Consider the following 58,587-nt stretch of genomic DNA (forward strand, 5'->3'; position numbering starts at 1 on the left):
TTGTCTCCAGTTTAGTTCGAAAATCTCAATTTAGTCCCTCGTTAGAAAAGTAATTGTAATGTATCCTTACTTGTAGATTTGTGAGTCAAGTTAGTCCATTCCGTTAAATATAAGCAAACGGAGTTAATGGGATGATGATGTGGCAGTAGTTAGTGGTTAGGTGTCAAAACGCAATTGTGTGCGTGCTTACATGGTGTTAGGGCAGCTGTTACAGAAATTGGGTTTTGGTTTCTGCGAAAGAAGACAGAGGCAGTGATCGCGAGAACCATTAACGTGAAGACAAATGAATGCACCAATTAAAAAAATAAATAAATAGTTAAAACACATAAAAAGAAAGCCAAATGATTGGATTACAACCTACAACCTCGAGTACAAGTGTCACCGAGAATCATGATGGTCGCGGTAGCAGTGCCTGTCTCGCCGCCGGACCAGCACTCGCCCAAATTAGGGCAGCGAGCCTCCTCGCGAACAATGTGAAGCTTCAATTCATGGAGCTTCTTCTTAATCTGCACGTACTTCTCGCCGTCAGGAACAACCTCCTTCATCCACTTCGGCTTCGGAAGCGGCTTCTTCTTCGTCCCAACCTCTACCGAGTACGCGCTCTCCGATTTCAGCGCAATGAAGTCCGAGAGAGACGGCGACTCCTCCGCCAGCCGATCCCGGAGCCCTGCCAGAGTATTCGAGAATTGCGACGGCGCCGCCGGAGAGGTTGCAGACGATGAACTAAAGAGTCTCGCGGCACATTTGATGTTTCCGGCAACATGTTTTCACGTTAATGGTTCTCGTGATCAATCACTGCCTCTGTCTTCTTTCGCAGAAACCAAAATGCCCTAATTTGCCACAAATCACCCCTAAATCAGTTTATCCCCAATTTCTAATAAAACCCAATTTCTGTAACAGCTGCCCTAACACCATGTAAGCACGCACACAATTGCGTTTTGACACCTAACCACTAATTACTACCACATCATCATCCCATTAACTCCGTTTGCTTATATTTAACGGAAGGGACTAACTTGACTCACAAATCTACAAGTAAGGATCCATTACAATTACTTTTCTAACGAGGGACTAAATTGAGATTTTTCGAATCAAACTGGGGACAAAATTGGGTATTAAACCATAATGTTAAACCCTAATGCTGTGTTCGTTTGAAAGGAAATCACTGTTTACGGAGATTGGCGAGGATGGATTTGGAAAAGTAGCTTTGTTCTCTTGCCATGATTTGCGACGATGGAAGAGCAACGATTTGCAAAATAACACCGTTGAATTGATCTCGCCAAAACTGCGAGGATTTGTGCTGATTTAGGTGACAAAGACTTATATGCGCTGTACGAATACATAATATACCAACACTGTGCTTCTATACATGTTTCGAAATAGGAAAACGTTTCTTCAACAACAGATTTTTGACAACAATTTGACAACAACACGTGTCTCACTGTCATTGGTTGTTTTTATTAAATTTTGTTTAAAGATTCATTTTGTTTTGGAGGGCATTTTTGGAATAATTTTCAGAAACTTTTTGGCGCTTTTCAGAAACCCTGCAAAAGTCTCTTTCCTCTTTTTCGAAACTCTCTTTCCCCCTTTGAAACTCTCTCTCCCCCTTTTCGAAACTTTCTCTCCCCCTTCACCGAAATATCCTTCAAAACTCTATCTCCGTCATTGAAGTTCCTTCCTTTGAAACTCTCTCTGTCATTGAAGTGGTGTCTCTGTCCACCGTTGTTCTTCCGTCGCTTGGGTCCACCAGTGTCTTTGGAGGAAGTCGTCTCTCTCTACGCCATTGAAGTGCTTTCTGTGCGCCATTTCTCCAAAGCTCTCGTTTTTCCGCTGGCACCGTTGTTCCTTCGTCGCTTAGGTGCATTGTTCCTTCCTCTTTGGTTAGCGAGTGGTTTTGTCACAAGCTCAGTACACCTATTTCCTTTAGCGATTCTGCAGTAAAACAACAGGGAATTCTCGTTCCCGAACCATAAAACCTCTCTCCCCTTATCATACCTCTCCAAACCAGATTAACCTAGGTTTCCTGTTACCAAATCTGCACTAAGTCAGCCACCGCTCACCCACTCTGACTCGGAAAGAATCAAATAACACCAAGTTACTGTAACCTCCCAATTAATCAGGGGATCCTAATATATTATGCTAGCTGCAAAGTTGCTTACCGGAGGGGTGATAAGGAACCCAAATTACGTTCAGCAAAAGTGGGTAGCAGCAGTTGGTGGTGGGTCTCTCCACCTGGAAGTGCTCCAGCCACCACCAGGAAACCTCCATCATCATCTCCTTAAGTGGGCTTGGCACTGAGAAATGGAAGGGGATGAAAATGGGGTTTCTGGTTTCTGGAAAAATCTGATGCGATTCTGTAGAATTCTGCAGAACGCGCGTACGTTCAATTTTGGTTAGTCAAAATTGGACGTTCGTCCAATTTGCTCGACCAATTAGTGGTCGGCCAAAATAGCATGAGCGTTCGGTTTTGTGTTCTAAGGTAACGAGCGTTCGCGTTCGTCCTTAGGTAAAGTTAGTAATATATTAGACATTCGTCCAAACAGTATCCAGTGAATTAGTGATTTTAGGCATTCGTCCTTAATTTAGTATTCTCATGAAGCAATCCTGAGCGTTCGGTCTTCACGTGGTATTCTTAGGTTGCAATCATGAGCGTTCGGTATTAATTTGATATTCACGTTCGGTTTTGATGTATTAGTGTGCGTTCGGTCTTAAATTGATATTCGTAAATTTAGATCTTGAACGTTCGGTTATAAATTGATATTCTTAAGGTTGGATCATGAACGTTCGGTTTTAGTGTATTAGAAATTTTAGCGCTCGGATAAAATTAGTACTCTCAGGATTTGATTCAGTACCGAACGGTCAGAATGGATTTAGTACCGTTCGGTCAAATTTTGATTTAATACTGTTTGGTTAAGTCGAGATCATTCGGCCAAGGTTCTAGACGTTCGGTCTGTACTCTATGTGTTCGGTTGAGTGATCTAGGTATTCGACGCAGACTATAAACGTTCGTCCTAATAGTTTCCGTCATAGGCAGCGTTGGGTCTCGAGGAGGCTTTATCTTTGAGCGTTCGTCCAAACAGTTTCTAGTTAATAGTATTCGGTTTAATAATGTTTGGTGTTTTAGTGTCGAGCCTAAAGAGATTGACTGAGTTTAATGGTCATGAGTTGTTTAGTGCAGCAATGTATGATGAACTGTTATGTACGTTTTCTAATACTGTTGTGTACTTTTTAATTTCAAAACTTATGGTTTGTTGAACTGTTGTTACGTTTTCCTATTAATCTATGTGGTTGTTAATATTGTTATAATTTTTCATTACTCAATACCCTTTATTTTTCCTTTTTTATTTGTTTAATATTGAAGTATTCCAACTTGAAGTATTCTAATAATGATCCATCCAAAAAACCTTCAAAACACAGTCAAAAGGACTCCAAAATAACCCTGGGGAGTGCTTAAGTCAGGCCTGGGTAGTTCTTCTCAACTTTCAGCACAAAAGGGGAGTTTTTTCCTGGTAAGCGATTACACGGTCCCAATAATCGATTACAAGTGCATCTGTCCTGTGTCAATGGTGCAGGACCTCACTTGTAAACCTATAAACAACCTGTAAACTCCTCCTTCACTTCACATTCAAAGTTATTGTAAAAATCATGTTGGTTACAGTGTAACCACCTTCATCTTTATTCTTCTCTTCAAGCAGATAACTCTTCTTCAAATTCTTCAATTACAGCATCTTGTTCCTCTAAAGCATCATTAATAACTTTTATGTGTTTTCTATTGATTGTTGATTTTTCTTGTTTCTTCAAATCATCTAAATTGACAACCAACAAACAATCCATGTAACAAATTTACCTGCAACACATATACACAAACAACTGCAAAAAACAATTGTTTTTTGATACAAATAACCAACGTAAGTCACAACCCAAAAGTAAAAAACATCAAAAAAATGACGAACAGATGCAAGACCAAAAACCCAACCCCAAAATACGAATACGGAAACATGAAAAAGTTCATACCTTGTTCGAAGAACCATTGTCACCGGACGAACCCATTGCACAAAAAAGGTAACAACTTCGATAAAATCGACACCGAACGAGACAAGCGTAATCTCCAACTCAAACAAAGAAGACGAGTTCACAGAGACACCGAAGGAGACAACGGTGATCTACAACTCAAACAAACAAACCCAATGTCCACAGAGATTCAAACCAAAGAAATGGTCACAGGGAAGCAGGACAGAGAGATCTTCAAAACAAACGAAACCCTTACAATGGAGGACGAACAACAGTTATGAAGAGAGAAGTTCAAATGAATTTCAAATCCCTAAAATGGAGAGAGAATAGGTTGATAACGACAGAAGTTACAGTTCGAAAATGAAGAGGGCACTTTCGGAATCCTAACTTTTGCCCCTCCAAATCAGATTTTTAATTACAAATAACATTCAAATTACGTCCACTTAAAAGTTGACACGTGGCGTTGTCAAATTTTTGTCAAATTTGCGTTGTTGGAATATCGCTACCCTTCGAAATATATTAACGGGTTGATTTTGACGTGGTTGTTGCAGGTAGAAGCTCTGTCATTTAGTTGAAGAGGAAGACAGTTGGAGGAGCAAGAACGTTGTTGTTGATGATGAGCAAGCGGATGAAAATGACCAAATGTGGAAGGAGCAGTGGTTGAAGAAATGATGGAAGAAGCCAGGTATTCGGTTCGAAGAAGAGGGTATCCGATTACAGTTTTTGAGTCGCACATAATCGGTTACAACGTTGGCGTATCCGGTTACACATTCTCCAACAGGGAGGCGTATTCGGTTACACATTCCAGCTTCAATGTTGAGTTCCAATGAAGGCGTATTCGGTTACACAGTGTGGTATCCGGTTTCAGCTTCTCCAACATCATCTCCGGTCTCCGATTTCCGGTTCTGGTTGGTGAGGATGTGGTGTGTGTATTAATTGGACTTCCATAGCTCCAGCGTTGAAAAGCTCCAGCGACTGAACCTTCCTGCATGACAGCGATGATGGCTTTGGGGTTCACGAGAACGACGAAGATCATGGAGGTAGGCTCGGAGCACTACCAATGGAGGCAGACAGAGACGTAGCCAAGAAGGGGAGGAGGGAGAGGAGGGAGATGTCTGCCATGGACAACAAGATGAAGGTTTCTTTGGTGGAGGAGAGGTTTATGGGATGGAGAGGGAGAGGAGGTGGACGACGGTGCAGTGGAGGTTTGACGACAAAGGTTATATGTAGTAGCAACGAAGGGTCCGTGGAAAAGGAGGTTGCAAAACCGTCGCATAACAATAGAGTGGCTAAGCACAACATTTCCGACCACCTGTTGCGCCATTTGCCACTCGACACCGGAACTCCCTGAATCTGTTACTGGTTACAGATAATTCACACCCTTTGCATTGGTTGCATTAAAGGATTTTATATAAATTAAAATATTAAAAATATATTTTTCAGCCCTTTATTTTGGTTTTTAATTAAATCTTATTCATTATATTTTAAAAAATTAATTTAGCTTTTTCTTTAAATGGGTTTATACAATAAAGCAGCGAACTTTCTAATTTTGTACCCTTCTTTTGTGTGATCATACTCTTGATATTCATGCCACAACAACTGCTATAATTCAATTAATTAAGTTTAGTAAAAAAAACTCATTATGTTAAAATTCTGTTAATCAAATTAGGATTTTGGATTGGATTGTGTGCATAGAGGTTTATACTTATAAAATATACCAGAATCTCTTAGCTGCTTATGCTTATAATTGAATAGCTTTTATATCAATAACTGCTTTCATGTGATACCATATTTTAGAATTTATACTTCAGGAACTTTCCTTGAAAGAAAATAAACTTAAAATAAGCTTAGACAACTTCTTCCAAATTTCACATCCTACAAACTATTATTATAATATTCTAAAACAAATTAGTTAACAAAACAAAGGTAGTCTTATTTTAAATATTGTATAATTGGTAGAAGAGAGAGAAGAAGAATAGTAGAAGAGAGAACTACAAAAACAAATTAATTGTCAAGAAGACTACAAATTAGATAGACTTTCAAATCATTGATGAACTACAAAAACAAATTAATCAATCAAGAAGACTATGTCTTGTTCTTTAACGACGTACACAAACCATGGAGCGTCCAATATCGCTGGTAAATGCTAGGATTCAATCATCTAATCCAACTACATAAGTAATTGAAAACTTATTACGGACTATGAACATTGAAGATCATAATTTATTTAGACAGTGCTTCGACTTTTTATAATTTTTAAATATTAATTTTAAAAATTATTTATAATTTTTTTCTCTTTATAAACATTTTTACAATTAAATATAACATTAATAAATAACATTTTATATTACTTTTATAACTAGGGACATTTTGGTAATCTTTAATTTCTACCAATTAAACTAATTTTTTAAATCTATCAGATCAATCAAATCCTACATTAATTCTCACAAACTTTACTTCAAAATCCCCTCTCAATTACCCACAAATCCACTCAAAAAAACAACTAAAAAATTACCTTCAAATCCACTCAAATTCCCCCAAATCATCTCCCCCAAATACACCCAAAAGAACAAAGCCTAAATCATTAAAATCTCCTCTTAAAAAATAAATCATATTTCGATATTATTAAGAGAAAATAATAGTATAATTGTTCATATTAAAATAACTTATTTATAGGAATAATCTTGCATTATTATAGAAAGAGATTAGCATAATTATAGAAATAAAATAACATGATTATAGATACTCTCTCTTGTATATATTTTTTATATTTTCATTCAAAATACACAAGACATAATTCCTTTTATTTGTCCTTTTTTTACTTTATCCGAGTAGGAAGGATCTATGCTCAATCATTCATTTTATTTGTCACCATTTAGGAATACATTTTTAACGTCCATTTGATATAATCTAATTTTGTTGAACATTGTGAATGATAGAAGAATGCGAATGACTTTTAACCTTGCTACTAGAACATAGGTTTTTGTGTAGTCAATTTCTTCCTGCTGAGAATAGCCTTTCGCAACAATTCTTGCTTTGTTCTTGATGACTTTTCCATTTTCATCGAGTTTGTTGTGATATACCCATTTAGCTTTGACCATATACTTTCCTTGGGGTAACTCTACGAGTTCCCATACCTCATTCTTCTTCAATTGATCCAGCTCTTCTTTTATGGCTTTAAAACAAGAGTTATATTCCAGAGCCTGATTAACGTTCAGTGACACTATTTGAGAGATGAGAGTTGTGGTAGGATGCTTATGATATACTCTTGTTCTCACACGCTCATCTAGACTTCCTGTGATCTTTTTTGAAGGGTGATCCTTGGTGATTAGACTATATAGGCTGTTTGGTTCCCTTCTTTCTTCAGAAGTATCGTTGGGTGGCTCTTCCTATACTCTCTTCTTTATCTTTATGTGCGTCTGATGTACTTGCCTCCTTCGATAAATTATCGTCTATCTATAATTTGGAGAAAGAGTCGTCTAGCTTTAACTTGTTTAGGTCAGGCTCATGATTAAATTTTACATAAATGACTTCCTCAACTTTCAATGTTCTAAAGTTGTAAGCCCTAAACGCTCTTAACGTTTTTGAGTAACCAAGCATGATTCCTTCATCGCTTCTAGAGTCAAACTTTCATATATTATCTTTAGTATTGAAAACCAAAATGGTGAAAATATGAGATATTAGGCCTTTTGTCCTTCCATAATTCATAAGGTGTTTTTTGAACAATGTTTGTATATTTTAGCACGTTTACCAAAAACATCATTTTATATATCATGGTGAGAGCTCGTCTAGTTTTGTTCAGCAAAGTATTGGATGAGTTTGTTTAACAAGACTCTCATGTTGGTAGAATTAATCAACGTACATCAAAGCGTACGATGTTCCAACTAGGGAACCTCTACCAATCGGGTTACACCTTTCAACATGTGAGCATTGGGAACTAAACGACCATATCCAAACCCCTTCGCAAATTATTTAATGCTCGGGCTTGGGGGGTCTGTGTACCGTATGCCCGCACAATTGAGCTTCAACATGAGTTCCTCCATATTGAGTTGTACTGTATGATCATATAGCCAAGCTTGTTAGGGCGAGTTCCTTTGGGCAAAGCTCCCCTAGGTCGGTTCGAAGACTGATCACTCTTGTGAAGAGCTCATTTGGTTGCCCACTTTGGACTGACCGACATGGCCGAGCGGCTACAACATGACCAACTGGTCACAACATGATTATATTAATAATGGTAATGACAAATTAATCTCTTGATACAAATTAATGTATGATTGAGTTGTGATTAGGTCAACAAAAAGGTAAAAACCCATCACAATTACTATATATAAATGTTTCAGGTATGACTTTAAGATAACATGCACATAACATGCATTGATTACTAACTGAATGATCACATAGTGATTTTAGCATCAGAGAACCTTTTATAGGTACTATTCGTGCGAACTTTGGACGATGCCGGAAACTAAACTGCTGACAACCTAGAACCTGTCCAATCTATAACACAACTCGTCCAATCTACTATAACTACAAGCCCAACCAAGGATCCGAAACACTTATTATAAACCTTTATTATTTATTATTTTAATTATTATTCTAAATAAATGTCACATAACTTTTATTAATTTTTATATGTAATAAAATATATTCTTATAAATATTCAATAATATTTTAAAAAAATATATATGTACGTTGTATGAGTGAAAATACAAATTATATATGTTTTGAAAAATATCTTCTTGAAATTTTATTTTAAAAAATTATTTATAGAATATATTTGATGTGGAGTGTTCTGGATAACTTTGTTTTGTAAAATATTATATGTATTTCAGAATCCTATTTTAAAAATGGTTTAATAGGTTCGGAAGTCCCTATATTTGCGGGTTAGTTTCAATTGGGTCCTCCAATTTTGGAAGTGACTGTTTTGATAAAATTGAATCAATAATGTCCTTGCCGTTAATCTTAGTAAACGGCGTTAATTTTTTAGCGAGGTGGCATGCTGAGGTGGCTTTTAATTATCACGTGGCACGATGTGTGAACCCCCGGAACTCTCACTCTCTTGGGAGGCATTGATGACTCATAAGAAGACAAAACTTTGGAAAACCTCGCATCAATGACATCTCCATGGTCAGCAAATCGACCCAGTTTCAAATCAATGAAGGAATTTGAGTTTGAAAGCTTGGAATTTGAGTCCCCTCTTTGAGAAAAGCCACTTGGGGCATCCACAACAAATAGGTGAATATGGTGAAGACAGAGAGGGTGTGAGGTTGCTGAAGCAGAGTCGAAGGAGGGAAAAATAGAGAATCGGGAAAAGTATACTGAAAGAGAAAGAGGGAGCGAGAAAAGGAAAGGCAGTGTTTGAGAGAGAGTTTGCAAAGAGTGGAAGATGGAAGTGAAGTGAAGGGGAAAGATGATTTACTCAACTGGAATAGAAAATTCAAGAGATTGGAATTCTGAGTTGCCTATTTTGGGTCAGGTAGCTCGTGTTTGCAAAATTGGTAAAATCTGCAAAATTGGGGAAATTAGAGAAATTAGAGTTCGTCCTTGTATTTGAAGGTCAAGGCCCAAGCCATGTCCATGCATGTCCACGTTTGCAATTAGGGTTCGTCCTAACCCGTAACCACCTCTCTTCAGAAATCCTCCCCTAAATGAGGCACACTTGTCACGCTACAAGACACTCTGCAGGGGACATAACAAAAAGGATCCTCCATCAGGCACAGGCACGATCCCACGGCTCACTCAACATAATCATCCCCTCTGAAATCAATTCTTGGCTTGGGCACATAAAAAAGATCCATCATTCGCTTAAAGAAGAAAAGATTATATTCTTCCATTCTCTCAATAGGTTCAACTCCTGAGAGACTCTCTCCTTTATCTTCAAAAATTAAACGCAAACAGGGGTGGCCTCCCTCTCGTACATGCTATAACAGATCAACACACAGAAATCCATCTTCGAACCCCAACCTTCACCGCCCATTCTTACCATTTTCCAATCACCAAACCAGATTGAACCTCCAGAATCATTGTCCATTCAAATTTGTCTGCATCAACATTCAAATTTTATCCATCTTTTTTCTTTGAAAACCATTACACAGAACCCCACATCTTCACCCTTTTCTTTTTAATTTTCAGCTCAACGCCGCAGCATAGGCTCGGACTACCTTCTTCACCCAATCAGAAAACCAAGATTGAAAGAGTAAACTGAAAGAATAATCTCAACAGTTTGGTCATGGATTTATAAAAATATTTAAAAAACATAGGGATTTGACCTTCAAATACAAGGACGAACACAGAACACAGGGATTTGACCTTCAAACAGTGCCACCTGGATGCCTTAACTGCATTTAACGGAAAGGTTATTATTGAATCAAATTGACCAAATTAGGGATCCAATTGATCACTTCCAAGATTGAAGGACCTAATTGAAACGAACCCGCAAATATAGGGACCTCCGAAGCTATTAAACCTTTAAAAATCTTATCTTAAGATGCATTTTATAGGTTTTGAAAATTTTGTTTTAAAAAATTTTGGTATTTTGGATGGTATTTAATATCTATTTTAGTCTTTATTTTTATTGATTTTATTGATTCTTGACTTTTTTTTATTGTTCAAAATTATTCTAATTTTTGTTTAATTTAATTATTTTTTATAACAACATTTAAATCGTCAAGTGTTCACGTAACTGATTATCTTGAAAAATAACTGACAAAAAAAGTACAAGAAAAAGTCTTGCCTTCGTTTTACTCACAGGTTAAGTGGTAGAATAAAACACAACAGAATCACCAAGCGTGCTTCGCAGCTAGTGACCTCACTGGCTCCATTTTTCGTTCAATTTTCTCACACTCTCCATCCAGAGTCTGCATATAAACTAATTTCTTTATTTATACATTGCAAACCTTCTTTCATCTCCTTTAGTCATAACAGGGCTATGGCTTGCACGTCCACTCTCTCCCTTTACTCTCAGTCGCAGGTAACCATTTCCCTCACGCACGGCTAACTATAACAGCTCTTTTTGTTTTCCTTCGTAGTTGAAACCCTAACGTTTTTGCAGGTTCGCCTCCGCAACCAGCGCCTGCAATCGCTAGCCTTAACCTCCGCCGGCTTCGCTCAATTTATGTCATTTCCCACTCTAAACTGCCGCAGAACGCATTCTCCTAGAGTGCGATTCGGAAGCGTGGTTATGGAAAGAACTCACCCGCGCGCCACCGGTTCTCGCAGAGTCTATAGGCAGTCTCAGGCCAGTGCGCCGCTGTCCAGTGCTCCGTTGAAACAGATTACCAACGTTGTTGGCCCCTTCGCCGTGTTGGTCGCTGTCACTTTTGGTATCAGTGTTTAATTTTCCTTGTTTTTTTTGCTATTTTATTGTGTACTCTTTAGTTGTTCACATAGTTGCCTGCATTCTAATCTATGATGCTGCGTGTCAATATCGATTTCGAGTAGGCGTATTCCGATTAACTTGCACTATGTTGCTAGACCAACACGTGGTACACTCTCTTTTAACGGGCTACACTATGTTTCTTCTTTCATTAGTACTTGTGAAAAAATTATAAAAACAGGATCAGTACTCTTTGGAACTTTGATATTTGAAGTTCAAAACCAACTGTTGATGCCACTAATCATAATTAAGAGAAAGGATTATCTTTCAAGAACTCATTCAACATTAGAATGCATCAAATGAACACATATTCATCTGTTAAGCTAAGTAATTTTATTTTTTAAACTTAGAGGCAAGGGTAGCATAATTTAGACATTTTTTCTAGGTAAGGAAATTTATTTTCATATTAGATATAAGTATAGTTATCACAGTGGATATTGTCGAAGTTTGTGAAGCCTGTGAATATTTGTAAGCGTTTTCTTAATAAGAATATTAAAAAAACATAATCATAGTATCTAAACAAAATATTATCCCATCAAATATTAAATATCCAACATTCCTATGCCATAATGGTCAATTATCACAATTCACAAGTGATATTCAGATGAAAAATAACGGATGGGAATGTAATCATGTTCTCCTAGGGGGCTGTTTGAGGAGAGACTACATTTGTTCTCTCATTGCGGTTTCTGATTCAGACATTACAAGCAGCTACAGCCTTGCATGTTCTGTTGCATCCTGGCTTGGTGCTTGTATCTCAGGTCATGAGGGGCTTGTTGTAAAAGATGCACATGACATACGTGTGATGAAGCTGATTGGGAAAGCTCAGAAGGGAAGAAATAAAATAACCAAGGAACCCGAAAAAGACAGCACTATTTTGGGGATTTTGAGTTGGGAAGTCCCATATTGTCTGTCCCAATTCTTCTAGTGTTCTTATATAATATATATTGTTGCACGACTTTGCATAATGCCAATTAATTTTAAGATGAAAGTTGACATTTTGGGGGCCCATATCTCTTCCCATCGCCTTGGATTTGCTAACATGACAGCAGATTCATGATTTTGACTGAAGCATAGCTGACTTTAATCCAGTCTGAGATTGCAAGCTATTTGACTCATTCTTCTCCATGCAGTCATTGAATTTGTTTGTGTCAACTCATGGGCTAAACTGGAATTATAGAAGACTCAAGTTCTAATAATATATTTTATTCACTTGTATTGGAAAGTCCTTTGCAAAGTTGTATAGTGAGCATTGGTGTTTGAGAAGCCCTATCAATATTTCATACACTATAGTTTTATTTATTACTTTTCATGTAACCCATTTCCCCTTCCCCTGAATCAAGTAAAAAAAAAATTCATGTGTACCTCTCCTACCGAGCATCTAATTCAATTAAATATCTGCCTGTAGACGGATATACATTTTGAAATTTTTGAAATATCCTTGCTTCTCAATTAATCAGTGTTTTTGTGCTATTAGTATTGTTCTGTTCTTTTTCTTTGTTATTGTTGCTCTTATGTTAGTTGTTAGATTTCATAATAGTGGTTGTACTAATTTGTTTTCAGCTTACAGTTATATGGAAATTAGTGGAGAAGCTTCTTGTTCCAGCTCCGAAACAATTGAAATCTCGGACTGTGGAAACACAAGGACTGAAATGGTCTTTTGCTGCGGGGACAAATTTGTTATCCCAGCTTGGGGCAAAGATCGAGAGACAATCTAAACAGAAGCTCAATGAGTTTGCTCGAGAACTGAGGTCATTTCCTAGTATTGATATGTCAGGTATGCTGGTTGGATTGAAAATTTTATAAATGAGAAAGATATTTATGGTTATCTGGAACACTTTTGATTCAATAATGAAGATTCTTGATAGTTTTTCAAAATAACTTCATTATTTGGTCATTTGTAGACTGGATCTGATTCATTTGTTTTCATGAATACCAAAGTTTTTATTGGCTAATCTAATTGATATTGGACTTTCCTCGCCCTATAAGACTGTCACATCTTCCAATTGAAGGTTTGTGCCTCCTTGTTTTTGTTTTTTTTTTCTTTTCAACTTAATTTTTAGGAATTAATTTGTAAAATAATTATTTTTGGTCATTCAGGAAATACAAAATGATTTAATTTTCAATCCTTTTGATTTGTAACAATCTGGAAATATACTCATTTTGGGACTGGATTTATTTCATTTTAGTTTAAATTGTTTTATTGACAATTTTGCTGATTTTAGTTTGCCCACTTTACCACAATCTTTATATTACTTATCCTGTTCTGTATTACCTTGTTAACAAGTAAATTACTAAACTTTTTCTGGGTAACCTGTTATAAATTAAATTACCTAACTAAATTAATTTCTTTTATTGCTAATGTGTTTTTTGTAAAAAGATTTAAACCATAATTTAATATTAGGATAAATAAATATATGATTTGATTTCTAAGTCCAATTATTTCATTTCAAAACTTAGCAAATCAATATTTTAGTCACTCCTAACACACTAGATATTTCTTGCTTCATTGCAGTTGACTCGATTGATTGACTATTTTAAAATGTGGGTACCATAGAAATGAATGGATAAATGTAAGCAAAAGGAATTGATTTATGTACTTAAAATTTTGCAGGGCGCAACTTTGGTGATGAAGGATTATTCTTCCTTGCTGAGAGCTTGGCATTTAACCAGGTAACAACTATCCTTCATTTATCATTGCTTTCTTATTTTCTTCTATATTTATTGCTTATAGATAAGCTGCCTGTTTTGATACTGTTATTAGAAGATTTAGTGTGATGTTTCCGACTGTTAAGTCATATTGCAGAATTATTTGAGTATTCATTGCTTCATTTACGTAAATAAAGAAATCCATTGAACAGCTTAATCAATTTTAACGTCTTTGAAACCCAAACATAAGTGTCAATATAACTATCATATGTCACATGTAATGCCTTGCTTCAAAAAGGCACATTTATGTAATGGCATGAAGGAAAACCCCATAATTCATTTTATTGTGATCCTTTTAACACATTGAATTATTAAGTATATTTCTCCCCAAGTATATGGCTTAAGTCAAAATGTCATCATGGCTTAGTCAATGTAATTAAGGTTGGAATATTTCAAATTAGCTGTGTGGAACTTGGGTTTTGGTTCATAATCTCAATCTGTGATCTTCCAGCCAAATCCTGTTTGTAGTTCATAAAAAAAGTAGTGTAATGAAAGATGCTCTGTGGTGCTCTCTCTTTGAGCACATGCTAAATATATTTTGTTATGAAGACTGCAGAGGAAGTGAGTTTTGCTGCAAATGGAATAACTGCAGCTGGGTTGAGGGCTTTTGATGGCGTTCTTCAATCAAACATCACATTGAAGACTCTTGATCTTTCAGGAAACCTAGTTGGAGATGAAGGTGCCAAGGTCAGTCCCAAGTGTTTCTCTGAATTCAGGATTTGGGTTCATTACTGTTACGGTTCTTTTATTTTATATAATTATTTGAAAGGTCTTTTATAAAAGTTGTGTGCGTTCATATACTTATGTCAGTAACACAATTTTAAATTGTTAGATGAAATGTTGTGAATGTTTTTGTTTCTAAAATTTCCTCAGACAATAGCCATTTGGGCTTTTAAATGTGACTGCAATAGACAACACGCCTTATGTTGAAGTTCAATGTTTATTTAGAAATTTGGGTGACATGTATTGACCACTTGGTCACTGAGGCTTGATACCATGGTCATGATAGATTATAATAATTTAGATAAAGACTCGTGTATTTATTTTTATCCGGGGCCTTTTTTTTTCCTTTAATTCATAATCTTCATATTGTTATTGTTAATGTTTTTTTTCTTATTAATAATAAAAAATTCTCAAACTCTCGCTACATCTTACATGCTTATGTAAGATTGAGAAATTATGAAAATCTTGCTCTTTGTTTTGATCAAGTGTGGTCTTATTTCTAATGAAAAATTTGTAATAAATTATTCAATTTACAGTCTTATTTCTATGTTCAAATAATTTGAAAGGAGGCAGCCATGTAGGGGTGTTAGGCGATTTCGGCAAGCGTACCGAATCGTTCAAGTAATAAACCGTGGTAAGACCAGGTATCGTTTTCCCAAGAGACTCGTAATACTAGAAAATTGTGCGATTAACAACTCATCTAGACTCAAGAACAACTCAACATTTAAGAATATGTGCAAAAAGATAAATTGACAAGTAATTACAAGGTTGGACTTTGGTATTGAAGGCACTTGGAAATGGAAAAGACTAGAAATGGTATGAAATGACATTGTCAAGGTTAGTTTTCACCAATGCACTCTTGTGTATAACCAAGAGTGCATTGGTAATACTAGAAAATTGTGCGATTAACAACTCATCTAGACTCAAGAACAACTCAACATTTAAGAATATGTGCAAAAAGATAAATTGACAAGTAATTACAAGGTTGGACTTTGGTATTGAAGGCACTTGGAAATGGAAAAGACTAGAAATGGTATGAAATGACATTGTCAAGGTTAGTTTTCACCAATGCACTCTTGTGTATAACCAATTTCATCTCCTCTCTACCAATTTACTAAAGTCAATCCACTAAAACACTCTAGCCCTAATCCCTTAGGTGAAAAAGCCTAGGTTTTCCTTATTAAACTCCAATCCCTTGGACAATCTAACAAGCAAACCCGCATTAAGAACTAGGATCTAAGACAACATGTGAATCATCTTCCATCCCTAGAATCAATGACCACAAGGACTCTTGTTTCAGTTCAAGATTTCATCTTACGTCCCCATAATCCATGAAACCCCAAAATCAAGTCATGAACGTCCCAATTACATGCAAGCTTTAAGATCGGAAGCAAGAATACTAGCAATTGATAGAAAAGGCATATATATAATCAAATCATTCAACAAATACACAAGAATTCAAAGGCTACATCTATCCCCAACAAGATGGGTTTGGCTCTCCATTTCCATGGAGAGCCTTTAAGCTTACAAAATGGCCATGGAAGAAGATGAAGAACCCAAGAGGAAGAAGGGAGTGTTCCCACGAGCCCTAGCAGCCCTCCAAGCTCTCCTCTGAGTGAGATGCACCTCCAAAGAACCAAAGACCCCAAATGCTTCGAGACAACTTGAATAAATAGGCATTTTGACACATCAGCAGCGTCACCGCTCAGCTGCACCCCAGCTGCACCCCAGCGGAAGCATTCCAGAGAGCTGGCGCTCAGCTGCACGCCAGCGACAGCATTCCAGAGAGCTGGCGCCAGCTGCACGCCAGCGACAGCATTCCAGAGAGCTGGCGCTCAGCTGCACAAAACCTGTACCGCTCAGCGGCAGCAAGTCGGATCAGGTGGCGCTCAGCTGCACGCCAGCTGCACCCCAGCGGCAGCATTCCAGAGAGGTGGCGCTCAGCTGCACAGAAACTGTGCCGCTCAGCTATAGCAAGTCGGATCAAGTGGCGCTCAGCTGCACGCCAGCTGCACCGCAGCCACAACATTCCAAAATTCTCTTTTTTACTTGCTTTTGTGACTGGTTAAGCTCTATACATTGGTGGAGGTTCTTCTAAGCTTAATATTAGCTACAAAATAAGGGATTAGTGATGATAATACATCAATGTAGCCTAACACACATTTATTTAGAAAACAAGACAAAAGAAGAGGATTAAACAAGTTACAAGTAAGAAAGGAGTTGATTTTGCTACTAAAATGATGCTTAGATAATGATAAGAATTAGCATTATCAAGGGGTAGCAGGCTAACTGCTAGACGATGCCTTTTGCTTATACGATTCTAGACTACTTTTTCTTTATACAAGTCATTAAAATTGTTGGCATGATTTCATGAAGGCTTTTGTTATTGACTGGTCAATGGTTGTTTATATTACATGTTCTTCTTGATTATTCTTGTTATTGCCTCCAATCATTTCGTAATCATCACTGTTGCACAATAAATTGAGTTTGATGCGTATAAATAGCATCTTTGTATTTTCTATTTTTCTTGTATTGATGAGGCTGTTTTCAATCAATTATAATATTGAATATTATACGAAAAAGAACAAGTCAAATGTTTTATTGGAGCTTGGTTCACTGGTTTAGGCTACTATATAGCTCCTTTGGAATAAATTGAATCTGTTGAGTGTCGTTCTTGTGGCTAGTGACATATCCATTCAAGTGCAGATGAGGATTACAATGGATTATTATAAAATTGACATACATACATAGCCGTATTTGTTCACTAAATTGCTATGGCACAAAGATCCTCTCTGATACTGTATTTACTGGAATATATTCATTTCTCTTTTGCCATAAAGAACCAGGGATAAGAAGCTTATGGCTTAGCTAACCATGATGGTTATTAGAACTGTTTTTGAGATATGTTTATAGCCCATCTCTATCCTCTCTCAAACAGATAAAAGATTATAACTTTTTTGACAGTTAGTGCTGATCATTGACTCATTGTCATACATTTATGTATAATTATTGTATTTAACTATTGATTGCCAATATCCTTGTTCAATCTTCACAGTGCTTATGTGACATACTGGTGAATAACTCTAGCATTGAGAAGCTCCAGCTAAACAGTGCTGACTTGGGTGATGAGGTTAGCTTGGTGATTCGTTTGTCAGAGAATGGCTACCAAATGAAACTAAGAAATGCTAACTTTGTTATGCAGGGTGCAAAAGCTATTGCTGAAATGTTGAAGAAAAATTCAAGTTTGCGGGTTCTTGAACTGAACAATAACATGATTGAATATTCTGTATGGAATTTACCCAAGCTTATTCTAAGAGCGTAGATGTGAATGTCCAAATATTATATTTTAATATGTTTCTCGGAAATGGAGGCAGGGATTTTCAAGTCTGGCTGGAGCACTTCTTGAGAATAACAGTATACGAAATATACATCTCAAGTGAGTAAGATTGTCACATCAAGTATTCTCCCCAAAATTTTGAGGAAGTAGCAGTTTAATTTATTATCTTCATGCTTTTTGATTGCTTTGACTAAATCTTTAAGCTCATTACTTTATTCTTTTCCTCTTTTGTGAATCCTTCCAACATTATCACTATTCAAGTGGCAATTATGGTGGTGCTTTGGGGGCTAATGCATTGGCTAAAGCACTTGAGAGCAACAAGTCATTAAGGGTACTATTCTTGTTTTCTTTAGTTAGTCTGTTATTATTCTTTATTTTATATTTGAGGTTTAGCTCATATTTTTCTATTATATATAGAGTACTGTATCTCTATGTGTATATTCAATACAAGGAAGATTAATCTCATACATAGTTTTTCACTGCTGTGTCAATTACAATATCATGTTTATTTGGGCTTAGTCCATATTTTCCATAATGATTTCGCATTATAAATGCATTATCGCATGTGTATTTTCTGCACAAGGGGAATTAGTCCTATACCTAGTTTTTTACTATTTTCACACAATGAAATGCCCAACATTACATTCACTCCTTTATGTTCCTGGCATAGCTTTCAGAATTCCCACTTTGGCCTCTAGATCTTGTTATCTTATTCAGTACCAAAACATGTGCTGTATAGAAAACAATGTTTTCATGAATTTCCATACAGAACAGCTGAAATTCGAAAATGTATCTTAGAAAAATTGAGAGCTAATCCTTCAACATGTATGATCTTGTCACAATTACAAAATGTTGCTGCATCCACTAGAAAAATATTTGGCTGCAGCATTAAACAAGAACAATTTACCCTCAAACTTTAATATATGGACAGGAACTTCATTTGCATGGAAATTCTATTGGAGATGAAGGAATCCGTTCTTTGATGTCGGGATTATCTTCACATAAAGGTTAACTTGTACTAATTTCTGATATTGACTGTTATTTATGCTTCCACAGTTCCACTTCAGTATTAAACAATTAACTGACAAGCAGTATTTATTCTGAAGGGAAACTTACACTTCTAGACATTGGCAATAACTCGTTAACAGCTAAAGGTGCATTCCATATGGCTGAGTATGTTAAGAAGAGCAGAAGCCTGTTATGGTTGAACCTTTACATGAATGACATTGGTGATGAGGTATTCTGTCCCCTATTTCACATTATAAATCTTGTTGATATTGTGTCAGTGTGAGGTCATATGATAATTGCGATTCTTAAGATGTTTAAGGATTATTTTTCCCCGTAACTTATCAGTAGAAATTGCATTCTATTCTGTCAAAATATCACGAATATGATGCATAAACTATCAAGTATACATAATATGAATAGTAAATTGATGTGTATTACTCAGAAATAACCATTCGTCAACCTGGATGTCCAAATTGCCATACCTGAGAAAACTTATGTTTAGGTTTTCCCTTATTATTATTCAGTAACAACTACTACAACAAAATAAATAGTCCTGCAAAGACAGATTTTTAAGAGGACAAGGAGCTCTGATTATATTCATTAACTAGTTGTGTATAATTGTTAGGGAGCCGGAAAAATTGCAGCTGCTTTAAAGGAAAATCGTTCAATAACAACATTGGATCTGGTAAGGAGAGATCCTATTTTTGTTTCCTTTATGTTTTCACTTTGTACATGTCTTGTTACTCCCCCTGCTCTGGTCATTAAAAAAAAAAAGAATATCGAGGCTGTAATGTAATACTATTGCTTGGGACATGACTTGTCTGAGTTTAATATTGCAGGGTGGAAATAACATTCACGCTGATGGTGTTAATGCCGTTGCTCAAGTTTTAAAAGATAATTTAGTTATTACCACTGTAAGCGCCTCATCGGTTATTTAATTTCTCGTCTTTGTTCTGCTTGTCTTTCTATACTCTAATACAGATTTTGTCTCATTCTTAGTTGGAACTTAGTTATAATCCCATTGGACCAGATGGAGCCAAGGCCTTGGCTGAAGTTCTCAAGTTTCATGGGAACTTAAAAACGCTTAAGCTTGGTTGGTGCCAGGTAACCTTTTCATCATGCACTACTTGTAAATTGTTTGTTATAACTTTTATTTGTGACATAGAATAACATTACAGATAGGAGCAAAAGGAGCAGAGTTCATTGCAGATGCTTTAAAATACAATACCACAATATCAATTTTGGACTTGCGAGCGAACGGACTACGAGATGAAGTTTGTTTTCAGTACCTTGAGTCATTTTTCCTTTTAATCTTTTTTTTCCAGTCCTTCGTCAGTCAGTCTGAGTACGTTATTGTTTTATGAATCAACTACTGCAGGGTGCACAGTGCCTGGCTCGCAGCTTGAAAGTGGTTAATGAAGCTCTAACCTCTCTAGATTTAGGATTCAATGAAATAAGGGTATGAATGTATATTTTTAGTTCCTGAGGAAATTATATTGTCTCTAATATTGTCTGATTCACAGGATGACGGAGCTTTTGCTATTGCTCAAGCACTCAAGTCTAATGATGATGTAGCTGTTACATCCCTTAACATTGCAAGCAACTTCCTCACAAAATTTGGGCAGGTGATGTATATTGTGCTATTGCTATTGTTTTTGCTCAGTTTAATCGTCCATTTTATTTTATTTTCATGGGTTTGAATATACTTCAACTGCAGGGTGCCTTGGCTGATGCAAGAGACCATGTCTTGGAGATGACAGAAAAGGAAATCAACATCTTCCTCTAAAAGACATTATATTCTGCAATAAATATTTTTTTTATAAACTAGAGCTATTTTTTAATTTTTTGCATATATGCTGTCGGCAAATACTGGTGAGAACTCATCATATGAAAATTTTGAATTCTAACCAATTTATTGAGGGAAAGTATATAAGTTTGTTTGCACTGTAGCCCTTATATTGTTGATCTCGAAACCGTTACAGCGGTTGGATGATTTAGTTGACAACAATAGTGATAGCTTGTCGGCATAGGTATCATGTGCAGTTGGAATTTACCTTTGCCAGCAGTAGATTTTTCCTCCGAATCATAGTTGCCAAATTACGTAGAGTTATCAAATGGTAGTTTTAAGATGATTTTTGAATTATTAATTTATTATGTTGCTAATTTTGTTGCATACACTCGAGTCTTTTGTTTCCATCTTTTATGAACCTTGTGTACTTTGATATATATAGGTTACTTTGGTAATGGGTCCATGCTCTACTTGCATTATAAAATTGGTGCGATGAGTTGAAGACGCATAAATAAGAAAAAAAAGAAAGAATTGCGTCTTCTATCTCCGAAGAAAATTGCAGTCTGGTTAGAGAATTGGACAGCTAAAGTGTAATGAATGATGGATTGGATATTTTGTTTAACTTGTTTAACTCACTAAACTATATAAAATTATTAATCATAGTTTCATACTCGAGCAATTTCAACATTGTTGACCTTAAAATGTGATATAATTAGATTTTGTTAAAGTTTAATGATCTGATAAATTTGTTTGTATTCAATTATGTTTTTATTATACAAATTTGCTCGATTATAGTGTTTGAAATATTTTTTATAGTCTATCTATTTATGTTTAGTTTTTACTGTGCCAATAACATAATGTAGTTGTTAATTTTAATTTTAATTTTTAAATCAGATTAATTCATTTATTTTTTTCCTTCACCAGCGAATTGATTGACAAATTGAAGATCGTAGAGGGGATGGACATGTTGATTGATAAACTAGAGACGGAAAGATAAAAGTTAATGTCAATTTCAATTCAGTACAACAAAAATACACGTACTTAAGTAAAAATAAGAAATATTTTTTACAATAAACAGAAAATTTAATAATAAATCAATTAAAAATACCAAACAAATGCTTAAAACTTAAATAAAATTTAAAATTATTTATTTGAATTTTTTTAACAATGATAATATTTACAATTATTAACAGTATTATATAACATAAAATGCATTTAATAATAATAATTTTTTAATATAATTTAAGGTTTAGTATAACTTTAATTTCTTTGCGAACCATATATAAATTTAGAAGAAGAAAAAAATTAAGACCATTCATTAAATTAATATATAGTGAAACTTAATTGTTTCAATTTAAAAAGTTCTAAAGAAAATTCAAACACTTAATGTTTAACTCGGTGAGGTTAAACGGTAGCTAGATGAGTTTATCTAGTGGAAATCATAAGTAGGTGAAATTCAACTAGAAGAACGCTCCCCAACCAGAAGTTGATGAAACTCGAGTAACAGAGTTATTTGCATTGATTAGGTGATACCAAAAGTAATGTGAATACTCAGTTCTAATCTTATTTAGATTATAGTGGAACCCTCTAAGATGACTAAGAGGAGAACTGAACATAGCGTAGTGGAGTGAACCAATATAAAAATAGTGTGTTTATTACTTCAATCTTGCTAAACGTTTTTCTTACAATTCCTAGAGTTGCTTATTATCTTAATCGGATATAAAAGTTTTTGTCACCAAACATTATTTTTATCAAAGAGTTATCTTTATCAAAACACTGCAGCAGATTTGATTAGACGATTGAAAAATATTTATTTGAGAAACGGTAGTTTGAACATAACTTAAAGTCAAGCATTTAACTACTTATATAAATCTTTTAACCCTTAACAAGGTTGTTAAACTATCTCTTTGGCAAAAAAATTTCCTATAACACTATTCAACCCCCTTCTAGTGTTTTTCAGGTACTTCACAATGATCTTGATTATATCTTTTTGCTTTATTGATCTCAACGAATATCGAGAAACAAAGTATACAAGTATCGAAGTACTTTTTCGTACATGCATTAAATGTTTTGAACATTGATAAGCATTAGGCAGTATAGTGTGTTCAAGACATTTTATGATTTGTCATTTCATTAATAAATGCATCGTTTGGTAAGTTTAGCATGCATAGTCATCAGATCATATAGACATGAGATTCTTTTTCAAAGGCTAAAGCGTTTAGCGGTCATTCATCTGATGATGTTTTCTCTAGAAATATTTGCTTGATATAACACTAATAAATAAAGATTTCTTTTTAACCTTAGTATTATATAAGACTTATGTTTTCATAAGATGCTAGCTTGTTTTGCTTATATATTTTATTGAAAGATTTCAATGAGGGATATTTTTTTATGATCTTGACTTTAGACTTTATGAAATATATTTTCATTAGACGCTAGTGTTTTAAACAACTTTTCATACAACAATATTTCATTCAATGCTTGATAACATTTGACGCAATTCAATTAATTCTACTAAACTATAACAACTCAGTATTGCTAAAAAATAGTAGCCAACAAAATAGAAAGGGTAAAGTCAATCCTGAGTAGTCTCCCGACAAATATGAAATTGATTATTAACAAATTAGTTCTTATAAAAACTATACAAAAGGGTTAGTAAATGAAAATGATAAAGACGATAAAGATTAAAGAAAAAACAACAAAAGATAGAAAGAAATATATTTGTAAACAGATTTAAAAAATAAAAAAATTATAAAGAAAATAGATTAAGTTCACCGCGTCTTCAAAATAGGATTCATGATTAGTTATCTAAAGATTATTATTCAATTAACTATTGTCTTAGATTTTCAAAATTAATCAATGTAAATTATCAAATAATTTGTTAGTGTTTTTACTATTAACCAAATTACATTCTCAATTAAAAGCAATAGTAAATTTAACCAAAGTACATTCTTAATTAAATATTACTATGTCTAGTCATGTCTATTCTTTTAACTCTTATATCAAGTAAAAAACTAATTAACCAAATTATTGCTAAATTCTTGTTAAATATTTTACCTCAATCAAAGTACATTCTAAATTGGTAGCAAAAACTCATTCAATCATATGAAAGCTTCTAAATTTAATCAAAGTAAATTCTCAATTAAAATTAAGAACCCTTGGACTCATATGATTGATATGTTATGTAGATATAACACCATACTTATTTGCTATAATGTAAAAACCATTACTTTTACTTGATTAAGAAGTAAAAGACACATATAAAAATAAATTAGAACAAGAATTAAAAAAATAAACAAATTTATTTATCTAATCTCATAATCCATTTAAGAAATTACAGCAGAATCAACTCTAGAGGTTTAGCACTCCATGAAATGTTGAAATAACATGAAAATAGAAGAAGAGATGGTGGGGAACATGAGAGAAGAGAGAGACGACGAAATTTGATCCCCTCAAAGGGCTCCTAAGCTCCCTTAACGTGTTTCCCTAAGTCTCTTTATATAGAAATTGGATTGGGCTTTATTTTAGGCTTTTCTGTTATTGTAATCTTCTTTATGATGATGTAATATCTTCCAATTATCTTCTAAATAATCCAATTTCTTCATGATATATTTGATTGTTGTGGAGACCTAAAAATATTTGAGAAGATATTTGTTAGATTAAAAAGGATTTAACAAATATTATCTTTTGATATTTATTGATATAGTTAAATAAGGTAATATTTAACAATATCAAATAAAATATCTTAAGATATATTTTTCCCAAATTATCTTTTATTATAAACATTTATCAATTATTAAAGTATAGAAAAAATAGAGAAAACCACAAGATACAAAATTTGTTGCCCGTTTCTTTTTCTTGGCTTAGCCAAACTTTTTTACTTTTTCACGCTATATTTGGATTGATATCTTGTGGTCTTGATTTTTTTTATTCTTGGATTTATCTTTAAGGTGTCATGAAACTTTAACCAATTTATTTCCACACCTTAATGAGCTCAACTTAGTTGAAGCTGCACTAACATGCCTCACAATATTCAAAGAACATTTATGCAACTAAAATGCTATTTTTAACATGTTTTTGTATCTCATGCTAAATAAACTCAATTATAAGAAATCCTAATTAAAATATTTTATGAAAGTACAAAAACAAATTATATTAAAGGCTAAATGAGGACATAAATATGCATTCATCAATGTTCTTTGTTGAACTTCAAAACCTGGGTTGCTTAGACAGTTTATTCTCTAAACGATTTTGTCTTAACAACCTCATGCAAACCATCTCCCTCTACACCAACCTCATGCATTCCCTCTCCCTCCACAACAACCTCATCCACACCAACCTCAACTTCACCATCCATTTTTACTTCTTGTTCACAATTACCCTCTACCTCCATAGCAACCTAATCCACACAAACCTCAATTTCACCATCCATATTTACTTCTTGTTCACAATTGCCCTCCCCCTCCACAACAACCTTACCCACACCAACCTCAACTTCACCATCCTCTTTTACTTCTTCTTTACAATTACCCTCTCCCTCCAATGAACCTTACCTTGATCCTCAACATCAATTTCTTCTTCATAGTCACCATCATTACAATGACCCTCAAGAGGAAAATATTTCAACATATTTATTATTTGAGGTTTGGATACCATATGTACAACATACAAGTGAACTTGACCATTTAGTATGGAAATATTCACATATGACATGCACCTTTGTCATTAGATAACAATTTCAACCTTCCTCCTAACACAAAACCTCCACCTATTGAATACCGATGAACGCTGGTGAAGTGTACCAATCACTATTATAGTAACAAAATATCGTTATCTCGAATTGAATGAGTTGAGTACTAGATTACTAAGTTACGTAGTTTTGAACAATAGAAAATCAAATGAAATAATGAACATAAACAACTGATGAGAATTCAATTAATATAAGCAATGTTAGAGAATTGATTTCATACACTTTCATATAAATTCCTACCCTTTCCAATTGATGTGTGGATTATAATTATCCACTTGAGTTTATTAAGAGCTTGTTTACCCCTAATTTGTTAGATAGGCAAACTTATTCATTGAATTATGATCATTAATCTCTTAGGTTACTTACAAAATTCAATAAAATCATGAAGAACAATTATTATCTCAATTGCAAACTAATTAGCTATACCCAATTTCCCAATTATGACAACATCTAATATGTTATATTTATAATTGAAAACAATCTCCAATTTTCCAATTGTGAAACTGCTCTTAAAATAGACATTAGAACATAAATAGAACATTAAGATAATTCAAATTAACTAAACATCAATTGAAAAGGTTCATAAATTATAATCCAAAGTATTACATCAATCCTCTAACAAGAAGGACAATTAGTTCTGCATAATGTAAAATTCACAAGAAACTAAAGGAAGAAGAAGTGTAGAATCCCTTAAGTGCTCTTCGATCTGCGTTTTTCTTCCAATTATTATGTTCTCCTTTTTTCCTCTTCTTCCCTCGGGGGGGTGGTTACTCCCTTAAAATAACTGTCCTCAATTTCTTTTTTTTTAATCTCTTTAAATCTATGTAATATGAAAGGTTAGTAACTACTCTGAAAAATTCCATTACTCATAGAAAAATCCACAATCAATCTGCTTGTGTACTTCTCTGATTTCAGTTTCACACTCCTAAAGTAAATCCACAAGTTGTGGAAAAATATCACAACTCAATTGTTGAAGTTACTGGTTTTCATTTTGTTTCTCTCGAGACAAACAGGTTGTGGAAACTTTCACATCTCAGTTGTGGAACTCTCTGGTTTCGACTCTACATTTTGGATCAAAATTCAGAGGTTGTGGAAATGTTCACAACTAAATTGTGAAACTCTCTGGTTTAAACTCTACATCTTGGACATCAATTCTTCTTAAATTGTGATTTTAACACTTCGAAACACTAATCTACAAGAAAAACATAAAACCCAAATGTATTATCCAAAACAAAGATAATGCATGATGAAATCATTCAATTAATGCAATTATGTATGCAAATGGCCTAAATTAAGATATGAATGCAATTACATTTTATTCACACATCAAATACCACAACTCTTTAACATTCACATAACTAATCTCCTTTAGAATGGACAAAATCTCAAAGTAGTTTCACCTGTCTGGGTCACGTGCCAAAGTAGTGTTTTCTCCAACATATTTCAGTGATCCATTATTGACAAACTTACTACCATGATGAAGACCACTTTAAATACAGACTTGTACATCTCAAGTAATATATGTCTATATATATAACTCTGTCATATATGAAAATGACCAAAGAATATAGGACATTACATGTCATACCTTAAAAACATGACAACAATTTCAAACGGGACACCACAAGGAAAACACCATCACACATAATAGGGAACCACAACAAAAACATCATCACACTTAATAGGGATCACCAGTGTCAAGTGATTCCATAAACAAATATGCAATCAACCACATTACGCACAAAATTACAAAGAAGCACAACATTAAAAAACGATTAAAATAGAAGTACAACATTCAAACACTAACCCTAAATTATCCAATCATCGTAACACTACAACACTCACAAAAACCCAAAATAGACACACGCATTTATATATTCAAAACATACGCATATTCTAGTTTTAATGAAACTCACTTCAATCTCAAATAAAGGTTGATTTTCCACTTTCACTTCGCCATAATGAAATCTCCAACTTCGTTTCTCTTCTTTATTGTTCGAAACTCCAATTCCTAAACATTCACTATTAATTGTTGTTATAAACCCTAATCTCAATTTTTATATCAAAAAATCTGAGTTACACGTTAGATATGTCAACTTTAACTATTTAAATGCCGTGAAAAAAAAATGACTTGATTTATACACATCAACGTATTTAAGAACTAAGTTTACACATTTTCATAAGCAGAAATCAAATAAACTAGCTACCAGAACCACTCAAATAATTAAACTTTTTAAAAATTTGAAGTTGGCTTACAAACAATGAGGAAAAGATGAAATAAAACGTGATCCCACGTCAGATAAAACAAATATTTTCCTATACTGTGCGGTCCATTTCCTACTCGGTAGGAGGCACCTTTATGAATGAATGATAGATGAATCCATTAAGCATCACACAATATCCAATTTACTGGGATTTCTCATTTCTCAAAATTAAATTTTACCACACCATATTGCTGTATTATAACGATAAAAGAAAATACAAGCATTAAAAGAAAAGAAAAGAAAACATGGATTGAAGAGTAACAAAAAGAAGAAAAGAAGATAAAGCAAAAAGAAGCTACATTACATTGGTAATAGGAAGAAGAAGAGATCACGACAGTGCATCTCCCCCAAACAGTTGACCTTGCAAGACACAGACGCAACACCGCACACTTTTTCGCTAACACAAATTCACGTTAAATTCCTCTCAAACGCTAACCCAAACTCCAATCAAATTCCCTCCACGGAAACGATGTCGTTCGAGGTGGAGGAGGAGGAGGCCTTCGAGCACACGCTTCTGGTCGTGCGTGAGGTCTCCGTCTACAAGATCCCGCCGCGCACCACCTCCGGTGGATACAAGTGCGGCGAGTGGCTCCAGTCCGACAAGATCTGGTCGGGGCGGATCCGCGTCGTATCTCGTCGGGACCGCTGCGAGATCCGCCTTGAAGATCCGAACTCCGGTGACCTCTTCGCCGCGTGCTTCGTGTACCCTGGCCAGCGCGAGAGCGCGGTGGAGCCGGTCCTCGACTCGTCGCGCTATTTCGTCCTCAAGATCGAGGACGGTCGCGGTAAGCACGCCTTCATTGGGCTAGGGTTCAATGAGAGGAACGAGGCCTTCGACTTCAACGTGGCGCTCTCCGATCACGAGAAGTACGTACGCCGCGAGCACGAGAAGGAATCCGGTGACTCCGCTGCCGCTGAAGAGTCTCAGATCGACATTCACCCCGCCGTCAATCACAGGCTTAAGGTATATCGATCACAATTTCTACAGTCGGCTTGTTTCAATTCTGTAATTGAACTGCAACTCGCGACCGTGATCATTATGAATTAGTTTATTTCGAGATGGATAGATGAGATGTAATTTTTCATTGGTCTACCTGTTGAGTGAATGATGAAGCATGATTCAATGCTGTGGTTAAGTGGATTAGTAAGATGATATTTTTGTGCTGTGCGTAATCTTTGTTATGTACTGTATGCTGTTTTTGCTGTGACCAAGAATTAGGGTCAGTTTGGATTAATTTATAGAAACTAAAATGATTTGAGCTTTTGACATAAGCTAAAGTTAATGTATGCACTTAATTTTCATAGAAGTTCTTTTCATTTAACTTGTTCAAATTGATTTGAGCTTACGAAGAATACATTTTATGTTCTTATTTTCTTCTGCTGTACATATTTATAGATAAGTTTATCTAAACACGACCTTACTTTGCTTTGGTCAAATATAAAATTTTTAGCAGTTTCTAGGTGTGTTTCTGTTTCACAATTCTTCAAAATTTTGATGAATTTACTTTCTCATATCTTATCAGTGTGTTTCTCTTATCCTGTGGATCGCCACTTTTCCATTGTTCTCAAGGATGTATTTGTTATTTGGCATTTAGGACGGGGAAACCATTAGAATTAATGTGAAGCACAAGGTATCTGGTGGAACTGGCATGCTTTCAGCTGCTGGCCTAACCGGTGGGCATGCTGCAACACCAAAACCAAAAACCTTGAGCCTAGCTCCCCCACCAAGTGGGATTGGGAAAATCAGGTCTCCCCTTCCACCCCCACCAAATGATCCTGTTGCTGCTCGGATTGCTTCTACAGGTCGCGCTACTGATCCTAAAGGAACATATGAAAGTGTGAAACATTCTACTGACTCTTTATCAGATCTTTCTCAACTACAGGTATGCGGATCCAACTCGTGCATTTGGTATTTTCCTTTTCGAATGTTATTGACTCATGTCGTTGACATTTTTGGCTTAATAGTTATTGCATTGCACGACTTAACAGCAACATCATTTCCTATAGATCGTTCAGACAAGATCTAATTGGGGACTGTATATGCTTTATCTATCTAATTTTAATAGGATTGATTAACCTAACTTTTTCATCATCCAATTCTCGATGTTGTATCTCCAAATCTGAAGTAACGTACCCTTGATTTCAAGGCATAACCGCATAAAGGTCAAGAGATTTAGAATACTAACTGTGTATACTCGTTTATTTTTATAGTTTTAGAGTCCTACACACTTGATCACAATGATTTGAAAAAGCGAGCAATTTTCTTGGTTATAATCTGGAGCGTTCCAGTTTAACCAAGAGGTTTTCTCTGTTATGAGTAACAATCGCATTTCTTGGTTGTTTGCATTTACAGAAAAATCTTCCCTCAACAAACACCTCAGGAGCTTCAGGATGGGCAGCCTTCTGATTACATACAATGAGCATTTTAACAATGAGGCTTTTATTATTCTCTGATTTTTTTGGTTCTTTATATTGAGAAAAGCAACAGTGGAAGAATATGTGCACAAGGAGGTGTCATAAGTGAATCTAGTGCCAACTACCAAGTAAATCGATCGCTTGAGAATATTATGGAAATATTTATGTATTTCTTTTGTTTGTAATAACAGTTTTCTCATCTCTATAAAAAGAATTACCCCCAATCAGTATCCCCAAAAGAATATTTATTGATTAAGTTGTGCTTGTGATTTTATGTTAAAGGTAGTGTTACGAATGTATCATCAGTCAACCGAATACCCAATAATTGAAATAGGTATATATGAAGCCGTTTTTGTGTTGCTTGACAATATCCAGTTTTAGCAGCTGCTATATGTTGCACTTGTCACTTGTGCAACAGAGCCAACAGCTATGTACTCTCTACACGGACGATTGCACTAAATTTCAAAACTCCCTACAACATTACAATTGTCCGAGGCTATAAATTATAATTTAGAATATTATAATTGACATTATAAATAAATTGTTTGTGTAAATTAAAGGCAAGTTCCTATTGAAGCTAACAAAAAGTTAATACAAGATATTTTATTTTATATATATATATTTGTAAAAAGAATTATTAACACGAGCACAGTTTATAACAAAGTCAAGGTTAAATTACTTTTCTTTTTCTAGACCTGTTTTTAAGAAGTTGAATTTGATTTTTAAATGATTAAGAGTAAATCCTTAATTTTCTGAAAATGTCATGTGACATTTTAGATGGAAAAAAGTGTTTCTTCATACACCTCTTCACATTTTTTTTTCTTGTATTCTCACTTTTTTTTCAATTTTAAAATTATCTCGCATTTCAAAAAATCCAAAAAAATTCTTACATCTCACTTTTTTTTTTACGAATTTTGAAATTGATTGAAAAAAAATTTCAAAAGATTTCGAAAATTATTAAAAAAAATTTTTTTAATAAATTTTGAAATTCGTTGAAAATTTTTTCTTTAATAAATTTTAAAATTCGTTGAAATTCTTTTTCTTCAATTTTGATATTTGTTAAATAATTTTTTGAAAACTTCAATAAATTTTAGAATTGGTTGAAAAATGTTACTTTTGAAATGTAAAGGTGTAGGAAAAAATATGGAGAAGTAGATGGAAAAATATGAAGAAAAGTAGGGAGAAATACTAAAAAAAATTAGTGTACATGATTATACTGGCAATTTTAAAACTACTACTGTAATAATCTAATAACTTCTTACGTTTTATTATTACCTTTGAATTACAAATTACAATTTATAAAATTCACATTAGATATATAAATGTGGAATTATAATATTATATATGAAAGTTATTTTCTATATATCTTATTTTTTATGTTTTATTGTTAGTTATTTATTATTCTTTATTTATATTTTAAGTTTTGTTCATATTTCTTTTATCATAAATACAATACCAATGTATATTCAATAAATGAGATTAATCCAAACATAATTTTTTATTATATTCAACATAGTATTTAGAGAATAAAGTTTTTTATGAAATATTTTTTGTCAATTTTGACTATCGATCACATGATTTTGATAGTCTCAACCAGGTGATCACCTAGTCGTCAACAACACTTTCATTGGATATCCTACACACTCTTATACGCCTCTCGAAGTTGCATATTTGTGTCCTATCTCGCCACATGTCTCAACTCTTCTCCAACCACGATTCATTGTGTTGAGGTCGCCTCTTTCTTCTCTTTAAGGATCTCTACTTGGTGTCTTGATTGGAGAATCTTGATTTTTTAGGATTTCTCTCTTGTTCATTCATGACTTCTTCCGTTATGGTCTCTTATGAATTTTCTTCTATCACCGACACATTTGACCCATTCATTTTTTATGAATTCTCTTCTATCACTCGATGCATCTGACCCATTCATATATATTTTTCTGGAGTGACAAAGATGACTTTTTGTTGGTTTATTTATAACCATGGTGACTCTTCAACAATGATCTATTTATTAACGGGATGTTAATGTGTTTCTCAATAACAATTTGCAAGAAGATATTTATATGAAGCAACCTCTTGGATTTGTTGTTCAAAGGAGTCTTCTGGAATGGTATATCGTCTTTTATGTCGTATTCGAAATCATTAATAATTTGGTATTACTCGAGCATAAAAACATATATTTTTATTAAGTCTTTATGAGATCAACAATTGATTATATTTGTAACAAGTTTAGTACATACAATTTGTATGCACCAGCTTGAATGAAGAGTGTTAGATATATTAGATTATTAGATATCTTATTTTTACCTTTTATCATTAATTAGTTTATTATTATTCCATTTTTTTTATTTAGCGCATATTTCTTCTATTATAAATATAACATCTTATGTATATATTCAACCCGAAAAATATTAATCTTAGACATAGTTTTTTACTATGTTTTTTACTATATTCAACACTAATGATAGTAATTAATTTATTTTAGTAGATAGTAATTTATTACATTTTATTTTTATAAGTAGTAATTAAGTATATTACGAATAAAAAGTTATATAAATTTAAAATTTTGGAAAAATGAAAAATTTGAAATAAAAAATAAATAAATTATTTCATATTTCAATTATTTAAAATAGTAATTAAAGAAAATTTAATATAGAAAAAAATATCACATCATTATGTTGACAATTTTTAGTCGGTATGAGTAGTACACGAAAATAATTACGTTGATGTTTATTATAAAGTTAAGAGATTAAATTAGATTAATTTAACTTTTATGAATTTATTTTGATAAACCATTTAAAATAATTAATATAAATAAGTTTTTATTTTTAGTTTTGATATCTAAAATATAATTTTCAAAAGAATTATCCATAAAAAAAATCAAATTAATGCTAATATAATATAAACGTATATTAAAATTGAATAAAAATACACAATTTTATAAAATAAAAAATAAATGTTAATATAGTTACAAAATTTGATTTAGAAATGTATGACTATGATTAAATTATAGTATCAATTAAACTAATATATTAACTTAATCAGAAACTTTTTTAATATTATTAAAAATAAAATAGTCAAACATTAAAAGAAGATCCATAAAAAAATTTAGTCCCATATATTTCTTTAATAAGGATTTTTTTTATTTTGTAGACTTATTTTGTTTCAACTAAGAACAAATCCTATTAAATAGATTAATTTAATAAGTCTACACATGAGAATGCTTAGTTAAGATTAAAAGGAAGTATTATTGATGTTAAAGGAATTGTCTCTTTACTTAGATAACCAAATGAATAAAAATAGAAATAACCATGCGGCTTTACAAAACTACTATTTACCGCACTCCATAGAGGTGCCTGTGAAACTATTTATCCCTTTTCCGTGTGCAAAATTGAGCTAAGAACTCAAAAACGGGCTCTACAGGCATTCTTCGCGACTGTCTCATACATAAACTAACATCAGTAAAAGAATAAACCACGACAGCACGAAGAAGCATGCTTCAGAGTCTACTGTTGGCATAGGAATATTGGCAAATAACTCACTCCTATTGGTAGTGTCTGATATCAGAATTGATAGTCTGGTTTCAGAACCCAATGAGATCCATTTGATCCTTTATGCAGAGTCGCAATTTCCTTTAACAGATTCTTGAACAGGGCAAGATCTTGTGAGGGAATACGTTCCTTAAAATACTCAACTATGCTGGCTGAATCAGAACTACCCCCTCGCTGTTGTATAAAAGTGCAGATTTGCCGAATCAATACTTCAGGTTGTAATCCAGATGAACTTGCAGTAGCCCTGGAAGATCTAACATCTACAGATCTTGCTTGATTCGTGGAACTTGACAACATGCTAGACTGATGTTCGAGCCCAGCACCAATGGCTTTCTCTTGGTTACCTCGAATTTGAGCTAAAAGTTCGACAGAAGATAAAGCTTTACCTGCGGATGCCCCAGCAGCGAATCCATTTAATTTTGTCGTTCCCTTGCTGGGTAACTCGTCATATACCTTGCTTTTACTTACCAATAGGGGATTCACGGTTGAACCAAACTTCTGACGAACAGATGATGGTGCACCAGCAGTTCCTGACCTTCCTGTCCACGTAGGAACAGATACACTATCATGGCTTCTGAGCATTCGTGACTTACGTAAAGCTTCTGCAGCTCTTCGAGCAACTTGGGATGCTTGCTCTTCAAGTCTCATCTTCTCCTCATCATGGGCATTCATGATCAAATCATGGTTCACGGCACTCTACCATCATAGAACAGGTTTATTACAAAGGAAACACAGAAAAGAAGTACTAGAAAGTAAAAAGCATCACTCTATAACAAGAAACATGCTAATTGGTAGTATCACATTCTAAACTAGCCTGAGGCACAGAGCATGGTAAATGTAATTACAGTACAAAATCAAATCATATAGTATGCTAGCATTGTTCATATTTATCTTAGTTCTTGATGTTGTGCAACAGGGTGTAGTTTTACTAGAATTAGTCAAATAAACATAATGATGCATGATAAAACTGGATGTACGCTGAAACACTCGTATGCAGAGAAGAAACTTACATGTATCCCATTGGCATCAAAAAGGCTTTTCAATATATCTGTTCCATCATCAACCCCGTTATAAAGTTCAACCTTCTCTTTCCCCTTCCCCTCCGAAGATCCTCTCTCTGACTTGTCATCATTATTAACTGCAACATCCTCAGAATCCAGTTTGGCAGTTTGGCTATGTTCATTCTTATCCTTATTTTCTTTCAGTGTCCCAATGACATTCACTTCTTCAGATATTTGACTAAAAATATTTGAAGTTTCAGTTGACCCAGTTTCTCCATCCACGTTAAGTACGAAAAGATCTTTCATATCCCGGGCCTTAAAGAACCTTTTCTGTTGTGGATTCTTCAATATCTTATTTGTAAGAAAATGTTTGTAAATCTGACGGTGATACACTTTCTCCTCAATAGTTCCCCGTGTTATCAACCTATACACGGTTACATCCCGCTTCTGACCAATACGCCAAGCCCGCTCTCTGGCCTGTTAAAAGAAATTAGTATCCTATTACTAAACATTTTAGGATTTAAATTTGAAACCACAACAACATCTTCCATGATAATAAGAAAATGGAAACAATTTCATAAATATAAACGTCGGACAATTTTACTCCACAAACTTGTTTGTTTAGTTAGATACATGGTTAAGGATGGAATGAAATAAGGAGATAAAAGAATCCACTGTATGCTTCACCCTTCTATGCCCATTGATTCCTAATTTCTCTATCCCGTAATCCCCATGCCATAAAATATATAAACGCAACTTTTGCTGTTTTCCTATGATTTATAACCAACCGGCTAAGTGAACATGGTGGAAGGGAAGTTCATTCAAATTTCAAAAATTTCCACAAAAGGATGTATTCAGTACAAACCTACCTGCATATCATTTGAGGGATTCCAGTCAGGGTCAAAGATGATCACCCTATCTGCACCTGTAAGATTGGTCCCCAAACCCCCAACTTTGGTCGTTAAAATGAAAATAAATATTTCACTTGAGGCATTAAATTCATCTATTAAGGCCATTCTCTGTTTAACAGGAGTAAGACCATCCATTCTCCGATAAACATGACCAGAAGATGTCAAAAAATTCTCAAAAATGTCAAGCATTTGTTGGGTTTGAGTAAAAAGGAGAACACGGTGACCCTGTTCCTTCCAAACATTAAGCACTTGACCAACAACTTTCATTTTCCCACTACGTTCTGGATTTCCATAATCTGGATCACTGAAGGCATGATCCCTTTCAAGTAGATCAGGGTGGTTACAGATCTTGCGCATCACATCAATTCCATAAAGAGAATTCCTGTGTCCATCCAATATTTGCTCCACATCAGTGCTAGCTAAAAATGCTCTGTAAGCAGATACTTGTTCTGGTGTAAGGCTGCAAAATAGAACATGCTCCGTCTTCTTTGGAAGTTGGGCATTCACATCAGCCTTCATCCGTCGGAGAAGATAAGGCATGATTAAATCACGCAGCACCACAGCACACCTAAAAAATGACAAGAATATTAATATTATTTTTAGTTAACTAGTTCAATATTCCTAGATGAAATATGCAAACAATCTAATTAAAAATATTGAACAACAACTTCATTTGCTTCATTTTCCCACACATCAAAGGATCATGATTGGTTACCTGTTGTAGCTTATTATTAAAACAATACAATGCCTTAAATTTTGTTTGAAGAAGTACAATAGAGAAATTCCTGGAAAAACATTTCCAGTTTATGAACAAAAGACATCCATATTTTTGGATAAATTTCGAATTGTTCTTCTCCGACTTCAGTAAACATTGATAAACTTTCTAGTGATAACAAAAAGGATATGAAAACTGGCCACCTTAACCTTATTTATCTGGTGCATCCATAAATCTACCAGTGAGTAATTTTCCCTTCTGGCACTTTTTATGAAAATTGGTTATGGAATTTAATAAAGGAGGAGGAAATTTACACCAGTAAAAGGTTTGTTTTAATGGTTAAATTAAATATTTGGTCTCTATATTTGACACCATTTTTTATTTTGGTCCCTACACAAAAAAAAAATTAAACCTCTACATTTTAGTTGTTACATAAAAAAATTATATTTATAAAATGGTCTCCACTGTTGTCAACCAAATTACAACAGTGTCAAACATTTGTCTGAAATGACAGTAGGGGTAAACTTAACAAAAATTTAACACTTTTATAACTTTGGTTAATGGTAGGGACCATAAAGACCAAATTTTTAACATAACCCTAGTTGAAAATAAGAGTGATTTATTATTCTCCATCATAAAAAATACATTTTGATACTCTTTATTTGTAATAATATAATTCTCCTAAAAGGGAAAATAGGAAAACTATAAAAGTAAAATAAAATAAAAGATTATATATCTATTTCCTCTAATTAGGAAGATTCTAAAGATATTATCTCAAATTACAACACTCCCCCTCAAGCTGGATCATACAAGATTGTATGAACCAAGCTTGGAATAGTCAAACTCAATTGTAGAGAACGTCAATAAACCAAATTGGACAGCAATGGACAAAAGCAAACTAGCACAATGAAACTTCAACTTGGACAGCAATGGACGAGGGCAAACTAGCACCATGAAACTTCAACTTGGACAGCAATGGACGAGAGAGATTTCCATCAAAAATGGATGATGACTTGCAGCAGCAAACAACAACAAACTACAAGAACAGATGAAGGACCACCAGTGGCGAACAACAACAAACTGCAGGGACTGGATTGCCATCAATAGTGGCGAACAACAACAAAACTTCAAGAACATGATTTCCATGAGTAACATATGGGAGGCCTTCAAAGGCGTTTACAAACCTGTAGGGACTTAACCACCCTGAACAACAATGAACCTTTAGGGACTTAATTGCCCTAACAACAACGAACCTTTAGGGACTTAACTGTCCTAACAACAACGAACCTTTAAGGACTTAATTGTCCTAACCTTTAGGGACTTAACTGCCCTAACAACAACGAACCTTCAAGGACTTCATTGTCCTAACCTTTAGGGGCTTAACTGCCCTAACAATAACGAGCCTTCAAGGACTTTACTGTCCTGAATAGCAGCAAACCTTTAGGGACTTAACTGCCCTGAACAACAACAAACCTGCAGAAACTGAACTGCCCTGTAGTGGCTAACAGCAACAAACTTGTAGGGACTTAACCATCCTACAACGGCTGAAACTTTTCTTCCCCTCAGGACTGAATGGCATATGCACGTCAATGACAGAACGTGAAGGTGGAAGAACTGGTGAGAACCGATCCGTACTTGGGGACAAATCTGAAACCCCTAACATCGAACGAGCCAAATCAGCAGGCGGTCTCATAGAACAACTCTCAGTGAGCTGTTACAACAAGGCATTGGCGGTGAAAAGATCCTTTCACATGGCAGAAACCAAAACACCAAATATTGGGACTTATGATGGTATCAAAAGACCCAAAGAAGTGCAAGAAGAAAGTCAGCAATCCAAGAAAGAGGTGATGCAGTGGCATCGAGAGAATGGTGGAGATAGGTCAGTGGCTCACAAGTTGAATCAACGGAGCAGCAAGGAAAGGAAGAGCACTCGCTTGGTCCCAAGAAGATGTGTGCATGGATTCCAACTCCTCCAAGTTGGATTAGAGGTGGAACACCCGAAGATAAAAAAGAAAGATTGTTCAAGGGTTGCAGAGAGATTGACAGTAGCTCGCAAAGCGATGAGACTCCTGTCTGTGGCGACAGCAACGACCGGAAGTGGCGCGGTGTGATTCCGAAACAGGGACGGCAGCGCGTGATGAACACGCGTCCGAGATCTACCAGAGAGAGGAGGCGCATGACGGTGCATGCGGACGAGACAGAGACGACGTCGACCACCAGGGTTAGGTCGCACTTGAAGAGACGATCCAGATCCGCTGGTGTGAATGAGAGGTAACCCTCAAAACCGACGTGGTTGGCCGTCACTTAAGGATGCGGTCCAGATCCGTTGGTCACCCGACGAAAGTGCGACAATGGCCAGCGATGGACGGTGGCCAGCGGCGTACGGAGGACAATGGTGGTCGATGGCGGAGAGCACAGTGCACAGCGGAATAAACAGTGAAGGCAGTGGTCTTTCATGGGTTCTTCGAAGAAGAGACTTTCGGTCTCTTTGATTCAACTGCAAGTCAATAAGAATGCCAAAAAGAGCCAAAATTGATTGGTCATCAACACATCTAAAGCACCAGTTTCAGCTACTGGTCCGAAAGGGAATGGGTTCGAATCCCATTCTGATCATACTCAAATAAACTCTATATTTGGTAATACTGGAAAAAAAAGTCAGAATTCTAAGGCAGAACTTGACTAAGGTAATTGGAACCCATTAAAAACACATGTTAAAGAAGAGACTTTTAGGGTCTGGCGGCGGCCATAGCGGCCGGCCGGCAGCGGACAGCAAAGACAGCAGAAGCGGATCAGACAAATTCTGATACCAAGTTGAAAATAAGAGTGATTTATTATTCTCCATCATAAAAAATACATTCTGATACTCTTTATTTATAATAATCTAATTCTCCTAAAAAGAGAAATAGGGAAACTAGGAAAGTAAAATAAAATAAAAGATTATATAGCTATTTCCTCTAATTAGGAAGATTCTAAAGATATTATCTCAAATTACAACAACCCTTCTAAAATTATACCTTTGCACCAACAAAAGAAAAATATTGACCCACCTGTATGCGGTGGATACTTGAAGAGGTGTAGCATTTGCATACCCACCAACTGCTATAGGAACTGCAAATTCAACTTCGAATACAGGCAAAACACCCAATTTTCCAGGAAAAACAAAATCAAACAATGACCATAGTTCAGTCAGTTTATTCTGAATAGGTGCACCAGTCATTATGATTCGATGTACAGTTTGTAGCTGCTTGCAAACGAGGGTAACTTCAGCATTTGGATTCCTTATTCTATGCCCTTCGTCAAGAACTGCATAACCCCATTGAATATCAAGCAACTGATCCCCCAATATTCTGAGCTGCTCATAAGTGGTGATAAGTAATCCAGATTCTGATCTCATGACATGATTTATCAGGGATTCCCATTTTTTTGTGTTTCTAGATGGTTCACTTTTTTCATAATCATTGTCACTTGAACTATTGGTTTCACAGTCTGTTTCTTCAGATTTTGCTCGCTTCTTCCTAGGAGCTGAATCTTGAGCCGATTCATGTAAAAGCTCTACAAGGAATTTTGGGTACCACTTGTTAGCTTCCCTTTTCCACTGTCGCAAGAGTGTAACAGGGCAGACAATAATGCTAGGTTTGTACATGCCACTATAGTGCAGTGCACCAAGAAAAGATAAGATCTGGACAGTTTTACCAAGTCCCATCTCATCACCAATAATTCCACCAGCTCTTTGGCAATGCAATTCCCACAGCCACTGAACACCAACCTTTTGATAGTCAAACAGAGCTTCAAATATCTTATCAGGGATTTTCAGCCCACCTTCTAACGTTACATAAGATTCATGATCATCAAGATCAATGCCTTGTTCTTCTAAATTTTCAAAACTGGAACTATCTAAGCAACCATCTGCATTTTCTGAAAAAACAAATCAATAAATTGAATTATGTTATGAACAAAAACAGACTTGTATATAATACTAATGCAAACCAAAATTCTAAAGTGAAATAAAAGTGGAACAAGTTTATGATACATCACATAATATTTCCTCACATCAACACATGGCCAATGCACATGCTTTATTTTATTAGAATTTACTTTCAAAATCTTTCGAAACGGGAATATTGGTCTAGGAAATAAGTTGAATGTATAATCCACTATCAACACATGACTTATCTATACACATACACTCTTAAGCGACAAAAATTTAGATTGCAAAACAGGCGTTTTAAAACTGCAAGCAACAAATACATATAGCACTAGAAACAAAGCACTAAAAAAAGATGCATCGCCTTTTGCATAAAATCAAATGCTGATGGGAAATAATAATTATGGCAAAAGATATATCCATGCTAAATTTTTTAAAATATAACCAAATGCAACTAGGTTGTATTATTTCTCTATATTGGCATCTCTAATAAAGGCATTGTCAAAGCTTAATATGAAGTTACATGTTAAATCACTATAGTTTAGCTCCTCTTGATTATTTGAGTGCATCATGGGGCCTGCAACTTTATTACCAGATAGGAAAATTAATGGAGTTATAAGACTAATTTACTTTTTCATATTTTTCATTCTCTTGATGTCCAGGTAAATAAGAATTTGATCCAATTTTTCAATAAGAACATTACATTTTAAACATACCACTTTCTTCCGTATGTGTATCATCGCAAGAAACACGCTTGGTCCACTTTCTTCCAGGCAGAGGCCGCTTCTTCTTCCTTTTTGAATCTTTATTTAGCTCCATTTCTTTATCAAGAGCTTTGGAAGATTGTAGTGGTTTCCTGAGCCTTCGAAATGGAAAAGTGGGTGCATCAAGCTTCGGTGCATCTTGAGGCTCAAGCAGCTTGGTGGTTGGGCGAGATCTTGCTGCCTCATACATAGATTTGGCAGCTCTTTCAACACTGGCAGCAGCAAGATCACTAGCATTTTCCTCCTCAGCTGCATTATGACTAGTTGATGTTTCTGGTTGTTGAAAACGGCGCTCAAAGCCCTTTAACTTATGAAAAGGGGTTAAAATTCCTTTTCTCACCAATTCATCCCTTTCCTAAGTCATATGAAGTAGTAGAAAATGAGTTCTCCGTTACTACCTCCACCAAGTATTATATCCTTAAAATTTGGTATACTCATAGTACTTCATATAAATCGAGTTCTCCCCTTCTAATCACCAATTCTTTTAGACCAAAAAAAATGACAAAGTACGGCAAAAAAAATGTGATCATAAAAAGTAAAACTCACTGTTTCAACAAAGCCGGCAGAAGCTGCATCTAGAACAGTATCAAAATCAACATCATCGTCAAACGAAACTTTCTTAAGTCGTTTTCCCTTGCTTTTGTCTGACTTTTTATCTTCTTTAACCTTCCTCTTGGGCTTCCGTTCTTCCCTAACTAAACTAAAGATCAATTGTTCATCCTCAACACTTTTGGAAGCATCATCCTTGGACAAATTCAAAAGCTCTTTCTCTAGTTGAGCTTTCGTCTTCTTCAGACTCCTCAACCTATCGGCAGCAAGAGCACACTGAAGATTTGAATTGTTGGAGGAATCAACCTCAGCAAACGACGACACCAAGTCGTCTTCACCAGCATCACTACATTCTTCATTATTTTCCACATTTCTCAACCGCTCAACGGTGGAGGCAACTGGCATCAATTTCAAATTGAACAGCTCTCAACTTCTGATGAAGTTCAGCTTTAGCATTAGTCGATGGATCGACATTTTCAGGTAAATCAGAACATTCTTCCTCGGCACTACCTTCAGCCTCAGTAACGGTCACTGAATCATTCTTAGTAGCCTACAAGTTAAACATTTTCTACCGTCAAATCTTAAGGTTTTGTTTCAAGTTTACATCACTATGCTATTAATTTCAACAGAGTTCTAAATTAAACATGCAAATCGATTTCAAAGGAAATAGAAGCAGTAAAACTCGAACTAAAATGCAGATAACAATAAAAACGTGAAGAGGCAGAAACTAATGATATATACCTTTTCCAAAACGTCGCGTTCAATGTCTTCGGGATTGGCAGATTTTACGCCCAAACAAGAGAGCAAAATTCGATCCTCCTCTTCCTCCATAGAATTGTTTAAACGTTAGCAAATTCTCGCGGTAATCATCGTGACCTTGATTCCAAAACAGAAAACGCTTATCATATTAACCGTAACTCAAAAACGTTGAATTTCTGTTCGACGATTCCGATTCAGATGAAAAAAGCTTCTTCGTCTTCTTCGATTCCCGTTTCGGAGAGAAGCGTGGGTGACACCGTCGTTGTGTTTTGTTTCCGTTTCACCCCCAATATTTCGCCCCCTGTGGTGATCCCACGTCTTAACGCAAGGAATGAATCGTCGTTTTGCCTCTTGCGCAAGATTAAACTTGTGTTGTTTAATGAGAATTCATTTAAAAATTCTTTGAAAAATCTAAACCCTCTCCTCAGAAACCCTTACGTGATTATCAATCCCTAACACTGTATTTAACAATCCATTGAAAACTCTAAACCCTCTCTTCTCTAGAGACTCTCACAATCAATTCCTAACACTTTGTTTACATAAATAAAGTTTTATCTCCCTTTATTTTATATTGGTCTACTTACATCTACTTATCAATATCTAAGAAAACAATATCACATAATTACGAAAAAAAATACTTTAACAATCAAATTTTAACAATAATTTGAAAATATCACGTGTCAGCATATCATTGATGCATTTGAATTTAAAAAAAAAAAACTAACATGAAATTAAGACTATAATAACTTTCACGTTTTCTCTTAATTCATTTTCTAAAAAACTTTCCACCTTCTCAAAACTGCTTTATGTGGTTTCTTCACCACTGACTAAAGCTCTCTTCTCTCCTCACCACACCATTGCAAAAAGCTGTTTTCATTCCTCCAAAAACCTATACACCTTCTTGTTCTTGAAAGTGTTCTCTCTCATAACCTCCACACCGACGAAATTTTCTTCACCAGTTCAGAAAGTTCACTAGTTGATATTTTTAGTTGTATGGAAACTCAAATACATTAATTAATGAACGTAATGATATACATTCATGTATATCATGTGTTTTTTATATTAATGAGTATTTGGATAGACCTAACTACTTGTTAATCACTTAATTTTTTAAAGTAATTATTTTTTTTCTATAAATACATCTTAATCAAGTATGCATTAGCTGAATATATATCATATACTCGGTTATAAATAAATTATGTGTCAATCAAAATATAAGTAATAAATCTTAATTAAAACATTATTTTAAAACATTAAAACTAAATAAAAATTTAATATTAAAAACTAAATAAAAACATAAACATACAGTCATTGTTTCCAAGTTTTTGCGATACTTGATGTAACCATTACGAAGAACTTAGAAGATTAAACTATATATTAATGTTAGTTTTCAACTTGTAAATTATTTATAAATTACTTTTGTGATATGATTAACAACTTTAGCCAATACAACTTTTAACAATCCAACACATTACAACATGTGTCCACTTGCCAAAAAAAAAATATATTTAACAAATTAAGAGACAAAATGTAGGAAAAATATGCAAATCAAGAAAGGAGAGAGTATGGGTAAATTATATTTCTACCATACTCACATATAACAGTTTTTTTTTTATATGTAACAAATTTGAAAAACATTGTACGGATATAGAATTTTTTTTTTTTAAATTATGCATTTAGACAGGTCGTAGAGTCTTAGACGACTTCAAATGAAAAAGTCATACACGTGCACGACTTCACTCTAACACACGAGTCAGAGAAAAAGTCGTGTACCCCTAAAACGACTTCAGACCGTGATGATGAATCAATTACTAGAGAGTTTTTGCGTATTAGAGGTAAAGTCGTTTTTGCGTATTAGAGGTGAAGTCGTTGTAATTGATTAGTGTTAAAACAATTTTTTTTTGTTATACAAATTATATACAAATTGACAAACATATCCCACAGAACCAAAATAACTGTCTTAATACTAAAACCCTCTAGTAATCAATTACCAGAGGTCTATAATCGATTACCAAATAGTTTTTGCTTACTATAGATGAAGTCGTACCTCTTTTACATGAGCTCTTAATCAATTACAAGGTCTGATAATCAATTAACAGGGTCTAAATTCGTTTTAGGAATGTACGATTTCACCTCTGACTCATATGTCATGATGAAATTATGCAGTTGACACGACTTCTTAATTTGAAGTTATATGAACCACCCACAACTTGCTTAAATATGTAATTTTTTAAATTTTTATCTATATCCATGAGATGCTTTTCAAATTTATATATATAAACCACGTACGACAATAAAATGTTGTCATTGGTTTCCTCCTATCACAACAATAATGAACTAAAAACCATTAAAAATGGAAACATTACCAAGTAAACTTTCAATTACAATTGCTCTTTAACAAATATTATACAAGATACTAAACACAAAACACACCACCAACCTAAGCATTGCATCATGCATCAGTTAGTCCACACAAAAGTCTTCGCATATGCGTCTAAAAATAACCAAACTTGAACAGTTTCAACAAAACATTTAAAAATACACGTAATTCATTTTTTTAAAATAATCACACCTATCAGATAAAAAATCAACCACGTCATATCTTTGTTTACTAGTTCATCATTCATCACAAATTTAACAACTTTTAGGAATGCTTTCCAATCATTTTAAAAGTATATGAATCATTTTTATATAAATTTATAAAAAAATTATGAAAGAGAAAAATTCCACTTTCACTCACGTATAAATACATAAATGAAAAACATTATTAACCCTTATTAATATATATATATATATATATATATATATATATAGGGTTAAATATGTTTTTAGTCCCTAAACTATTGGCCATTTCTGGTTTTCGTCCCTCTTTCAAAGTAAGGTACAATTTGGTCCTCATTCTTTAGAAAAACGTTCGTTTTAGTCCTCAAAATTTTGTTTTTAGTCCTCGTTTTAGTCCTCAAAACGTTCGTTTTTTCGACTAAAACGAACGTTTTTTAAAGATTGAGGACTAAATTGTACCTTACTTTGGAAGAGGGACGAAAACCAGAAACGGTCAATAGTTTAGGGACTAAAAACATATTTAACTCTATATATATATATATATATATATATATATATATATATATAAATTGTTGTTAAAGTAAAATATTATTGTGTAATATGGATCCCATACAAGTAATAATAACAAAAATAATTTCATAATATTAATGTTTAGATTATAATTAGACTATAATATAATTATAGTCTAAACATTAACTATTATTGTTATTATGAAAATTATTATTATGAAATATATATATAAGACTGAGAATTAAAACCGACGTAGTCCAACAGAGACACCAGTTGCGGTGGATGAAATCTTGATGCTTAGTTCCATTATGCACCGAAAAGCAGTGGGTGGAAGTGGCGACGTGGGTGTGGTCTCTTCACACGTTTGGTTGGTTCAACAACCGCAGGAACTGATGACGTGTATGTTTTCTATTGGGACTGAATTGGAACACAAGAGAATATGAATAGTTCTCTCTCCAATGGTCTTGTACTCGCTCCTAGGCCACAACAATGGCGGCAGCAGAAGAAGATTTCCCTGGAATTCGCGTCCGCGGGATGCAATTTTCCTATGAAGCGCAACAACCGCCGCTCTTCCTCGACTTCAACCTCAACGTCGAGCCTGGATCGCGGTGCCTCCTCGTCGGTGCCAACGGATCCGGTAACCTAACGATTTAACTTCGCATTCATTGTTACTGTTATTATTGTTATTATTATTATTATTATTATTATTATTGTTGTTGTCGTCGTCGTCGTTGTTGTTATTGTTCATGTTGTTGATGTTGCGCGTGCAAGAATTTCAGTGCGTTAATTGCGTTTGTACAGGTAAGACGACTTTGCTGAAGATTCTAGCGGGGAAGCATATGGTTGGAGGAAGAGATGTTGTGCGCGTGTTGAATGGTTCCGCTTTTCATGACACTCAACTCGTCTGTAGTGGAGATCTCGCTTATTTGGGCGGATCCTGGAGCAAAAACGTTGGCTCTGCTGTGAGTTTTGTATTTTTTCTTCTTTTTATTATTATTAAATATATTGTATATTTTCATGATTTCTCGATGTTGTTATGGAAACTTTCCATTTTTCGTGCGTTTACAGTTTGTTGATCACTATTTGTTCACTTATAGAAATAATTTTCTCTGAGAATAATGTCGTACCGACCATAATTTGTGCTAGTCTGCTTTGATTGTTAAATGGAGAAACTACATTTGGGATATAAAACGTAATAGTGTAAGTTTGTATAAGCTTCTGAATATCGCATCCGATTATACAACTCCTTTGTGTGGCCTTCGAATTTTATGTTGAAGCTTTTAACTGAACACTGTAATTTCTTGGTGACCGTGCGGATGGAGTTCCCGTTTATCTTGTGAGCTACCTACTAGGTTTGCACGCTGTGAACCAGTGTTTGCCTTTTTAGCTACGGAAGACACTTTAAAGTGAGATGCTAGCAACACACTCTCTATACACTCCTTTTGAATGCGCTTTTCATTATTAGCTAAAATGTGTCAGCAATTCACAATTTTCTGCGACTTCCACACTCTATACACTCTTTTGAATGTACTCTCTATTATTAGCTAAAATTTATTAGAAATCACAATTTTTGCGAGTTTTGCATTTTGACTAATGATTTTAAAATTTTCAATATATTTTATCGAATAATGAATTGCAGTGTGTGTAAAAGACATCTATTAGAGACTATGTTTCTAACACTCTTCTACTTTCAATTTTGTTTTAAGCTAGTGTCATGTTTCCTTTCCTTCTTGGTGACTTTTTTTACCAGTATACTAATGTAGTTAGTATGGCGTGAGAATAGGTTTTACTGTCCTCTCTTCTATCATTCTGTTTATGTATAATAATAAGGTGTAAATAATCTAAAGTATAGTGGTTTTGTTAATTCATAGACTAGAACAGGTACTTGTAGTTGGTAATGTGGTACAAGAAAAATATAATCTTGTGACCAAAGTTCACCTATACCTTTTATCTGTTATGAATATGTTCCTTAAAATAAAGAAGCTTAAGTATGTCATAGGCCTCTGTTGTTTTATAGATTAGTTGCATAGCTTTTGTGTTCTCTTTGGTCAGAACTAATAACTACAGTTAGATTTCTTCCTAACAGCCATGTGTTATCAACCTGGTTCATAATGTGGGCTTTTGGTCCGAACAAGAGCCCTGATGTTTATGAATTACAACACAGTAACCCACTTCATGGCCCCAGTTCTCTAATAGTTTTCTTTTGACAAAATTGTTGGTATTGATTTTGTTAGATATATTATATCTTTTATCTTTTAGTTTGTTTGTTATTATTTCTCATTTGTATTTTGGGCTTAGTCCATATTTCTTCTATTATAAATAGAGAACCCTATGTGTATATTTAACACAAGGGAGATTAATCCAAATATAGTTTTTCACTATATTCAACATGGTATCAGAGTTTAGCCCGATCTTCTTGTGATACACGGCTAAGTATCACCACTTGGGAGTTGTCCAGCAAAGAATTTTGGACCTACAACATATCTTTGGATCTTTGATGCCTTTGTTTCAGCATTGTAGCTTAATATTTTGTTTTGTTTTAGTGGTCCAACAACTGTGATATTCCACATTTCCGCCCTTCACACTAGGGGGAGTATGTTTCCAAGACACTGCAAGTCACATATATATGGGTGTAGTCCCTGCAGTTTTGTAGATTTCAGCTACTACTGTTGATCCCGTCACCCAGCCATCATTGATGAGGATTTAGTGTAGTCCCTGCAGTTTTGTAGCTCTTAGCTTTCAGCTACCACTGTTGATCCCGTCACTCATCCATCATTGATTGGGAATCAGTCCTTGCAGCTTGTCATTGTCCACCACTGCTCTCCTTCATCCACTTTTGAAGTTGAAGTTTCACAAGCTGCTGTTAGTCCATCTATGTTTGCCTCACACTCTTGAAGACAAATCATCTAGTTCAACACTGAGTTCATCTATTCCAAGCTTAATTCATACAATTTGTATGCTCCAGCTTGAGGGGGAGTGTTAGATATATTATATCTTTTATCTTTTAGTTAGTTTGTTATTATTTCTCATTTGTATTTTGGGTTTAGTCCATATTTCTTCTATTATAAATAGAGAACCCTATGTGTGTATTTAACACAAGGGAGATTAATCCAAATATAGTTTTTCACTATATTCAACAGATTTTTCTTTGTATAACATTGGGTGGTGCGTTTACAGAAGAATTGAACCTAAATCTCTACCGTAACCCCAATTAATAACCTGCTTTTTGTATGCTTTGATTAATTTGATTTCAAGCATTGATGTAGTTGCTAAAATATTCAGGGAGAAATTCCGCTTCAAGGAGACTTCTCTGCCGAACATATGATCTTTGGAGGTGGGTTTTTGGATGGAGTTGTCTTTATTGCTAAAATCATTTAAATCTCCATTTATTTATATGTAAATATCAAGAGAAAAGCTAATCATCATCTCATGTCTCCATCTGGCTTTTGTAATGTTGCACTAGAATTTCTATACAATAATTAGCAATTCAAATATAAATTTTATTTGGTCCTGATGTATGATAGAACTGTGGTGTTCTCTACTTTTCTCAGTTGAGGGTGCTGACCCAGATAGGAGAGACAAGTTAATTGAGCTGCTTGATATCGATCTGCAGTGGCGAATGCACAAGGTATCTGATGGCCAGCGGCGTCGAGTGCAAATCTGTCTTGGTCTTCTTTATCCATATAAGGTATTATTTTGTCTATGTACTTCAACAGGTCAAATCAAACCGAATTATATAAGTGGAACCCTTGAATGACACTTCAGGTTCTCTTGCTTGATGAAGTCACTGTTGATCTGGATGTTGTGACTCGGATGGATTTGTTGGAATTCTTTAGGGAAGAATGTGAACAGGTATTTGCATGCTCTGTCTATGTACATGCTGAAACACACTAGATATGCTAATGAAAAAAGTAACCAGGGCGGCCGCAATGTGGCATTAGATAATCTCTGGTCCTTATTGGAATGATAATCATATTAAAATATAATGATATGAATTTGATCTTCAATTCCTACAAGGGACGAAGTATAGTGGATAAATTATTACCTCTTAAAGAAAGGCGATAAATGGTCATTTTGCAAAAGCTGGAAGCTTGGGTTAAAACACGATGCTTATATTATTTTCTCTTTTCGTAGAGAGAAGCTACAATAGTATATGCAACTCATATTTTTGATGGACTAGAGGCATGGGCAACTCATTTGGCATACATACAAGATGGTGAACTGAGAAGAGCAGAAAAGATATCAGATGTCAATGAGTTGAAATCTTCCACTAATCTGCTATCTGTTGTTGAGGACTGGCTCCGTGCTGAAACAAAAGGTGTAAAGAAGAAACCTGTCCAAAAGAATTTTGCGAGTTCTCCATTCTTTTCATCCAGACACATGGCGTATTATCGATAGTCTCTTTGGTTGCTTATATTTTCAACATTTGTCCTGGAGTATTTGGGGGCCGGCCTTGGCTAGGTATTTTAGAGTAGCTTTTCTATACGTAGCAAGAGCTAAGTATAAAACTAAGAAAAGCTACCATTAATGCTGAAGACAAGACTTATGAAAATAGTAGAAAGGAATACACTTGTATAACCTAAATATATCAAAAACTGATGGTCTAATAATTGCCATCAAATTTTTTGAGATGTCAAAGTTTTATTTACAAGTGCTACTATAAGTAAAAATAATATTTTTATTTATATTATTGTCCTTTATCCCATTCACCTACATTGATGATTGAGAAGCTTTAAAAGAAGCATCCGTCTGCCCGTTGCCGTGGCAAATTATTGTGGTCGCTAATTTTTGCGTGGTTGGAATACTGGAGATGGAGGTATGTACAATGGAGTGGAGAGGATTTGTGCCCTGTTTTTCTTTCTTTGGTTTGTATGTGTGTGAAGGGTGTATAATATCCCAATCCAGAATATTAAAAAAAATATGAAAAATCTTAAAATCCTAATTTCATATTTCCTTTCCTTCTTACGCCGAAAAATACTGTGCACTTTTTTTTTTCTCTAGGAGATTGGGAGAAGAATAACCATAAAAAGTTGTTTGGAAATATTTTTTAAATATTTATTTTAGAATAATACCTTTGAAGTAGATATTCCAGAATATATAAAAAAAAGAATTTTTAATGAGTATTTGGGAAGACATTTTTTAGATATAGAAATATTTTTTGAACACTTATTCCAGATTTTTTTTATATTCTGGATTGGGAAATACTTTCCAGATAATAATTTCAGAATGTAAAATAAATTATATTCAATTATGAATGTTCGGACAGACATTTTGAAATTTGAAAATACCTATTCTGAAAATGTTTTCTTTTTTAAATAATCTAAACAACTTTTTTATGGTTATTTTTTTCAAGTTTTTTTTCCTCTTTTAATCATACGTAGAGTCGAGTGAGAATTTAACCTTTAATCAATCATGGACAACTTTGTGTAAAATAAGAGGAAGTAAAATGAAAGGCATTTTGCGGCACATGGAAGGAAAAGGAAATGTGAAATTAGAGTTTTAGGAATTTTAAGATTTCTTGATAAAGATAAAATGAGATATGGGGTGCTGGAATAAAAAAAAGGAAAAGTGCATGACTTAGCGGGTTAAGGTGGAAAAAATGGAGACAGGGAGAGACGGGAGTGTCACCAATGATAGACGTGTCAATTTCGCCTTCTTTCATGGCTTTTAACCTCGGCTCATATGAGTGTCAATTTCGCCTTCTTTCATGGCTTTTAACCTCGGCTCATATGAGTTGTAGTTAAAAATAGGTTTAATTGCTTGCTTTGTCCCCAGTTTGGCTACAACATGTCAAGTTAGTCCATCATTTTAAAAAAGTTTCAATTACGTCCAAACTTGGTTTAAAAGTGTCAATTTCGTTCAAACATAGTAAAATTTGCATCAATCAAGTCCCTTCCGTTAATTCTACAGAAACGGACGTTAATTTTTTTCTCTCTCCTCTGCTCCTCTGCTCTGTTTCTCTGCGCAACAACATACCCTCTCTTTCTTTTGAATATTTATTATGTTTCAAGATTATAACGTTCAACGCTGAGGATTAATGAAATAGTAACCCAATCCCGTAAAACTTCATACGTATCTTTATCTTTATTTTTATTTTTGTTTATGATATCTCTGTTTTATTCCTTTTCTCTCAATAATGGATATATTAATATTCATTTTTATACTCTTCTAAATTTTGATGAAATACTTTTTATCACAAATACGAACGATAACAACTAATAAAAATAATATCAAAATGACATATTTTTTAATGTTATTATAATTTATATAAATTTTATGCTAGAAACAAGAAAGTATACAAATAAGTATATTTATTTTTGTTACTAAATTAAGGATTTACGTTATTGAATTCTCAGAAATAAGAGTAATATTTTTAATATGACAGAAAGTAAAAAAGATATAAATATAAAAATAATTTAATTTTATGAAATTGAATTTTGTATTCACATCAGTAGAGACATCGTAGCAAAAAAAGTTATTTAAACTATAAGAATAAAGGTTTTAAAGGATAGTCACTGTATGTGGATCTAATGAATTTCAAATTATGAGCCAACTCAAATATAATAAATATGTTTAATACTATTTTCAATCTTAAAACTTTGTGGATTTCTTTTTATGTATTACTTACCTCACTCGTTTTTCTTCTAACCTCACCCTTCAATTCCTAATTAATACCTATCCAGTGAGAACGGATTATTATCCAATGCTAATTTATTTTTCATCACTACTTTCAATGAATAAGATCATAATTTACATTGTCTTCCATTCAAAAGCATACACGGACTTTTTGTACCAGTTGAGAAAACCAAGCCTCAAACTGGATTTCTGCATATATTATTATAATAGTGTATGCAAATATTCAAAAGAAAGAGAGGGTATGCTGTTGCGCAGAGAAACAGAGCAGAGGAGCAGAGGAGAGAGAAAAAAAATTAACGTCCGTTTCTGTAGAATTAACGGAAGGGACTTGATTGATGCAAATTTTACTACGTTTGAACGAAATTGACACTTTTAAACCAAGTTTGGACGTAATTGAAACTTTTTTAAAATGGTGGACTAACTTGACATGTTGCAGCCAAACTGGGGACAAAGCAAGCAATTAAACCTTAAAAATATTCACATATACAAAAAGTTTTTCACTAAAAAAAGTTTATAAAATCAAAAATATCTATAAAAATCTTATGAGTAAAAATTATTCCATGACTCCTTTTAAAAATATTTATTTCAAATATAAAAAATGTAATTAGTTTTTAATTTATCGTAAATCTAAGTACTTTTAACTTATTAAATAATTATATACAAATAGTTTAATTTAAGTAAATAAACTTTGTAAAATTTTTTAATAAACTTATTATTTATTTATACAGAGAAATTATCTAATAAAAAATCATTAATTGACTAAATATATTTAATTTTTCTTAACAGATTAAATATATTTTTAAAATATAAGACAATCATTTAATTTTGTTATACAACAATTTCATTTATATTTCTTTTATATATATATATATATATATAATATTTTTCATATAAATATATTTAAGTAGATAAATTTTTTAATGAACTTTTATCAAAATTAACGATAAATCCTATTTATAATATTAAGTGATTTATGATGTACTAAAATAAATTTATTATTATTAGAATAAATAATGTTATATGCATTTTTTATGTTAATGGTTATTAATTCAATTGTTCAAGATTGTTGAAGATGTATGTAGTTTATTAGTTTTTTTTTAAGTAAATTTTTTTATCATATATATATATATATATATATATATATATATATATATATATATATATATTTCAATTATTCTTTTTCTCAAAGTATTTGTTTTACCATTATATATAGAAAAGAGTAAATAAAAAAATATAAAAAATTATTTTTAATTCAAAATTTTAAAATATAATTTTATTAATTTTTTATATTATGTTTTAACATGAAATTTCTATCTTTATGCTTAAATTTCAAGTCATGTTAATTTTCACTTTATAAAAATTTCTAAAAAGATAATTGTTCTACTATATGTCCTTAAAGTTATATACAATTTAAATGTACTTCCTTATACTCTTTGCTAATGATTGTTGCCTCTTTCTATATTCATATGTATTGCTATGGTCTTGACATGTTTCACTGCTCATGGGTCACATTTTAAACTTTATTTTGTAACACCATTTCAAAGAATTTGATGAGTTTAGGATCCCAACCCACAACTCCAATAATGATTGCAACCTTTGAACTTAGTTACAACTTTCAAAATAGTTAAGCAAAGAAGTTAAATTATGAGCTCTTGTGATAAGGACTTACCTAACAAATAATATCAAAGCAATATTATGGATTGAAATTCCCTGTGTCACTTAAGAATTTATTGAGTTTAACATCTTAGCTCATGATACAAATAATGGATTGTAACCATTTAGGTTGGATATAAAGTTGCATTATTCTTACCATGTTATTTATCTATTGTTAAAATATTTATATTATAATTTTCCTTTTCAGCAAAAAGCATATTTGGGAATCATAGATTTGTTGGATCTGGCTAGGTGTTCGAGTAAACTGTCTTGATAATTTGTTAAAGTCGGTGGTGGTGTCCAATTTAGGAGACTTTGTTCCCCAATACGACCATGATGGTGATAGTATTATTTGTCGGCGATGAAGCAACTAATACGAAATGACTTGATTTCTTTTACCTAAACGGACAAATTTGATATCCATATTACATGAAAATTCTTTTAAAAAATTACATAAATGGATAAGTCATGAAAATTCTTTTAAAAAATTACATAAATGGATAAGTCATACAGTCTCCACACAACATCAAATGAAGAAGTTATGTACTCCTAACATGACTTCTAATCTGAAAATTGGTAAAAAGTAAAGTCGAGCACCCTCCATATAACTTCAAGGTTTTATAATCGATTACAACAAGTTATAATAAATTACATAATGTTGATATCATTTAGAGCAATAGGATTTTGGTTGTACAAATTGAAAACACCTTCAGAATTATCTAAGCTTATAAATAGATGTATCTTCTCCCATGTAAATCACCTCTGATTTGAGTAAAGTTTTGCTGACAATTTTGTGTTATACTACTCAATTTAGATCACTAATGATAAAACACTCTATTATAAAAGGTGAATTTAAGCCTAACTCAACCCCACAAAACCGACTTGTAGGGTGAGGTTTGCACCTCACTTATATATTATAATTTGGCCTTATCTCTAGTCGATGAGAGACTTCAAACACACCTCCTTCACGCCGAGGTATAGACATCTCGTGCGTGATAGTAGAAATTGGGTGGTCCGATAACGGTCCGATTGCGGGTGGAATAGAAGAATACAATGCCCATTTAGAACTCGCTAGGTTAGGCTCTAACCATGGCTCTGATACCATATTAGAAGTGGGCTTTAAGTCTTATTCAACCCCACAAAACCGACTTGTAGGGTGAGGTTTACACCTCACTTATTTATTATAATTTGGTCTTATCTCTAGTCGATGTAGGACTTCGTTGTGGGACTTCCAACACACCCCTTCACGCCGAGGTATAGACATCACGTACGTGATAGTAGAAACTGGGTGGTCTGATAACGACCCGATTGTGGGTGGAATAGAAGAATAAAATTACCATATTATAAAGTGAGTTTTTAAGCCTAACTAAACCCCAGAAAACCAGCTTGTAAGGTGAGGTTTGCACCTCACTTATATATTATAATTTGGCCGTATCTCTAGTCGATGTGAGACTTCCAACACACCCCCTTCATGTCGAGGTATAAACATCTCGTGCGTGATAGTAGAAATTGGGTGGTTCGATAACGACCCGATTACGAGTGGGATAGAAGAATAGAAGTTTGTAAGGTGAGGTTTGCTCCTCACTTATATATTATAATTTGGCCTTATCTCTAGTCGATGTGAGACTTCCAACACACCCCCTTCACGCTGAGGTATAGACATCTCGTGCGTGATAGTAGAAATTGGGTGGTCCGATAACGGCCCAATAGCGGGTGGAATAGAAGAATAGAATGTCCACTTAGAACTCGCTAGGATAGACTCTAACCATGGCTCTGATACCATGTTAGAAAGTGGGTTTCAAGCCTAACTCAACCCCACAAAACCGGTTTGTGGGGTGAGGTTTGCACCTCACTTATATATTATAATTTGGCCTTATCTCTAGTCGATGTGGGACTTCCAACACACTCCCTTCACGCTGAGGTATAGACATTTCATGCGTGATAGTAGAAATTGGGTGATCCGATAACGGCCCGATAGCAAATTATAATATATATATATATATATATATATATATATATATATATATATATATATATATATATATATATATATATATATATATATATATATGAGGTGCAAACCTCACCTTAGAAGGCGGTTTTGTGGGGTTAAGTTAGGCTTAAAAACCACTTTCTAATATGGTATCAGAGCCATGGTTAGAACCTATCCCAGCGATATTTCTTATTTCTTAGGCATTTCTGTTCCACTCGCTATCGGGCTGTTATCAAACCACCCAATTTCTACTATCACGCACGAGATGTCTATACCTCGGCGTGAAGGGGGTGTGTGGGAAGTCTCACATCCACTAGAGATAAGGCCAAATTATTATATATAAGTGAGGTGCAAACCTCACCTTACAAGCCGGTTTTGTAGGGTTGAGTTAGGCTTAAAACCCACTTTCTAATATGGTATCAGAGCCATGGTTATAGCCTATCCTAGCGAGTTCCAAGTGGGCATTCTATTCTTGTATTCCACACGTTATCGGGCCGCACCCAATTTCTAATATCACGCACGAGATGTCTATACCTCGGCGTGAAGGGGGTGTGTTGGAAGTACCATACCGACTAGAGATAAGACCAAATTATAATATATAAATGAGGTGCAAACCTCACCTTACAAGCCGGTTTTGTGGGGTTGAGTTAGGCTTAAATCCACCTTCTAATAATATGGTATCAGAGTCATGGTTAGAGCCTATCCTAGCGAGTTCTAAGTAGGCATTCTATTCTTCTATTCCACCCGCAATCGGGTCGTTATCGGACAACCCAATTTCTACTATCACGCAGGAGATGTCTATACCTCGACATGAAGGGGGTGTGTTGGAAGTCCCACATCGACTAGAAATAAGGCCAAATTACAATATATAAGTGAGGTGCAAACCTCACCCTACAAGCCGGTTTTGTAGGGTTGAGTTAGGCTTAAAGTACACTTCTAACATGGTATCAGAGCCATGGTTAGAGCCTATCCTAGCGAGTTCTAAGTGGGCATTCTATTCTTCTATTCCACCCGCTATCGGGCCGTTATCGGACCACCCAATTTCTACTATCACGCACGAGATCTTGGCGTGAAGGGGGTGTGTTAGAAGTCCCACATCGACTAGAGATAAGGCCAATTCATACTTTATAAGTGGGTGCAAACCTCACCCTACAAGCCAGTTTTGTGGGGTTGAGTTATGCTTAAACTCACCTTTTAATATGGTATCAGAGTCATGGTTAGAGCCTATCCTTGCGAGTTTTAAGTGGACATTCTTTTCTTCTATTCTACCCGCAATCGGGCCGTTATCGGACCACCCAATTTTTACTATCACGCACGAGATGTCTATACCTCGGCCTCAAGAGGGTGTGTTGGAAATCCTACATCGACTAGAGATAAGACCAAATTACAATATATAAGTGAGGTGCAAACCTCACCTTACAAGTTAGTTTTGTGGGGTTGAGTTAGGCTTGAAACCCACTTTCTAACATGGTATCAGAGCCATGGTTAGAGCCTATCATAACGAGTTCTAAGTGGGCATTCTATTCTTCTATTCCACTCGCTAGCGGGTCGTTATCGCATCACCCAATTTCTACTATCACGCACGAGATGTCTATACCTCCGCATGAAGGGGGTGTGTTGGAAGTCCCACATCGACTAGAGATAAGGCCAAATTATAATATATATATATATATATATATATATATATATATATATATATATATATATATATATATATATATATATAAGTGAGGTGCAAACCTCACCTTACAAGCCGGTTTTGTAGGGTTAAGTTAGGCTTAAAACCCACTTTCTAATACACTCCTTTTAGGTTTTCCATAGTCACCCTTTCTTAAGAATTAGTTTAACCTTTCTTGAGAACACTCAAATACCATCATAGTCTTTCTCTCTTGTTTTAGTCATATAGTTTGAAAAATGAACCATCATCTCATCACATCAAAACCATCATATGAGCATCATATTTCCACCACCATCAAACTTTCGTAAACCATCACTCAGTTGAGAGTGTCTATATTGCTTGAATCATATAGCTTAAAGAACTTATCCATCACATTCATTTTTAATGTTTGGAATCAAAATATATAAAAGTTTGAAAAAAAAAACAAATTCTAATTTCCTAGTTTAGAAAGTAAATATATATTTAACCATTGAATTATTTGTTGGAGATACCATATATAATAATTATGTATTTGAAAAATAAGTTTTCAAGAAAACTTTTACACATGTAGTTAAAGTTAATCTATGTAACTTTTATGTCTTTTACATGGAGAATTGCAAAACGATTGTTAATAAATTAAACGAATAAAAAATAATTAACTTTTTTAGAGTTTTTCATAAATTTAAATATATATATATATATATATATATATATATATATATATTAATTTTGGGATAAATATATTTTAGTTTCTTTATTAAATACAAAATTGGAATTTATATATACTCTAAACTTTGAATAGGTTTGATTTCCCAATTTTAGAGAACAATAAATTTAGACCCTCACTCAGTGATGTTAACATGATAAATAACGTTAAAATTAAAGATATGAAGTATTTACATGCACTAGCGGTATATGTTATGCACATGTCAATAATGTTTTCTTAAAAAAAATTAAAAAATAATTAAAAAGTGAATCAATATAATGTTTTAAGTGCTCAACTTCCTGTGCAAATTTTCTGAT

The 58,587-nt window shown here is 34.1% G+C and overlaps 4 protein-coding genes across 4 annotated transcripts; 3 read left to right on the forward strand and 1 right to left on the reverse strand.

The window, feature by feature from the left end:
* Positions 1-10,805: 10,805 nt before the first annotated feature.
* LOC124829309 (uncharacterized) lies at positions 10,806-21,112 on the forward strand. Its single transcript, XM_088097649.1, has 18 exons — positions 10,806-10,981; positions 11,063-11,333; positions 12,957-13,163; positions 14,001-14,059; positions 14,645-14,782; positions 17,874-17,948; positions 18,021-18,104; positions 18,193-18,254; positions 18,417-18,486; positions 19,087-19,162; positions 19,262-19,392; positions 19,789-19,848; positions 20,003-20,077; positions 20,163-20,267; positions 20,342-20,437; positions 20,542-20,622; positions 20,687-20,788; positions 20,881-21,112. The coding sequence occupies exons 1-18, from the start codon at positions 10,940-10,942 to the stop codon at positions 20,947-20,949; spliced, it is 1,803 nt and encodes a 600-aa protein (XP_087953775.1). The 5' UTR covers positions 10,806-10,939; the 3' UTR covers positions 20,950-21,112.
* A 7,068-nt stretch (positions 21,113-28,180) lies between these two features.
* Positions 28,181-30,637, forward strand: LOC124819443 (uncharacterized protein At1g03900). Its single transcript, XM_047290968.2, has 3 exons — positions 28,181-28,930; positions 29,562-29,849; positions 30,320-30,637. The coding sequence occupies exons 1-3, from the start codon at positions 28,436-28,438 to the stop codon at positions 30,371-30,373; spliced, it is 837 nt and encodes a 278-aa protein (XP_047146924.1). The 5' UTR covers positions 28,181-28,435; the 3' UTR covers positions 30,374-30,637.
* A 2,969-nt stretch (positions 30,638-33,606) lies between these two features.
* Positions 33,607-43,098, reverse strand: LOC124819445 (protein CHROMATIN REMODELING 8-like). Its single transcript, XM_088096714.1, is given in 8 exon segments — positions 33,607-34,625; positions 34,940-35,407; positions 35,800-36,409; positions 39,604-40,471; positions 41,198-41,600; positions 41,792-42,193; positions 42,195-42,344; positions 42,536-43,098. Coding segments are annotated over 8 exon segments (3,675 nt in total). The 5' UTR covers positions 42,626-43,098; the 3' UTR covers positions 33,607-33,941.
* Positions 43,099-46,009: 2,911 nt separating this feature from the next.
* Positions 46,010-50,310, forward strand: LOC124819441 (ABC transporter I family member 19). The gene is made up of 6 exons (XM_088096852.1): positions 46,010-46,262; positions 46,427-46,587; positions 48,908-48,959; positions 49,177-49,313; positions 49,391-49,477; positions 49,760-50,310. The coding sequence occupies exons 1-6, from the start codon at positions 46,115-46,117 to the stop codon at positions 50,021-50,023; spliced, it is 849 nt and encodes a 282-aa protein (XP_087952978.1). The 5' UTR covers positions 46,010-46,114; the 3' UTR covers positions 50,024-50,310.
* Positions 50,311-58,587: the final 8,277 nt, after the last annotated feature.

Source organism: Vigna umbellata, chromosome 8 (assembly GCF_029865625.1).
Source record: "Vigna umbellata cultivar VRB3 chromosome 8, Vumbellata_1.0, whole genome shotgun sequence".
NCBI lineage: Eukaryota > Viridiplantae > Streptophyta > Magnoliopsida > Fabales > Fabaceae > Vigna > Vigna umbellata.

What these genes read in the sequence shown, in the direction of transcription:
- LOC124829309 (XM_088097649.1), top strand. Translation starts at nt 10,940, where the DNA reads ATGGCTTGCACGTCCACTCTCTCCCTTTACTCTCAGTCGCAG. An exon ending in TCCTAGTATTGATATGTCAG is followed by an intron (nt 13,164 to 14,000) that starts GTATGCTGGTTG and finishes AAAATTTTGCAG; the next exon opens with GGCGCAACTTTGGTGATGAA. An exon ending in ATACGAAATATACATCTCAA is followed by an intron (nt 18,255 to 18,416) that starts GTGAGTAAGATT and finishes TCACTATTCAAG; the next exon opens with TGGCAATTATGGTGGTGCTT.
- LOC124819443 (XM_047290968.2), top strand. Translation starts at nt 28,436, where the DNA reads ATGTCGTTCGAGGTGGAGGAGGAGGAGGCCTTCGAGCACACGCTTCTG. An exon ending in CCGTCAATCACAGGCTTAAG is followed by an intron (nt 28,931 to 29,561) that starts GTATATCGATCA and finishes TTTGGCATTTAG; the next exon opens with GACGGGGAAACCATTAGAAT. An exon ending in CAGATCTTTCTCAACTACAG is followed by an intron (nt 29,850 to 30,319) that starts GTATGCGGATCC and finishes TTGCATTTACAG; the next exon opens with AAAAATCTTCCCTCAACAAA.
- LOC124819441 (XM_088096852.1), top strand. Translation starts at nt 46,115, where the DNA reads ATGGCGGCAGCAGAAGAAGATTTCCCTGGAATTCGCGTCCGCGGGATG. An exon ending in CGAACATATGATCTTTGGAG is followed by an intron (nt 48,960 to 49,176) that starts GTGGGTTTTTGG and finishes TACTTTTCTCAG; the next exon opens with TTGAGGGTGCTGACCCAGAT. An exon ending in TTAGGGAAGAATGTGAACAG is followed by an intron (nt 49,478 to 49,759) that starts GTATTTGCATGC and finishes CTCTTTTCGTAG; the next exon opens with AGAGAAGCTACAATAGTATA.